Raw genomic sequence first — 70,941 nt, forward strand, 5'->3', positions numbered from 1 at the left:
CACACACGTGAAGTTCTCCACATTCTTGGGAAGTAAAAGCTGTTTAAACTGCAGTAAATCAAGCCCTGACGCAGTAAGCATACTTGATCTATTTTAATGCTGTGCAGGTTGTTGGGATTTTTTTTAATGATGTCTGCAGTTTAGTGTTTCTGATTTGAAAAACAAATAGACCATTAACTTCCTGCCTCCAAACCAGGCAGGTCCCAAATCCTAACGATACTTCGCTGTTGCCGTGCTCTCTGTTTCTGAATGCCCACAGCTGGGCAGCACGCTGCCAGGCAGGCATCGCTCCGCAGCTGCCAAACCTGCCCAGATGTGAAATGCAGAAGAAATGAAGTGGAACCTGGGTGCCCCATCTGGCCAGCCCGGTGCCGCTCGCCTTGCCCGTGAGCTCGCTCTTGGGATAGGATACATAAACCAGGTTAGAAATTTTGCAATGAAAAAAACGCCTCAAAACCAAGCAAGAACAGCACATTTCCATTCCATAAATCAATACAAGCAGAATGTGCTTCGGAGATGTGCTAGCTATGGATCTGTGCTAGCTGATCGCTATTTAATGCTATCTAAATGCTTTTATCAATATCTCACGCAGAAGGGGGATCCCACTGACTGCACTTTGGCCATTTAGAAATGGGAAATCAGTCTTAAGTGGCTGAGCTAGATTCCTCTGAGTGGAAAAAGATCATCACTAGGGAATGATTCATCCCAGTTTAATCTCAATGTCTGATCTCTCTCCATTGACTATAAAAGGAGCCCAGATGACCAGATTAGCACATACCCAAATTTTGCACTTTTATATGCTAACTCAGCCTTTTACAATCAGGTCCCGTACTCACAAATATCATGTACTATTTTTATAACTAAAAGCTTGTTATTTGCCACAGGGTTTCACAGGGCATTTGCTCAGCTCCGGTGGCTGGCTGGAGACGGAGCCTCGGCTGTGCCCCTTGCAGAGGCTGACAGCAGGGCCTGCTGCGTGCTCCCAAGTTAAAACTTGGGTCAATGACGTGTTCAAGCCTCCTCTACATCCCCTGCATTAACTGAAAGCTGCTGGAACAATGATCATAGGAGTTACTTTTAAATCAATAAACATTGCACTGATGAGCAGAAGGTATGTGAAAAATGGTTAAAAATAGAAGCAATGATTATTCATTAAAAATGACGTCGTCATTCTGTTAATCATATTTGTAAAAGAGGCAGAAGATCCACTCTAGCTTGTCATTTGGACTCTGGGCTGCTGACCCCATTAATGTTTAGGTTATAGTGGCAGCATTTGTCTCGTTTGGTGTTGATTCAGCGTCACCATGAGAAATGAAGCGAGCATTTCAAATAATGGTTAGTGACACCCTCGGGCCTCTCCCCCCGCCTCCAACCTTTAATGCTTCACTACTGTTGTTGTAACTGATCTGCACCTAAGCACAGGAACACCGTTTTGGTGCTCTTGTTACCAGGCCTGTGGCTGCCTTTAACGTAGCCTAGTACTGCTCGGGGTCTTCAGATCAATTCACGTGTCCATTAAAAAAAAGAAACATGAGATATCACAAACCAAACCCCTTCGACTTGCAGTGGGCAGCTAAAGTTTGATGGCGTAGCTATGAGATGGTAAAAAAGGGGTCAAGCGTGCACCTTGGGTAAGTGTGAGATTGGTGTAACTGGACAGCAGGAGACAGAAGAGAGACGAGGCAACTCGTAATTCACCACGGAACAGTTTTATACTAATTATTGAAATGCACCCAGAGACAGCTTATAGTAGTAAAATGACTTTATGTTCTGATATGTAAAATAAAATGTCCATGCTATGTAACAAACATTTAAAAATTCCACACCACCTGTATCTAATGTGGTTTCTAATAAAGATTTATCTGTAGTATATATGTTTTTTATCTAACCAATTCTTAGTTTTTACATCAAAGGTGTGTAATTAAAAAATCTTAAATAGATGTCTTTCCAAAAAAACCTTGCAACATTCATTTTTATTAAGTATTTCATTCGTAAAAAGCAAAGCTGAATTGGACACGTGGCCTGCATTTGTGATATATATATATATTTTTATATATATATATATAAAATATATATGTATATAAATAGCTATTCAGCATGCAAAAATTGTAGTGATTTCCAAAATCTTATTACAAAATCCACACCAGTCACACACGTAGTCTGCTGAATGGGTGGACAAGATTGTCCTGGTTAAAACGTGACCTTCACCTTAGTGGCCTCAGGGCTGTCCCACTGCAAGCAGCCGCCCCCGTCCACCAGCCTCTCTTCATTGGAATGGATTCATCAAAACGCAGAAGTACCTCCCGACTTCCAAATCTGTATTTCAGCTTTTTGCCTTTGCCCATTTGGGAAGCAGGGAGGGGAAAAAAAAAAAACCCCCGCTGTGCGTGACTAAAGCTCAAATATTGCGCTCTTCAGTGGAACCGAACTCCCAGCATCACCTCTGTGTTGCCGCCCCTTGGGACAGCATCCCCGGGAGCTCAGCAGGATGGACACGCTGCAGACCGGGGGAGGACGCGTCCCTGCTCCGGAGCTTTTTGGGTGAAGGCAACGGGAGTTTCGTTCCAGAAAGAGGGCGGCTTGCTTTCCCACGCGAGGCCGTTTCGTGCCGTGGCTGTCGCTGAGTGAGCCCTCCTTACCTCGTAGGGACACTCTGGTAGGCAAAGCCAGCGCTGAAGGAGTCAGTTCCAGATACTTCCACAGTAAACAATAGTAGCAACGTATACACTGGTTACAGATTTTTACCTGTTCTACAAATATTTGTACACTGTAAAGCCTGACAGGTAATGGGAACTCTTCCCACCCCACCCCACAATTAAGAAAATATTCCTCTATGCCTCCTTTATGCTGAAAACAATTCTTTCCGACTTAGCTGCAAAAGAAAAAAACATAGCACTAAAGGCGCGTTTCAGCTGAATACGAAAGAAATCAAGGACCAGCAAATACAGAAATTGTTTCTGGAAAGTATTAGCGACTTTTAAGCTTAAACTTCATAAATATATTGCAATAAGCAAGTGTGATTCAATCAACGGATGGGAGTCTGAAGACACTGGGTCTGTTCCTAACACTGCAATTAATTTGCTGTTTGGCCTCGGGCTTAACGCTTCACTTCTTAGTTTCCCACAGCCACGAATGATGGTGTCGTGGGGGGAAGAAGAGACATTTGTGCATCGGTGCCTTCTCCTCTCCGCGCCATGGCACGAACCCTGCGCTGCGCCGGGGAGGTACCGGAGTGGCACCGCAGCTCCCTGACCCCACCGCCAAGCCTCCCCGCCGGCCCCTGCGCTCCTACGGCTCCGTCACTTCCAGAGGAAGAAGGAATTTCTACAGATAAAAAGAGCTAAAGAAGAGCTGCTACAGCAGTCCTTGAACTACGCAACCGAACAGATCACTTTTTCCTTTGAGTTTTGGGATGCTGGGACTTCACGAACCAAGTACCATAAAAGTGAAGCTCATCTTTTTCCCAAATAGCCAAAATTTGCTCATGGATGTTTAATATTACAAGCAAAAGAAAATGACTAGCTACTTCACTTGTTAGTCATGAGGATGGTTTCTACTGGATCAGTAATGAAGATGTGAGAATTAATTTATTTGAGAGTCAGTATGAGACTGATGAATCCAGCCCACCGAGACAGGAGATGTCATTGTGTGTCTGAAGATACAAGCTCTTCACCCACACAAATCCCTCTGGAAATGCACATTTGTCTCACCGAAGTGCAAGTTACCCACAGGTATCGACACTGATTGAACACTGTCCTGGAGCAGTAACGTTGGCTGTGGCATCGCTTGGCCGTCAGAGTCATCCGTCAGTCCAGTTCTCCACAGTCCCCATCCCTGAATGATACTGCAGCGACGACTCCCTCGACAAGGAAAAGCTTTGTGAGTACAGGAATTCGTTCGCCGTGTTTAGGTGCGGAGAGGGGGGTTTTCTCTCGCACACAGACGGGTGCACCCTTTCCCTCGGGAAAGATGAAGAAGGAACACGCTCCCGAACCTGAGACTGGGACAGCTGGTTGTAGACACTGAAGTGGCTGTTACCTGGTGGCTGCGAGCCTTGACCCGTGATGGACGGGAGCCGCGGCATCATGGTGGTGGCAGTAAAATGAGCAGGGAAAGGCTGGTAAGGGACAGTTTCCATTGTCTGAACACTGTAGCTGGTGTAAGGTGCGACAGAAGTCCACATATTGCAGCTCAAGGGGGGAGGTGGAGGTGGCAAGTCATCAACCGTTGAGACACCAGCAATTTCAGCCCCAGAACTAGAGTACATGCACGCTTCCCTCGGAGTCACCTCGCTGCAATAGGAAGGGCTTAACATCTGCTGATCATACGGCGGCGGGGAACGGAAATAGTGATCGTCTCCCACAGAAGAGGAGGCTTCCAGGTAGGAGCGTTTGCAGGGCAGGTCCAGGTGCCGAGCACTTTCTGCAAACAAAACAAATTCATGTTCAGGAGCAGCTCCCAGAGTGACGGCATTTAACAGCAATCTGCTAAGAGCCTGGGGTGGTTTCACGGAGTCCCCTTAGAAGCCACGCATGCAATCTGTGATTATTTTGCTAAACAACTGGAGCTCTTTTTCAGATTAATCCAGTTAAACCATTTTAGTTTGGGAAGACAATGTACAACATCAAAAAGACATTGTGTTGCAAATGTCAGGCTAATCCCCTCAGCCTCAAAGCGTTCTGGTGACATTTATCAGGTTGAGTGAGCGACTGGGGCTACTATTCTCACATCAGAGATTACTTCACGTTCATCCAGATAACAGAGGTCCCTGGCACTCTCGCTGTGTTACTCCTGACAAATTCAAGAAGTCTCTTAAAGGGTCTTATCGCAGCCTGCCTTCCTGTCATTACAAAAATGACTATACATTTCCCAGATATTCATGTCAAAAGCTGCAGAAATATTTCCAGATAAAGCAGCCCTTTCCCAGTCATCAGTCCTTCCCCTCAGCTTTACGCTGAGAAGCTGTAGCCCCTCTCCTACAGATGACGATGACCGTGGCTGTGTTTACCGGCGGCTTTCTGTTAGTTGTTAGGAATATTCTCTGGATGAATTAGCGAATTCATCTGCAGATTAAACATCTGCTAAAATTACACATTTGCCTTGCAGTCCTTATTACTGGTGCTGTTAGATTCTTCATTTGCCCATGATCAGACGATTCTCACAGCTTAAATAAATTAGTGGCCAATGAGACATGCTAATAGAAGGATTTTTTTCTGTGCAAAATTTTTCTGTTTAACTTAAAACACGCCATGATCTCATCCGATGCTGGACTAAAAAGAAGAGAATGTAGTTACAGCTCAGTTAAACTTGAGAACTAGTGGGTAAGAAGAAAGGGACGCTTACACAGAGCTACCACAGTCCCGTTAATCTGCAGACAGCGAGAGAGCTGCTAATGGCTTCGTCCTGGAAAAGCGCTGAATGTGTATAAGTTCATTAATGCTAATGGCAGCGTCAGAACATCTCAGGATCGATAAGGCCTCCTCCAAACAATGATTAATTCAGCTGATTCTAACAATGGACAGTTTTCCAGTGTAGCTTCATGCTATTTGAATTTTGTGTTCCGATTATTTTTTTCTGCTCTGACTTGGGAGTCTGAATTCGCCTTCTATGGGACAAAACCACTGATAACTGCCAAAAACCCACCTCCTGGGCCCTGACCCTCCAAGACACTTTGATCACATCAGTATCTTTGAAAATCAAGGCCTAAGAGACCGATCCAAAACGAACTGGAATTATGTGATAAGTTTCTCAGTGCTCATGCTCGTAGGTTTTTTTTGCCATAGTGTTTTTCTAGCTGTAAACTCAAGTTACCTCTTCTTTTTAGGCAATGATAGAAGAGCCCTGAATCTCTCTGCGCTGTGAAGGTGTTGAGTGGCAGATCTTGAGTATCTGAAGCTGCAAATTGCATGTGAGCACCGTTCTCATACTGATAATGTTGAAGGGTCTGGTGATTCCCGTGAAGTGGGTTAACATCTGGCTTTGTTGAAAGCTGGCCATGACTGGACACCAACCTCTGCCTCATGATGCTTTTGGAAATTACTGGATATTCTTTGCTAAAGGAGGTGAGAAAAATTATTACCGATTAGACAGCAACCAGCATTAAAAGAAAGATGAAATATTAGTTTGGGTTCCCTAGAGCATCTCCATCCAATGGCTTCAACACCCTTTGCCAAATACGATGAACTCATCGCTGGGCGTGGGCAAGTATTACGACAACACAGAGTGTGTCACTGAATTACAGGAAGAACTTTTCAGGGGTATAAATGGCATTAAAAGCCCTAATGCGCTCAAGCACAAGAAAATGTGATGCCCCCGCGGCGCAGGCACCCTTTAACAACTTCTTCTCCAAAGAGGTGCAGCACATTAGTAGCAGAATGAGGATTAAAGCCCAGCTGTAGGGCTGTATTTCTGCACGGCTGGCTGTGTGTCGGACACCGCCTGCCCACAGAGGCTGCCTGGGTTCAGCGCACCCGTGCACGCAGACGTGCACAGGCGTGCACGCTGCAGCAGCTCCCTGACCCCGCCGCCGCCCCACCGAGCGCCTCCTCGCCGCCGTCCCTCCCCGCGCCGCTCGGCCGTACCTTTGCAGTCGTGCCACGCGCAGGTCGCTGTCGTCGCTCCCCCTGAATCCCTTGGCAAAGGGGTTGTTTTCAATTTTCAGCTGGGTTATCTTTAAAAGAATGAAACCGAGCATGAAGTGTTTGAAAATAGATCAGAGCAGGAGGTGCAGCAGCAAGTCGGAGGCTGCCCTGTCCTACACAACACCCCGCAAAATGCGGGGTCCGTGAGAGTTTCAGCCACCTAAAGACGCGGTGGCAGAGACGGCGTTTCTGCATTCAGCGCTGAGAGGGAAACCGAGCTGTGAAGTTCGGCGCTAGATCTTGCAGAAGCAGCTTTTAAAGCTGACAAAATTGCTGATTATGAACGAGGACAGGAATGCAAATTTCCTTAAGTCTGGGTCTTGTGTTCTTATTCTGTGCTCTTGTTAGTGAGAATATATTTGTCTGATTTAAAAGATTTCCATTGTCTCCATGTTAGAGACCCCTATTCCTTATGGCATAGCTCTCCCTCATTTCCATAACAATTTTATATATCTTTACATTCTTCATTCAGTCATTTTTCTTCCATGAAAAGACTCATAGCTCCAGTAATGAACTGTCTTTGGGGAAGGGAAAGTTGCTGCCTTTTGCAAGAACTGCCTTTCCCCCAGGAGCTGCAGTGTATTAAAAGGGTCAAAATGCCTTCAAATTAACTTAGACTAGACTTAATTTTGATGGAGCTCAGCTTTTGTAAGTGAGCTGTGAAAGCTTGCCATTTCACAAAAATTCTGTTAAAAAAATTATGGGTGACATTTCCTTTGAAAATATTCACTAGTTCATCTGTCTTACAGCCCCAGTAAATGTAGCTTTCCCTTGCCAATCCTGCCACCCGATCCCTTCCCTTTATAAGGCAGGTACAAACCAAAGCCATACAACAGTCAGGAATGCTGGGAAGAGGTACCTGGTTGTCCAGTGAAAAATGAAAATAAACCACCTCTTTAACAAAGGATTTTGTGAAAAGACAAACAGGTAGCGAACGAGATCATCTGAGAGGGTTTCAGGACAGCACCAGAACATTTGTAGGGACACAGGAGCTCCTACAAATATCCCTTGTCCACCTCCCAAAGAGCTGTACGTGCGTCTGTGCACAAACATACGCCTGAGGCTCCTTGTCAGTAAGGTTATGGACAGGTCTAACATATCACGGACAGAAGTGGTCAGAAAGAGGTCTTATTCATGTCATTCCCTACTAAGGGACACCAGTGGGTAGGATCATCTCCTTGGGCATCCGATTGTCACTGAAAAGACCAGGACACCGGTGGGGAGGTGAGGACGCGTATCTCCCTGCAGACCATGCCGCTGTCCCCGGGTCCCCTCGCTGTCCGAGGCAGCGCAGCCCTGCTCCCCGCTGCTAGCCGGCCGTGGGCTTGCACCAGCCTGCATCCGATTTTAGCGGTGAGGATAACAAGCAAGGTCTGCGTTCGGATGATTTTACAAGAGTGTTGCTATAATTAACATCTACCCTTTTAGCAATGCTGAAAAGCCTCCCTCACCAAAAAACTCCTGCAAAAACAGCTGGCCGGTGCCTGTGATGGAGAAGGAAGGCGGTGACGTGAATTTAACCGGCCTCGAGGGCTTGAGCTTCCCTCTGTTCCCGCAGCCCACAGTGGCTCCAGCCCAACATCAGGTTTGTACGTCTTCATTTAATTTTGTTATGTAGTGACTGTGGTTTTCCTCTGACATGAGCAGAATCAGGGCTTCAGTCCGTCCTTGTCACCTTCCCCTGGCTTCACCCAGCCCAGGAGGAGTTTTGGGTAAACACCTACACCGTCCTCACTGAGCTGTACTTAGGGGTAGCCTCTATCATCAGCTTTCCATCTCTGGGAGCCCCACAGGCAGCTCTGTAACCAAGACTCTCATTTTTTTTTTAGAAAGACAACTATTTGCAAGGACACTTCTTGCTAGCAGCCTATTTCTGGGCTAAAAGTAATTCAGTGGTTTGTTTTTTCTAAAAGATGCCCAGACCAGGTTTTTAATTGTTAATGCCTAAGAGAATAAGTAAAACTATTCAGGTATTTCTCCGAGGTTGTGATTTTGTGGAGAGGTCGTGGCGAGACCTTCTGCCTCCCGCTCCTCTGCCGCAGACCGCCGTGCTCCCGGCGCCGGCCGGCATCCAGCCCCCCAGCCTGCAGCTCACAGAGCAAGAGCTGGGCAGCAGCGGGGTGGCTCCTCGCAGCATCTTCACAAAAGAATTAGTGCTCGTCTGGGGCGTCTTCCCTACATCTGTCAGGTCCTCTCCGTGCTGCCGCCCAGCCACCAGCCTCCCCCCGCAGCGGTTGTATGGCAATGACAGTGGAAGTATTAAGTTTATGAAGCACTTTAGGAACCTTAGGGATGAAAGGCACTATTGACACATGAAACATTTTAAGTAAGTATTAAATAAGCTCTTTCGAGCCTTTTTGGTTAACCATGTTTAGGCAACTGGTCATTTTACACCAACAGCTACAACTTTTCATACAGGATTCACTTCAGCATCCAAATAGGGACTTTTTTTTTTTCCCCCTGTCTTACCATAACACACACATCCATGTTTCTGCTCTGAGTCTTTTAACTGGCTCACTAATTGCAAAATCTTGCAAGGACTCTATGCTTCAAGCATCAAAGGGCATACAGGCATCCTGCTTGGGAGGAAAAGGTCTGGTCAGATTATTGGGGAGGAAGAATTTCACATATGTTCCTGTTCCTGTAGTATTTTCCTACGAATGTGTAGAAAAGGAGCTGATGCAGTAACAAATGGCAGATTTCACATTTGGGGTGACAGGAGGGCTCCAGCGGTGCTACCTCACTCTGCACCTTTAGTTATGAATCCTGACGTACTTTAAAAACTCCAATTAATCCTCATACAACCCCGCAGCCGGACTTTGCCGTTAGGAAAACTGCAGGGGAGCAGGAGCTTGTGCAAAGGCAGGCAAATGGGCAGCAGGATTGAAAACGGAGCCTTGCCATCCCCTGCCTGGCACCCTCTCCTCTCCCTGCCCTGGTGACCGTGCACCCGCTGTCATGGGGAGGTGACAATTAACTGTCACACTGCTGTCCCCCCTGCTAGTAACCCGGCTTGGTAAAATCCTCCGACGGAACGCTACCCGCTGCCGCCACCACCAACACGCTCAAAACAGAAGAGAAGCCAAGCCCTACGATACACGGGTATCTGCGACGCACACCCAAAGCGCAGAACCAAGCCCTTGGTACTTTATACCCCCCAACAAACCCAAACCCCCTCCTGCCTTCACGTGCTAACCACAGAGCAGGCTCTTAGCTGCGTTTTTATGGCTACATTCCTCGTATGTCTCACTAAATACACATACTATAATTACTTTTCACTGTAGATTTATGAGCAAGCTTTACTAGTCATTATTAGATTTGCTTGCTGTTTTGAATGACACCGTAGCGTTTATGAGCACGCCGATTCATTAGTGTCTGGACTCGCAAGGTTTGCCAAGATATTGTTACCCAGCGACGTTCATGCTGCTCCTTAGCTGCATCCTCTGGCTCGTCACTCTTGCTTAATGCTGGGATGGAAACTTGTCTTTTAAAGCAGGCATTTTCTGCTGCACAATAGCGGCACAACAGGCTCTCCCCTCCCTCCGAGCAAACAGATCCTGCTCATCAAAGCGCGGCACCGCAGCGACATCGCTGCGCCGCTGCAATCTGGAAGCTCATTTCGCAGCCGCCGGCAGCAGAGGGCTGCCAGCTGCAAAAGCCCGCAAACAGAAATGAAGCACCTTTAGCCAGAAAAGCAGCCTACCTTGTGATTCTGGTAGGAGGTCACCGATATAAAGGACGTCTCCGGAAATACGTGGGTGCAGAAGGCTGTGTTCTTCGACCCGAAAGCGTTGTTCTCATCCGCCTTCACAATATGCAGTCGTGGTTGGTATTTATGCATTGAATTAAGAATGATCTGAAAAACAATTGATGCTAAAGTGAGAAATCCAATTGGGAAAAAAAAAAAAAAGACAAGTCATAGCTATTCGACAGACTTTACTAGCGGGACACAAAAGCCCACTAGCGCTCAGCTTTAGCTTTGCTTTCAAATTAGAGGGGAAAATTACATTACATAAATGCACATGAACCAAGACAGAAAAGGTATCTGCTGCTCTGGCAAGCAGAACTGAACTTAAAGCTTTCCTGGTAAACCCTCATTTTCTTATTGCTATTGGATAGAGTCAGTCTGGGTGGAAAAAAAGTCATAAATTTTTTTCCCAGCTCATGCTGAAGCTGTACAATATATGTAATTCACCAGCAGATTGGTCCATAAAGATTCCTAATAAATACTTTACTGAGCTGAAAAATACAGAGTTTAGCAGAGGCAAAAAAAAAAAAAATCACAGAAACCACAGGGAAAAAAAAAAAGCTAGCTATTTTTCTTTTATCTGCTGGTAAAAGAAAACTACAAAAGAGGAGATTTTTTTTTCCTCCTCTTTGTGGCGCGGGTGGCTGGGTCACAGGCACCTCTCGCAGCCGCCCCGCCGCTCCTGCCCTCTTCGCCAGTCTCTGCGAGCGGGGGGCAGGAGCCGGCCAAGCGCTGGTTTATGGCGGGGGCCAGGGGAGGCGAGGGAGCGCCCGGGTCCAGCGGGGAGAGCGCAGCCCGGGCTCGGGCCAGCGCAGGGCTCCTCTGCCCGAGCGTCAGGGGCCGAGCGGGGCTGCCCAAGCGGGGAGCGGCTGCCCGACCCCCGGCCGTGCCGCCCGTCCCAGCCTGGCCCCGCAGCATCGCTCTTCCGCAAAGAAGGGATGGGCTCAGATGCTACAGAAGAAAATAGTTTTAAGCAATGGAATTTCTTTAAAGTAATGGAATGGTTTTAAGAAACCATTTTTATTCCTTTTACTGGGCAAAGCAATATTGCTTTCTTCGTGTTTTCTTGGCGTAACCCTTTTCAATCTCTTCTTCCCTCTCCCAAATTGGCTAATTGACAGCCAGGCTTACAGCCCTGCCCACTGGGGTGCCCAAAGCAGCTAACAGGGTCACGTCCAGCCCCGACAGAGACACGGGCAAAGGGCCACGTAGGGAAGACCGCAATGGGTGGTGTCTTCAACTGGTGCTACATAAATGGGCAGATAGGTGGATGGGTGGGTGGATGGATGGATGGACAGACAAACAGACGGATGTACACAACGCAGCACAGCAGCATCGGTTTACACTAATTGTGGATTTAGCCAATTTAAAATAAGAATTATCAAGAAACAGAAGGTATTTGCTCCACGATCGGTGTTTGTGGTCAGGAACCCTCTCTGTTTCGTGCCCGTCCCTGCCGAGGCGAGCGCGCTGCCCCGCGCGCTCCAGCCGGGACGGCAGGTAGCGCAGGGAGCTTGCGCTCTTTAAAGCCCTTCGTCTGGCTGCACGTAACTCTGCCCACAGTAGCTGGCTGCATTATATACCACTTAAATGCAATTTTTATTGTTGACATTTTCCAGACAACCCTCCCTGCTCCCCAAGAGAGAGAATGAGGAATTTTTGGCATTTTATCAGCTTTGCATCAAGTCTCTTAACCACTTTGCGGCTGCTGATGTGCAGGGTGTAGATCTGAGAGGGTCGGCTCAGGTTTGGGTTTGGAGCCTTTTCTCTGCTTTCATGTATCAGCCACTCGTAAAACAAAGCCAAGATGAAGAACGCCAGAGGGCCGAGACTTTCATAAGAAAGGGCATTTTAATTTTCAATAATTAAGAGTTGAGCCAAGCTGACAAATAATGGTTGTCTGGAGCAGAAGCTGGGGCGTGCTAAGCTCTGCTCACTGCCTATCCCTGCCTGCCCAGGTCTAGCAAGGACGGGTGACTTGTTCCCAGCGTCAGAGCCAGTCAACAGCAGGACGAAGAACAGAATCTTAAACTGAGATTTCCAAAGGGAAAATCAGGAGCCCAAGTTTCGATACACTCTGGATGAATAGGCTGTGTTCCCCCTCCAAAGCAGTATCCACTGGCCTATAATGACCCCCTTAAAAAATCTTTTTCTTTTTTTTTTTTTTTATAACCTCCTTAAACCCAAGGCGTTCAAACAATTTCCAAAATGAACAAGACATTACTTTTTGGAGCCTGATAGACACATTCAGGAAAGGATTTTTGACAGATGCTCAAGGTTACAGTTGTGGCTGCAAACCTGCCTGGAGGTTCATTGTGAACTGCTTGGTTATCTGCGGGATGGTTTTTCGGGGGGAATACCCTAAATGGCTTAATTCAGCCCACTGCTTTTACAAGGTTGGGCATTTCTGTCCCTTGCACCGAAGTGAATATTTTCCCATGTGTCTCAGTGTCAGTACCCAGTGGAAAGTGCCCAATTTCTTTGAGTGCAGGGACCGTGAAAGGAGACGCCCTTCAGATGTGCCAGATCAAAGCCGAACACGGAGCACAAAACATGATTAATAGATGTGAGAACCACGGAGCCCTGAGGTTAACTTCATCGAGTCAGCGTCCACGGACGCGGATGGGGAACAGCTTCCAGCAAAGCAATGCCCCACAAAAATACGCCGTTCTCATATGATGAAGAAAAATCCCTTCAGCTCTTTGGCAGAGCAGTCAGCACATCAGATTGGGGATGAAAACAAGAAATCGTGGTGCTGTTTCGGATGGCCTCCCTGTGCCTGCCGCCTGGGTGATTTCTCACTTCTTTTTCGGAGGGCAGCGACCGCTCTCCGCAGACGCACAACCCACCTTTCACAGGCTTGAAAACAAGAACTCGTGTACAGAGGCTGTCTGCACATGCATCCTCCTGACTTGGGCTTGGGGTAAGCCTTGTGCATTCCAAAACCCTACAAATCATTCAAAAAAGCCTCCCAACCCTTAGCTGCAAAACACTGTGCCTGTGCAAAGTGAAATGCCAACAATTCAGGCTAAATAGTTTTCAAGGCTGCTGTGGAAAACTGGTCACTGGCTAAAAATACACAAAACAAATGTAAATTCCACTCCGATGACGAACATCAGTGGAAAGATTAACTTAAAGAATTGTGTCAAAAATGAGAAGTATTTTAATTGACGGGACAGAGCACGGCTGCCGCTGGTCGGTGCTGGGCAGGCAGGGCTTCAGCAGCAGCGCTGAGCAGGACAGAAGGTGATGTAGGAGCTCCCAGCCTCCAAAATGATGCTAAAACAACAACTTCATATTTTCCTGCACTTATCTTTTTCATTGCGAGGGCACGGGGAGATTAAGTCAGTGTCAGACACTGTCACATACATTTTTAAATTGTTTTCGGTACAAAATGCAGATAGTTTGAAATAGGTTAACTACTAAAAAAGAAACGGTGTTTGCCTTGTCTTGCCACTGAAAATAGTTACTGGTGTATTGGTTAGAGGGGAATTTTAACGTGATAAAGGACAAGGATAAAAAATTAGTACGGGAAAGTGGAAAACAGCGTTTCTTGAGCAGCACTGAGGCACACTGGCTTAGTAACTGAAAGCCTCTCTCTGCAGCTTGGTGATCTTTTCTATTTGCCCATGAAAGAAACAGCTCAGCTTACACGAAATGGTGGCATATTTAGGAGTCTAATAAATACAATTTTTTCCTGTATTAAAAAAAAAACAAACCAACAACAACAAAAGGTAAACCAAACATCTATCCCAACCAGAATCCGCAAATTAGACAGACAACCCCAAATCGGCTCGACGTCCCAACACGGGCCCCCGCGGGGATGCCATCTCCCACCACCGCCACCCAAGCACTCTGCCTGGAAAATACAGGTTTTCAAGAAACAAAACGGCCACTAAAAAATACCCATGTGGGTGACGGCAACCTTCTTTAGGAGCATCAGTGTGGATGCACCAAAAGGCTGTAACGAACCACCTGCACGGCTGCGGGGACGCGACGGCGGGGACCCTCCTCGGGCTGCGCCGGGCGAGACCCAGACAGCTCCTCTGGTATTTGAGAAACATTTGCCATCTCTCGCCTTGCAAGGCGGTCACCACGGAGCACAGCCTGAGGCTCGCAGGGACGCCCCCCCCGCCCGCGCACCCCCCCGCGCCGCCGCGCAACTCCGTTATTGCTGGCCAGATAGGAGCCGAAGCGGATCGCGCGGGTGATGTCACTTCTACCCCCTCGACATCGCACGTGCGGACCAGATTGCGAGAGCGACGAACTCCAAAGTCAATGTGAGCTTACACAAACATCTTCCCCCCCCCCCCCGCTGCCCCCCGTCTCCCTCCTTTGTGCTGATCACACAGTTGGCAGCTGGAACTGAAGCTGTAATAGAGCTCAACTTCTTTATTTTTTTGGCATTCCCTGGTCAGCAACAAATGTCAAAAAAATGGTGTCATTTGCTCCTTCCATTTAATTTTACTTAGGAAAACATACTCCTTTAGCATCTAATCTTGCACACTGCTGAGTAATGTCGGCTTCAGGGCTTGAAGACATTCGCCAGTTTGCAGGATCGGGCCCCGAAGCTTTGCGGGGCAATGGTACTGCATTACTTGTCGCAAGGCAAACGTGCCTTAAAATCACCAGTAAAATGTATTTACTTTCATATGAAATTTGGGGAGTTGATTTAAGAGCGCTCCCTGTTTTGCCAAGGTATCAAATGTCATATGATGCAGTGGTTGCTATGGCAACTACCCTTTTTATATTGAATAGTAAATGGCTACGAAAAAGCCACATAATTTTATGGTTGCTCCCAGGGGATCACATAACTAATATAAAATCTCTCATTTTAATGTATTTTCTGCTTCTTTCTTCCTTCCTTCTATTCTTTTTAAAGTGAAAAAGCCTTTGAGCTGAGGCTGGCCCTTGTCCCACACCAGGACATTGAGCTGGGGCGCGAAGGACCAGAACAAAAACCTGACGATTCAGTCTCCCGCATGGAAAAAACACCGTGTTAATCAACGAGGCTCCTCCACAATTGCAACCGCTGCTGCAGTTCATCTCGATTAATATTTAGAGCATTTGATGGTATAAGCCATCCCAAACCTAACTTTTCCTTACGAGTCAATAGCTCAGAGATGGCACACAGCATCGTAGAGGAGTCGCCCCAGCTGCGCTGCCCGGGATGAACGGGACGTCTCCAGGGACCGATGATGGGAGCGCAGTGCCATCATCCCGGGACAGCTGCCCTCGCTGCATCCACCTCGGGAGCTTGCAGAGATGCATCACCCCAAAGCAAGCAGTTAAAAAATCACAGACTCATTTAGGTTGGAAAATACCCTTAAGATCATGGAATTCAACCGAAGAAAACACTAGATTCAGACAACCTCTACAGCAGCTACAAAGCTAGCTCTACAATGACCTAAACCTCATCCGATTTATTTTCAGTCACCTCCAGGAAGCTGTTCACCTTGCTCTGCTGCAAGCCAGGCCGCCCGCAGAGCCGCCCGGGGCAGGGCTGTGCAGCAGTTCCCCGCCGACGGGTACAGCAGCCGGCCCCAGCCCCGAACGGCCGGGCTGCTCGCCGTCGGGCTGCCGGAGGAGGAGCCTCCCAAACCCACACGTTTGTCCTGGCAATCCGCACAATGGGGAAAAAAAGTAAGGCTGGAAAATCCTGGGAAAAGATTCAACATGAGCTCAGACAAATTGTTCCTTATGAGAGGGCCAAAGCTGGGATTTTTTTCTTTTTTTTCTTTCCCTCGGTCCTTTTTCATCTAATGTCAGCTGAAATTCGTGGTAGTGTTTCCTGGCCTTGCGCTACAGCTTTGGTGGGGAGGAGAAGTCCACCTCCACCCTAGCTCGGGAGCGTTCATTTCTGAATGGAGAGGCCGGGGCGGACCCCAGGTGCGTGATCCCGCGACACCCACCGGCGTGCGCACCGCAGCACCCCCTGCGCCCCCCCCGCTGCGGGGCCTCCCCTCACCCGCGGATGCAAAAGGTCTTTGGCAAGCGGTGACATCTTCACTTGCCCTTCTCCAGGCCAGCTCCCCACCCAAGACTGGAAGATGATTTCAGGATCTGATTCTAGTTAAACTTCACTAAAATCCACTGCATTTGACTCACATAAACCACTAATGTAACAACAAAAAGATTTAACACAAGAGATGTAAATCTTCTTTTCAAGCAAGAACTCCACTGGGCGCTCCTTACCCAGCTATTTAAATTGCACACTCGCATCTATTCATCCCTGCGAAACACATGCCAGCCCCGGCGGCACACAGCTCCCCTCCTTTTTTTTTTTCTTTTTTGCAGAAACAAAGCAGACAATGTAAAACTTCACATCAGGCTTTATAATTTATCTGGGCACCACAATTTCTCAGATCAGCTGTAAGACATTTCCTAAAATGGATTGTTAAAAAAGAAAGAAAATAACCTTTGCATGGATATTCTTTCAGCAGAAGACTTAGTCATTCTCCAAATAAATTGATTTCAAATTTAGGGCTGGACAAAAGGGTTTTTTTCAAGTTTTAAATGGACTGAGAAAAAAGCTAGTTTAGTAATGGGAGACCTATATATATATGAAATTCTCATATATTTGATATGGTAAGAAATCATATATTTATATATATAAAAGAAACCATATATAAATATATAAAAGATTTTGTATGTATATATATAAGAAATATAAAATATATATATATAATATATAGAAATATATATATTTTTATATATATATTCTTATATATATATATAAAAAGAAATTTTTAGCTGAGAATAAGGATGTGAAAGTGCTCTCTTGCTACAGAGATACTACAGCACTGCTCCGAGTGCGGACAAGCGGGGTGCAGCCAGCGAGGCCGCGTCTCTTCCCACCAGCCAGGACTTTGCCTGGGAGCTGCCGCGGCCCCATGCCTTGGGCCGCAGGCAACCCAGGGCTGCGGGGAGGCTGCTGCCGAGGCGGCCCATAAACCTCATACCGGCACGCAGCGAGGAAACTGCTTGGCCACAAGTCATAAAGCAAACAAATAACAAAAATTCTAAATAAAATGTAGGGTTTCATAAGATCACTAGGACATTAACCTAATTAAAAGTGCCTGAGTGCGCCTGATGAGCAAAGACAGAAAAACGCTAAAATTCAATTAACAGAAAAATGAGAGGGAAACCCCAAGACTAGAGGAAAAATTAAGTCTTTCATTGATAATCAAATAAAACCAAGTGTGCAAATAATAAATCTGGAGAGAAATAACAAACTTGTCAGCATTAAAGAGTAAAGCCAGTAATTAGCAGATTTGGGTCAAGAAATCCAGGAATATCACTTAAAATGCTATCACAAGTGACAGACCATCTATAATGCCCTGTAGCTTTAAACCTCAGTAGGCTGCATCTCAGGAACTAAAATAACCCCACACTTTAAAAGCAGATAAAGTCCATTATGGCAATTAAATGCTCCATCAGCAGCCAAGGAGCAAGGTAGGAACAGGGTACATAACATAACCAAGCTCAGCAATACTGTGCTGGGGGGGTAAGATTAAATCTCTACTGTTATTTGTCACAATCTGCACTTCTAATCTTAATTTATTACTTGTCTTTTTTTTTTTTTTTAATGCAGGAATATCTTTATATATTCTGTAAAATAGAAAATAATTTCCAATTGATCTGGTCCCAGCTGAAGCCTGCCAGAAATACTGATGCGATGCTGTCGCCCTTTCCAAGCTGACCTGGCTGCAGAAGCCCATGAGAAAGGCTGACTCCTCTGGCAGAGGTTTAATTTCAGGGGAGTCATTAACAGCAACAAAAGCAGAACCCCCTGATGTGATGTGCTTGCTCCTCTGCTGTTTTCCAGCGTTACTCCATGCCTACCAGCACTGGCCTTACGTGGCTCTGTGTGTTCACAGCCTGCCTAAAATCAGGGGAAGAGGGGGGCTGAGAGTAAGATAGGGTTTTCTTCCAGATATATTGCATCTGGTGAGACGGGCTTTCCTCGGAGCTGCTGTCCAGCTCGTTGTTAACTCCTCTGGATACTGAAAAACCCATTCAAGAGGTCCTCTGAGAAAGATCCAAGCAAAGCTGGGCTCCTACGCTACCAGCACGTCTCTGGAGACGGCTCAGGAGCCACCAACCCGCAGCCCTCCCCGATGCCGCACCAAAAGCTGGCACCCTTCATGGCCAGTCCTCTCGCCGATGCCTGAAAGGCATCCTCATGTCTGCCCTGTCTACCATCTACAAGAGTGTAAAACCAAATTAAAGTCTGCCCTAATTAACAGCCTCTGCTTCTTTGCAGCACTTAACCCTTGCTGGACGGTTTCTAGCCCTGCTGCTCATCCTCACTGCCCCTTAAGGTACGTTAAGTACCTTTACGTGCATTATTATGTACCATTAGCAGGAGGGCTAGCTGCGCCAGGAGGCTGTTGGCCGCCGGGCACGGCACACTGCCCGGTGCTGCGGGCGCTGTGGGGCAGGCAGCCCCCGTGGCCGCCGCAATCCCGTGGGAGCAGGACCCTTCCCGGCACCCTCGCCAGCCCTGCCCGCTGCTCAAGCCCGGGGCAGCACTCACAGGGGTTTCAGGGAGCCAGGGCTGAGGGCCTGAGTGTGCCGTGGGGTTAGGACGGCTGTCTGTGTCATCACCGTGCCCAGGCACTCGTGCTCAGCACTGCGAGCGGACAAGAAAAGAGATGATTTTTGCTTCAAAGAGCTGCCAGTCTCAGCAGCTTAAAAGCCCAAAGAGCGAAATAACAAAAAAGCCTGATTAACCGAAACGAGTTGCACAGGAGAACCACCTCACTGCTGGTCCGAGCCGAAGCCCCTCAGCAAAGCCCCCGTGCCCCTTCGGCAGCTTCACACCCGCCCTGAGCATCCTTCACTTGCTGGGGCCGGGAGCAGGAGCTGCCCGCGCCGCCCCGCAGCTCACCGGCCATACGGACCGTCTCATGGGCCCCCTCCACCCCGCTGTTTACATACTTTAAACCTCTGAAGAAAGTGGAATTCCATTCATGAGCATTTATCACTACGTCAGGACTCACTCAATATTTCCCCACGTGCCCTGAACTAACCTGCTGAAAGAAATGCGGGTATTATGTTATCCCTTCCAACGGAGAGGTTATTTTTGTGCATCACCTAGGGCTGCTATTAGCCAGCCGATCTGTTCACACTGGTAATGATATAACCTGGTTCATGATGAAGGAGTCATTCCCATTTTTCACCTGGAGAACACATCTCGGTGCTTCCCAGGCAGAATGCACTGGGAATGGGTAAGGGATGTGCCACCCTTGTGCGGCTCGCTGGCACTTAGAGAGTATCTTTATCTCCGAACACAGAGTACGTGCAACTGCCCACTATTCACGTGGCGTTAGAGAGCAAAGCATCAGCTCTGCCAGAATCACTAACTTTGTCACTCACCAGCCCCACGTAAATCAGAGGCTCTATCAGGCTGACTATCTCTGCGTGTAAAGATTTGAAAATACATAAATTAAGATTTTACTCTATACTTACAATGCTTTCTTTAGGATCAGACAGACCTCACCATAGCTAAACATTACAGCGGCTGCTGATTTCTTAATCCGTTCCCAACATGAGCATTTCTCAGTTGTTAAGCCTGGTGTGAAAGAAGCCTTTCATGGTCGAAAAATCCCCCAAGAGGAAGATATACAGCCCACATTCTCAGGCCGTGGCGCGGGAGCTGGGCACAGGCTTACCTGCCGCAAAACCTGCGCAACCAGAGGGGTTTGCAGGCAGATTACAGAGCTCTGCACTTAATTTCTTCTTATTTAAAATCTGCACATTTTTATGTGTCTGCATTGAAAACTGCCTCCCGTGCCTCTGACTGTAACTAATAATTTACCGCAAGAGATAACTGGCCAGTGGAAGAAGCAGGAGTGAGGTTTTGAGACTGAAGAGGAAGGGCTGGTGGCTGGGTTTTATGGGCTGGGTGTCAGAAAGCAAGGCTTTCCAGCGCCGCCTGTAAGGCATCCCTGCCCGCCAGCACCGTAAATAATCTTCAATCTAATTCCCTGGATTGCAGCAAGGGCTTCAGCTCCATGGCTTATTAATTAAGCTGTTTAACTTACTTATTTTAAGCCCTAAATGTACCTACGCTTCTCTTTATGAACTCCGTGGAGCTGCTTGTCCCTGATGGTAAGTACTACAGCACACAGAATCAGGGCATGGATTCATTTATCAACGAATCCACTGAAATAATGCGAAATTTCTGCCCGTTCATTTTTCAGGTGAGATCCCAGGTGCCCAGGAGCCACGCTCAGAGGAGCTGCGCCCCACGTCGTGATATTTGCCCTTCAGACCTGCGTCCCCCCCAGCCACGCAGGGGGGCTGCGGACGGGGACGGAGCCCAGCAGCCTGTCGTGCTCCAGCTGCGTCCGCGAGCCCATAAAATCCACCCCGTCCTTCTTGCGAGACCCCCGTAACACCACGCACGCTCCAGCCTGACCCCAGGATCCGCTTCCCACGCCCGATGTTAACTGGTAGGGGAACAGGCAGGGGAGCTGGAAGAGCTCCTTTGTTTTTTAACCTCAAATAAGAGTCCACAAAAAAAAGGGTTAATCCAGAAAAGGAATACTTAGCGCAAAGATATTTCACCATGCGCCTCTCCCCCACCTCCTTGCCCCCACGCCACAAGCGGTTTCTGCCTGAGCCTGCGCGTCGGAGCGCGGCAGGAGCTGGAGGGGATTGCTCACACGCAGGGCTGACCTCTGCGGGATTTTGGGACGCCGGGAGGAGCCGGAGGCCGGGATGGAGGGAGCCAGGTAGGGAGCCCAGTGCCGCGACACCTGCGGGTGCCCGCAGTGGCCGAGGGTGCCAGGGAGGGCGAGCCGGCGCGGCTCTGGCTGGGCAGCTGCCTGCACACCAAAAAAAGCACCAGCAGCAGCCTGCAGAAATCATCGCTCCGCGTGGCTTTGAGGTCTGGAGAAAACCAAAGACAAAAGGAAATGGCAGGCAGGCTTCGCTGGAGCACGAGAAGGCAAACAAACCCTGTGGGTTTTCTGACTTGTTTTTCTTAGGGAGCTTTGAGAGAGCGTTTGCAATCGCTGGGAACAAATTCCTAGAAGTGAGAAGCGGTTGTTATTCATCATGTAATGCCTTCGCAGGCAGGGCTGGGAGGACTGTGCCGCGCCAGGCAGACACTCGCAGGCACTGCCTGTCCCAGGGACGTCGGCCACCCATGCAACAGAACAGCTTGCAGGATGAGCTGCTAGGAAAATTCACAGTCGCCTGGTAGAGAGTCCAGGTCTCCTCCATGTGCACCGCAAAAAGTGGAGTACCGCTTCTCTAAAGCAGATTAATTTAGAAGCCTAACGAGGAACTGTCTGAGAAGGGGCTAAATCCCCTTCAGGTTGTCAGTGCCTGAACCGCACAGCGACCTGGGGACTTAAAACAGGTTATTCCAGGCATTTTCCCAGCAGCGTGAGACAGCGTGGGCTGGGCTGTGTGCGAGGCAGGACAGCGCGCCCGGCACGAGGGGACTGAGCAGGGCTCGTCTGGAGCGTGGCCACTGCAGGTATCACCCCAAAACGCAAACCGCGGTCCCCTCTCTGTCACTAAGAAGCTTTGAGGGAGGACAGACAGGCTGTTTATGAAAAGGGGCGGGGGGGGATCTTCCCTGTTAAAATGCAGTGTTAAAATCGCAGTTAAAAAATGACAAAGTCAGGAAAAGCAAACGTTTAAAGTTGCAAAACCAACACTACACATCCTGTTTGTTTTATGGCCACATCGAACATCCTGTATGTTTTATGGTTTAGATTTTACAACGTAAACAGTCATATATTAAGCTACACAGTTAACCAAGAGAAAAACACAGGAGTGAAAAAACGCCACGTGCAAAGCAAGCAGGTCGGTACGGCTGCTGACATCAAAACATCAGCATTTGTGGGCTTTATGTAATTTTTACTGTGCAACCCTTAACGCAGTTGTTTTAATTTCATTTCCGTGGTACTTTCCCCCTTAAAGAAGAGTGAAGGGGTGAGATCGCCTGTGATTAATAACGTCAGCATTAAACGGTCCTGATTCGCCTTTGAAGTTCACACATGTTTCACTGGGGTCAGCAGGTTGGGGAAGAGGGTCAGTTCCCGGCGCTGCTGACGGCTTTGCGCGGGGCTGGGTTATCACCGTGTCACCCTGCCAGAGCCCGGCTCTGCCACGGCCCCGCGGCGGCGACGCACGGGATCGGCGTGCTTGCTTTTTGAAGTTCGAAATTTGCAGAAAATTAGGAACGCAGCAAAAATTCTGAATTTTTCACAGTGTTTTAAGCTAGTAGGGTCACCCTGCCTCTAGAGTCAACGCCATAAAGATCCGTCTGCTTTAGCTGTGTCAGAATCGCACTTTCTGTACAGCTTTTAGGTAGCATCGGGACAACTGACTCCACGTGAAAACCTGCTCTTTAGAGGCTTGATGCATGATCATTTTGAGCAAGACAGATACACCCCTTCTCCCTCTGCACCCTTCTTCAGGACCTTTTCACAGCCCTCCTCACCCCCCAAACTGCTGCTGCTTAAAAAACTGGCAGGTTAAAAACCTGCATTTGATGATACAAAGTAGATTCTCTTACCTGTGGTACTAGAGGGAGCTGATGGCACTAAACCTAAAAGGATTTTAAACTCTATCTTCCCTTCCTCCAGCCAGCAAGGTTTGTTTATTTTTACGTGACTTTCAGCTCGGACAGTGCAAACCAGACAGGTCCCTATTTTTATACGCATTATCTAAGCGCTCGTTTGCCTGGCAGGCTGGAAGAGCCCTTGTGCTACGTTATTAAATGCACTGTGGTAGATAACTGTGTACTTCCCACTTCTGCATTCGCAATACACATGAATTAAGATTTTCCAAATAAAATGCTTCGTCTTTTATATAGCTGCCAAAGCCAACTTGGAAAATAATGAGTTTATGCAACCTGTTTCTGCGAGCTGTATGTACTGCGCGCAGCAACAGCCGGGCTGAAAATCCCACAGCGCTGCCTGGAAAGTTCCTGGGCAGAAAATAAAAGGTCGGTGGCATCCGGCAGGCAACAACTGAGCAAGTCAGAGGCTGCATTTCCAAAAGCAGGGAAGCACGCAGGCAGGCAACCGCAGCCCCCCTCCCTCAGTATTAAACTCTTCCCCCACCCAGCTGCACGGGCAGCACAAAAGAAATGCTGCTCGTCGTTATTAAATTAACTGCGACATCCCAACCAGCATCGCAGTCCAGACCCAAATTCAGCATCGCGGGCCCACCTCTGACCAAAACCCTTGCAGAACATCTCTCTTACATGTCCAAAGGGATCCAGGTGGTTGTTGGTGAGTTTTAGCTTCTGAAAGGACACCAGCTGCCGCATCCAGTGCGCTCCCGTGGCAGGCGAGTCGGGGTGCACGTACAGCCGCCCCGGCATGGCCGGCTCTGCCTTCCCAGCCACCATCCTGCAAACACAGCGGTTACAGATTGCATCACCTCGGCAGCGGTCACCAGCCCAGACGTAGGAGAGCGTTTTGTCCTTGAACTCAACCCAGCAACCCTCCCGCCAGCCCTGGAGGGACACGCTGGGGCACAGGGGCTCGGAGAGGCTCCTGGTGCTCGTGGGGCTTCAGGGCTCCTCATTTCAGCATCGCAGGCTGGCAGAGTAACCCCGTCTCTGCTCCTGCGTGGCATTTCTTTGGGGCAGTGTCTCTACATGGCCATTGTGTTGGCATTGGTCAAGGAGGAAATCTCGAATGGGTTTTCGGAGAGGATGAAGCCTTCAAAGGCCAATCTGCAAGGGGAGAGAGTCTCACACACTTCCCCAGGAGAAGGTACCTGGGAGCAGGAGCGGGTACCGGCATGGGTGCACCCTCCGCAGCCACGCAGGGCTCCCGCAGCCCCCAGCTGGGCGGTAGCCCCGGTGGGAAGGGGCTGCTCCCCGCTCCAGAGCTGCGTGCTGGCACACGGAGCTGCCTCTTGTACCCTTCTGCCAGCTCCCCTTGCCCCACACCACCGCCACCACCAGCTCTCACGGAGACAAGACCCAGCCATGAGACATCACTTAATGGCGACTCCCCTGTTACTGTGCATTGTTCCCCTCTTATAAAACACCAATAAAAGCAATATTACCAAAACCAACAGAGACTTTCCAGCAGCAATAAAATGAAAAGGGGAAACAGCTCTAGGGCTGGCAAAAGCTAAATTAAACAGAGTTAACAACTATCCATCATCTAGGGCTTAATGGTTAAAACACAAAGTGGCCGCCGCGCTGCGGAGGCCCTCGGTCCACTCCTCTTACCCAGCGGCACTCCAGGACAAAAGCAAGCGGAAAAGGGATTTTTTTAAAACTAGAGCAGCCCTAATGTGCAAGTAAATTATTACAGTTTTATAGGATGTCACCAGGCTCGTTCCCATTAAGATGACTACCAAGTTTTCCATTGCTCATCTTTTCACGAGGCAGCAGTCAGTGGAAGGGTTTGGGAATAGCACAGCGAATAGTCGTAGCGAGGGAGGATGCTGGGCATATTTGGGGTAAAAATCAAAACAGAAAACAACCTGCTTCCTTGGTCAGAAAGCAAAAATCATAGCTGCCTCTTGGGTAAGTAACTCTGCTATCAAAGGCACAGGGAAGGGAAGAATAACAGAAGAGAATGAAACTCCAGAGGAAGAATGAATTAAAAGAAAAAAGCTCTAAACTGGATCTGGCATTGGGCTGCAATAGGGGGAGGCACTGCTCCCTTCATCTGCCGGATCAGCGTGGCAGAACCAGGGCTTTGAGTAAACCACCCCACGTTTTGCTTTATAGCTGATCGCCTAAAAGCAAAATATTACTGTAGAAGAAAGGAATTTAAAACTTTTCTCGACCCATGTAGATACCTAAGTTTTCAGGCCAAACCGGACCATTAGATCATTTAGTCCGCTTCTGGTATAATGCCGGCTGTGGCTTTACCCTCTTACACCTGCCCATGGCCAGATAACCTACGCTTGGCCTAAAGCATCTCCTCTGAAAAGACATCCAATCCTGAGCGCGTTGTAAACGAACAATCCAGCACCTCCATTAGCAGTTTGTTCCAGCAGTTAATCGCCCAGCCTGTTAAGAACATTTTATTTTTTATTTGTCTGGTTTTAACTTCCAGCCATTGGCTCCTGTACTTATCACTGCTCCACGAAAGAGAGCTCTGGGATGCTGGCATCCCTCCCGCAGGAAGGTATTTACGTTGGTTTCTGAGTTTGCACAGCAAATGGTCGATCCAGTTGCAATTTTCTTATGGAAAAGAAGGCAAAAAGAAATGTTCTCTTACCATTTATTGTCACAGAATTTATACCGGTGGTCGTCAGCCGGGACGATGTCAATCAACAAGATGTACTTGGTCTTGGGATTCATTCCAGTCACTTTAACCTTGTAACTAGGAAACATCCTCCTTAGGAAAAGCAAAGGGTTAACACGTTAGTGAGCGACTTGGAGCAGCGCCAGAACTGATGGAAATTTGGAGCAGCACCCCAAAAGGCAGCTCCACCACATGATGAATTCACGCTAGGACCAATGAGCTACAAAACATTATTGCTGCTTATACGTCACCTGAATTAAACTCTCTCTTTCCAGAGCATGGGCTGCACAGGGCTAGTGCAAAATGGGGCACAAATAGGGATGAGGGTAGAGAGAGGGGGGTTATGGGCCAGTGCCAGGAAAAGGTGGGTGTAGAGAGAGATATGGGGGGGGTCAAAACATCCCTCTTTACGGGAGGCTCGGACAGGGAGCCCTCACTACCCCAGGAGGCTCCACATGGCTTACGGAAGCCTCAGAAAAATGCAGATTTCTTGTTGCCATGAAAGTGCATAAAAAGCCATGAGATATGACTACACTTCAGAAGAAACTAAGCAGATGCAGCTTTCTCATTCACACGTTCCCAGTGTCCACGACACCAAGTCCCACCACTACTCCTATGCAGTAGCTGAACCTGTGTTCCCTTCAACAGACTGAAAACTGAGGATCAGTAAAACCTGGGGGGAGACTAAGGGTTAAATCCGGCCGTGGTGCGGACAGCCACGGCTCCTTTGGCCTTCCCAGATTTCCCAAAATCACAGCACGCCCATTAAACCTTCTTCGAGCCAGAGCATCACAGAGCTCCCCGCTGAAAATGCACCCGTCCCACCGATTTACCGACATATAACAACCAACACAAAATGGGGGACATCACATAAACCAGTGTATCATTAAGGAACATTTACATTTATCTTACATATCTAAAGAATCTTTGCAATATTAAAGAATATTTTTTATAAAGTTATGGCTGTGAAACCAATATATACCATCACCGTCTGGTCTTGAGATCCAAAGGAGACGGCCCTGATGGGTACGGGCACTACCATGGGCTTGCCGAGCCCTCGAGACTGCATCAGGAGCCAGGAATTGCAGAATCAGGCACTTTACATCCTCAGAGTAACTGTTTTCTTGGCTCCGTCTTCCCAACCTCCTCCTCATCCAGTAAAAACAAAGTCAACTGAGCAAACTGGCTCACCACAGCCCTCAAGCAACTAGCCAGAACAGAAAATTCTCCCTGCCACTGGTGTAAGGGGACGGAGGATGAGAATTGCTACATCCTGGAGTCATTCTAATTACCCTAATTAAGAAGGGCCCAAATCCTGATGTGGTTTCTCCATCAGACATTGAGGCCGCTTTGCCCCCCCGGCCTTTAGCCCTCCTTCCCCCGCGCGTTGCCCCGCGCCCGGCCGAGCTGGCCCAGGTCTGCAGCACCATTTTGTCACTGCTTGGGGAGAGGGCAACAAAATGGGCCCTGTTCGAAATCATTTCAATCGTCTCTTTTAACTGCCCTGCATAAATTCCAGATGTTTACCATGTAATTAGCCGGGACTAAAAAGGGGTGGTTTACCAATGTCCATATTTGATTTTCATTCATAAACTCTGCACTCCTCTTAACCTTGTCCTCCTACAGGTAAGCACCTGGATAAATACAGTAGGACATTTCAATTTGCGAATACACAGCCCAATTCACACATCGAAAAAAATTGCATAAGGAATCCGATCTGAATGCCAAGATTTTTTTTTTTTAATTAGGCCTTAAAATGACATTTAAAAATGAAACAAAAAAGAGGAGGAATTGACTAAAAACCAGAAATGAGATGGATACTATTTGACAGTTACTGCGTCGTACCAGGCGAACGTCCTGCATCGGGGATTTTTATAACATCTAGCTTCTGAATTGCTTTTTTTTCTCAATCATTTCATTTACTGTAGTACATCCAAGCTGCTAAAGTAGCCGGACTGATATATTGTAAATGTTAAGTGCTTTTTTAATGGCATTTAAAATTAAGCTTCAGCATATGGAGTTCATATAGCATGGACATGCCTGAGTTTATAATGTTCTTTAGTATAGCCCTCTAAAATAAATACAAAGAGCCAAAGTACTACTATAATATATACAGCTGAAATTCTTTAAGGATAACAAATGGGGACTCACATCTGATTGAAGGTGTTGCTTAACTTGCAACCCGCTTGCTATCTTGCAGTGGTAGCATTGTACTCAGCAGTCGACAGACCCGACTACAACCAAGTTTGCCAACTCTCCGCATTCTTTTCCAGGAAAACACGGGGTAGATTTTAGTAATTTGGCTGCGCATGGACATTTCATCATTATTATTAGCTGCTGCATTTTGGCCTTAAAAAAAAAATATGCGACTAATGTGCTGTCCAGGGACTTGTCAGTTTAATTTTCTTAATGAAAACATATTTCTCAACCCCTTGGCAGAGACTCATTTAGTAAATATCTCTTTGCAATACGATACAAACATGGGTTGTGCGTTTCTGGTGGGAAGGCATGACAAACCAAAGAGCCGGGTCCAAGAAAATGCAGTCATAGCATTTCAATTTAAAAAAAAAAAAAAAAGAGAGAGCACCTACTGTCATGTCCTGGCCCTTATGAAATGTTCCGCTTGAAAGCGGGGAGCAGAAAACCACGGTGGAGGCACGGGGCTGCACCAGCCCTGCATGGGAGTGGGGCCGTGCCTACAGTGGGTCTATACAGCTCCCCGGCAGCCCTGGGAAGGGGCCAAAAACCTGCCTGCTTCCCCAAATTTACTCCAGGTCAATGGAGCTACTCACAGCCATAGGCTCTATGCTCAGTAGTAGCTTTGCATAAGTGGCCCCTCTGCCAAATCTCTGCAGGCAGGAGCTCTCGGGCGGATGGGCGTCTCTGCAGAGGATGCTTTGCTTCGGCCAGCTTTCCCTGACAATAGCTTGCTTCATCATCTATTGCTCAGGGACCAGCAGCAGCAGCAGAATAACCCAGTGCTGCAATAAAAACTTGCCAACGTCTTGCCAAGCTCTGGGAAAGCTCAGCCTGGCTTTGGTGGGAGGTCTGAAGCAAGATCTGGGCAGACGCACGTTTTACCCACCCTCCTTCCCGTCGCTGCGCACGACTCCAAACCGGGTGAGAGCTTCACTGCACAGAAACCGGTTACAAAAATTGTGAATTTGGGGCTTCCTGGGGAGCGTGTCTGAGCAGGCAGCATCTGACCCTCAGCAACACCTCCTGCATTGAAGGCGGCTGCAGCCCTGCTGCAGCTGTGCAAACGGGGAAGCTCAGCAAGGGTAAGTGCTGGGCACACGTGCAGCACAGGATAAACCAACTATTAGGCGAAGTTTAAGCCACCACTAATCAGGAGATTAAGAGAAGCAATTCCTGGCATCGTCCTCTTTTGTTCAGACCCAAAGCCTGATCGGACACGGTGTCCCGGGGCTGCAGCAAATGCCCTGAACTTGCAAACGCCGCCGCCGTCCTGGGGATGAGGGAATCTAGGACTGGACCGATTTCTTCCCCTTTATGCTCGTTTTTTTGAAAGCCACACAAGGTGTGTGTCTAACCCACCGGCACACATTAGGTGCGACGGCTGCTCCCAGCCAACACAGGGCAGCCAGCGGGGCCGCTCGGTGAACGGGAGCCACGGAGCCACCACCAGCCCCACAGCTCCCCTGCCCGCCCAGGGACCGGCCACGAGCCCACGGCATGCCTGTACGACAGCCGACGATGCACGGGTGAGTGCAGCACAAGCAGCCAAGCATCAGCCCCGACAGCCTCTTCTGCAAAACATCAAGTCAGTAGACCCCAATTTTCAACATGTTCAAACCCCACTGTTCCCTCCCTCCAGCTCAACCCAGTGAAGAAGGGACCATGCAGACTCCTCAGCACCATCCTGATGGTCTTCTATACCCCTCTAAGCTCTCTGCTGGGTTTAGTGGCTCTGACAGGCACATTTCTACCTCCCTCCCTGCACTGGCAGGGGCACGATGCTGTGCGACGGCAGCAGCTCTCACTGCCCTTCAGAGGGGAAAAATTAAATCAGTTTTTATGTTCACACGAGAAAGCTACCGTCAAAGAAAGCAATCACAGGAGAAAGGCTATGGTGCCTCACTCCTGTGCGAGCGGGACATCTGATATGGCATTAAAATACCATGGTCTGGCACCCAGTCTCTGGGGCCTGTGACGGCCTGGGGAGGGCAGCGGGGCTGAGCCCGGCTCTGGGGACCGCGGGCGGCTGGAGCGGGGCCAGCGTCGCCAAGGCTTGGTACCGCACTGCCACAGCCCCAGCTAAACCCTTCCCCACGGCTCTCTGCAGATGAAACATAGAAAAAACAGTAAAAGCCAGGAAAATAAACAAGCAGCACAATTCTGTAGCCCTCCCAAGCTTCAAAGATGATGTGCGAGTGAATTATTTGTTCTGATAATGAAGCAGTCATTGCTTAGCTAAGTTTATGCTAGGCACATTTTATCTCTACATGATATTCACAAATTGTTTTAAAATGAACTGTTAGAATAAGCATCTCTTGTTTATTTATTTATTCTATTACTATCCAATCCCCTTAACCATGGAGCAGTTACTGACATGGAGCCAAAGCTTCTATTATGTTCAAACAAAGTTTAATTAATGTGTAATTGGTTGGTTGGATTTGGAAGCGAGCGATAAGAGGAAAGCTTAGGTTTTGTTTGGGGCAGCAATTCCCAGCCTTTCAGGCTCCCCAGGCTTGGCCACTTCGTGGGCATCTTACTTGTGTTTTAATCCCCATACGAGCAGGCCTGGTTGGTCCTGGAGAGATGGGTGACTGCAAGGCTCCCAGGTCCAATAAAGTCCTATTTTTAGGTAAGTGACAGCAATTCAGTGCAGCCAGAAAAGCCAAAAGCATCAGAGCTGATCAAAGAGCTCAAAGCACTCAGCTGAGCACCGACCATTCCGTGCCACGCTGCACACCAGGACCCGTGTGTCCCAGGGACACCGGCTCATGCCGTGGTACTGCTGGGTGACGAGGTGGCCTCTGCAAACCCCTCGGTCCTCACCACCCTCCTGCTCACAAGGATTTGATCTGACCTTCCTTGCTTAGACACAAATGTCATTTCTGATGCTCCTACTGATGCATTAGCTGGGAAGGAGCTTCTCTAACCAGCACGCGGTAAGCAAGGAAGCCACAGGGAACTCAACTGGTATTTCCATAGAGAAAACTGCATGGAAACAAGACACATGAGTCCTGTTGGAGCAACCCAAGTCATGTCCTCACCAAAGGCTGTTGGTGCTCTCTGAAGGCCATGGGAATGTGTGGACTGGTGCTCACTGCATGCCCCTGTGGTGTGGATGGTGCTTCAGACACTACTGAACGCTTCCTTCTGTCCGTTCAGGGGGTAAAAATGTCCCCCAGCACTTCAGCAGCTCAACAGCTGAAGCAGCAGCTCAGCAGCCCAGTAGCTGAAGTCCTATTTTCAAAAGGAGTTTCCATAAGACAAAGATTTCCAAAGACAGATGGTGATTTTACAGTCCTTGATTTTGAGGTGGTCAAGTAAAGCGACGACTGGATTTTCAGAAGTTCCTGTACGGTGCTGTCTGGAGAGGTGACGCTCCTGGCATACCAAGTTGTGAAAGGATCAGAAAAACAAGAAATCACTCAATATCCTGGCTAACAAGCCATATCATGGCTGAACGACCACCTCCTCAGAAGCTGCTGGGCATGCAGAGATGCCTCCAGCGGTGGTTTCAAAGCACCGAGGCAGATGGCATACCTACATCCCTGATAATGACTGATGTGGCCCCAAATTCTGCTTGAGAATTGGCCATGGATGCCTAAGGATGCTTCTCCTCATCTTCATTGTTAGGAGGGAGAGGAATGGTGTGCAGAGGCTTCAATAACCACGTTTCCATTCTGATGACCTTTCTTCTTTTTTCTAATTTCCCTTCTTTTGACAAGTATTTCTTCCACTGACTTAACGCATCTTTAAAAATAATATTCTCTGGGACAGATTAAAACAAATTTGGGGATGTCAGCTGTTTCTTTTAGCCTTTTAAATGGCATTTCCTTTTTGATAGATTCTTGCTTTCAGAAAATACTTTAAAGAGATCAAAGAGTTTTCCAACAGGGTCCCATTTTCCCAGTATATCCTAACCCTCCGTCCCTTATTTCTCTTATCACCCACGCCACTCCGCTATGACGCTCTGTATACAAAGTAAGAGCAGTTAACTTTGAAGTGCTGGATTAGCCCATGCCAGATCCTTGCCTCAGAATAACAAACAATACAGGTTCAACAGGAGTTCTCATCAGTAGTTCATTTTTCAGCCCCAAATTCACTGTCACTAACACAAGCAACATTGAACTCTCAGTCTATGGACAGATAGGAGAGATTTATCTGGTGGCAGGACCATGACCTAGTGATGAGAAGGTCAGACAGTTAAGGGATTTTTATATTTTGGAACGGCGAGGTTGTATTTTTTTCTTCTGGCTAGCACATCTAATTTTTAAATAAAACATTGTTTCTCACATACTTGAGAACTTGGTTAGCTGGATGGCTGCTTTCATGGTCTAGAAATATTTCCTCTCTTTGCCCCATGGTAACTTGAAACACAGGCAGGGTTCTTGCCGTGGGATGCTTCTCCAGTGCTTTCGTTTTGCCATAACTGAAGTTGAGCAGAGAAGGTCCCAACATGCCAGAGGATGGGAGAGGTCGGTGCCAGCAGCCTCCAGCAGCACCAGCCGCGCAGCACAAAGGTACCTCAGAGAGAAGCTGTGCGAGAGCATGGCCAACAACCCGGCGCTGCAGCATTTCTGGGCAGGTTTGCTCCCTCGCCAGCCCGGCTCCCTCCACGGTGCAGCTCCTCCAGCTGCCCGGGCTCCGCGGGGGCTTTCGGAGAAGCCATCGGCAGCCTTGGCGTCGGTGCCAGGCCATGCGTCAGCTCATCGGTGCAGAGCAGGAGATGAGCCACAGCCCCTCTGTCCATCAGCCTTCGACGCAAAGGCAGAGCCCGAGCGATGGTGGGGATCTTCCCCGCCTGGTCTGGGCTTGACCAAACCCTCCCCTGCAAGCCTGGCCAGCGCTGCTGCAGCTCCAGCCTAAGGACGGGTGCGGAAAGCTTTGGGAATACCCTTAACCATGAGCATCCCATGTCTTTAACAAACTAAAAGCCAGGATTGCTGTTTGAAGAGAGAAGCGTATTAAAAACTAAAATCCCATCCCTGTCCTGCTCGGCGTGCACGAGCTCTGCCTTCCTTGCCAAAGCTGTCGACATCTTTAGCAGCACGGCCAAGAGCCATTGGAGTTTGCTCCTGCTCCTTTCTCCAAAAGCAGGAGATTGCCCTAACAGGGTAATTCCAGGACCCCAAATTTAGGACTAAGCAGATCAAACATTCCTTAAATATCTACTTTATTTCCAAGTTTTAAATTGATGGCTCACATTCCATCGCTGATCTCGGATATTAAGGTTTGCTTTTGGATCAAAAACCTTTAGCAGAGATTCTTGTAACTGCCTCAAAAGATTCTGGACAAATATTTCCCTTTAATTGTAATGAGAACTGGGCATCCATATGCCCTACAGAGCCATGGAAAATTTAACTTTTAAAGGATTATTCACAGAGGAAAGCTGCACCAGCTTAGCCAAAGTATTTATATTTCTTCAGACCTTGATGTCCTAAAATCTAGTTTTATTTTGGTTTACTAAAGCTGATTAGGAACAGATTTTTTTAAACTGAAATAAGCCACTTTTAAAATGAAACTTGAACATCTAAAGGGGGTTTGTGTCTTTTCCACACATGCAAGCTGCTTTATTGATTTTTTTCCCTGTGCAGTATTTTCCTACATGTGCTTCTTAAAACCTGCTACCATAAAGACTGAAGCTATCTTTGTACCTGTGCACATCCCGCATTCCAGCCAAAACGCAATTTCAGCATCTCAAGCCTCCGGTTCACACCTCTGGGATGGCTGCGCTACCATAGAGCAATGACACATTCCTTTCTCTTCAGTAACTGTTCAGAAAAAGTGACCAGACATCCCATGAACTGGTATTTTTTCACTGATTAACCATAAGCTTCATCAAATTGTTTGTTCCTGGCAATAGCTGGAAAGAAACTGCAATGCTGCAAAGACTGGCACCCTGGCAAAACTAGGGAACAGCTAGAGCTGAATAAAGACTAACAGAAAGAAAGAAATCCTGAGCCAGGAGGATTGTGTGAGCAAAGATTAACTTCCTGCAGAAATAAGGGCTGGAGGATGAGATTTCACAAAAAATTATGAGACAAAGCAGGGTTTGCTGCAAGGTTAAAAAAAAATTTACAATTGTTCAGTTAAGTAGTAGCACATAAGAGCGAGAAGATGAAATTGGAAAGCAAGAGCTATAACGAGGTCTCTCATTTGCTTTCTGCTTTACCCACCCCTCATACAACTTCATCGCTACAGAATGCCGAAACTCCGGCAGGAAAGGTGCGCGCCGTGCTCGGACAGGCTGCGGCGACGCGCCCCGACAGGACATCCAGAGCGATGCACCGCACAGCGGGAAGGAATTCAGCTCTACGTCTGCATCTCCATCCCCCAATATACCCTGTCCCCTTTATTACCATCTAAACTGATTTTATTAAATTGATTTAATAGGACTTCACCGCCTGAAAAAAAAATTTTTTTAAATAAATGGAAGGATTTGTGAATAGTTATAGCCTTATTTATAAACACAGGCACGCACAGCTCGATGTGGGTGCTGGGCTCGTTCACCCGTGCCGGGAGCGGGACCGGGAGCGGGGCCGAGCGGGGAGCAGCCGCCCGGAGGAGCCAGCCGGGCTCGCAGCCACCCGAACAAGGGGGGTTTCATCTGCAAACGGCGGCAGCGCCCGAGCCACGCTGCCTTCCGACAAAGCTGCTCCGCAAAATGCCACTCGCGACGCTCAGCGCTTCAAGAAATCCCACGTGGCCGGTTTTCTTCCCGTTCCCCTCGGGTTTAGGCAGCCCTTGGGTACCTACAGCTCCAGGCAACGGCAAAGACGGGGCGATTTTTGCACTGCATGTAACTCAGCCTTTAAAACCCAGCAAGAGAAAATCCTCTGGAGCAGAAATTCGTAATTAGAGCAAACCTCAAATAGGAGGAACGAGAAAAGGTTCTGATTTATGGAGCCCAGCGTCCCATCCTCTGGGCGCTGCGACGGGCAGGATTTTATGTCTGAAGGAGGCGAGCGGTTTTATGCAAAGTTCAGGGAACTCTGCTAACACAAACTTTTTATCTTTTGATGATCCTTTTAATATAAAATAATCTCTTTTTTTTTTCCCTCCCACAATGAAGCAGTCGAACATTAAAAAGATAGCGAGCGCATTTTAAAGATGTTTCCACTTTATAAATCAAGCTTTCTTGGCAACAACATGATTTCTATTTCAATGCTGAGCTTGCTGTGTTCTCCTAATGTCTCCTACAGATCAGTCCTAAGAGGGAGTAATAATCCCCCAAAGTAATTCTCAGCCCTAAATTCTCGATAATTTATAGTTGGCTCGTTCTGTGGAGCTCTACAAAGAACGAAACAAATGACTCCCCCTCTCCCCCCCACTAAGTTATCAATATTTGCCTTGTTTATACAAAAAGGCTATTTTACACCATTGCCATGGAATTAACGCTTCCGCTGAGCTTTACATTTCCTCTCCATTGAGTGAACTTGTCATTAAAGTCACTTTTTTGTTGTTGTTTGAAATTTAAAAATCAGGCTTCAATTTCTTTTCGTTTGTGCCCCTTGAGGTCAGACAGACCGACATTTAAGTGATTTCAGCTAAATGCATTCAGGGGCATCTCTGTGCCTGCTGGGAGGGGGATTAGAGTCCTAATTAGTGCCTGCAATTAGCCGTTTTCCCTCTCCCCCCCCATGCTAAATGCAAGTGCATACAAATCTCCATTAACCGTTTTTTTAATTGGGTCAAGAGCAGGTTTATTATTGCTACTCTTTATTTAAATAGCTTGGGTAAAATAAAATTTGCATGAACTAATAATTTTCATTTCATCATTTGCATTACGATTAACGGCGTATTCCTGCTCTTGGGCTCTCAGCACGGACACGAGCCGTTCAGCCTGGCTATGAACGAAGAGACTTAAGCAATCACAGGATTTAAGTCGCTTGATTTTTCTCCCGTCCTCATGTTATTTATTTTGTGCCTTTTTTTTTTTTTTTTTGCTTTTTGCTTTTTGCTTTCAGTGCTGCTGGAGAGCCCAGCCCGGGCCAGGGCGGGCCAGAGCCGGGTCCTGGCCCCGGCAGCCCCAGCCCAGCTGCATCGCCCCAGCTCCCTCCGGGGCTCTGGAGCGGGGCAGCCTTGGGGCTCACTGCTAAAAATGTTGCCCTTTATTTTGGCACCATTTGCAGCTGGACACAGAGGAAAGAAATGAAGTGACTATTCCGTTTCATCAGCATTTCAGCCGTTGCTTTTTTTTTTTTTTTTTTTAATTAAAAACTACTTATAAAAAAACCAAAAATGCTGTTAGCTTGCTGGCGCTGCACTGATTTTCACAAATGGAGAATTTAGCTTGATAACTTAAAAAACAAAGTTTTGTACGTCTTGGGGTCAATCCCCCCATCCCCATGCTCATGAAAAGGTGACTACGTGTGCACTGCCAGCTCCACAGGACAAAGAATGTGGGACTGAGCCCTATACATATGGATTTGTTTAAACAATCCACGTTAAGACTTACAAAGAGATAACATGCACATTTGGGATGCTTAGGGTCTAGAATTTGGTAAAGATATTACACGTCCCGCACAGACACACTCAGATACTATAAATTAAGGGTGAAATATTTGAGGTCTTGATCCCCTAGTCTTAGCTGACTTAGGTAGCAGCCCCATCAAAATGAATCCGGCTCTTCACATCAGTAGACGCTACAGAATAAGCACTAAGATTTTATACACCAAAATTTAGTGTGATAAGGCCAGAGTTACCTACACAATCGCTTCATAAATAGGCCAAATAGCAAACAAATTGAAGATCCCCGGGACGTACACCCCCTCTCCAGGGGGACTAATGGGAATATCTTGGTTATTAAAGCTTCCCCACACTGGCCAGCTGCTGCACAGAGCAGCACTGCCCGGGACGGGGGAACGGAGAGGGAAACCGCTTATCACTCCCCAAATCCCCAGCCAGGGGCTGGGGTCTGGGTCTCACAGTGTGAGCAGCATACAGGGGAGAAAAGCCTCCCCCCAGCTCCCCGGCTGCCCTGCACGAAGGATGAGGGACCACAGGGAAAAAGGGCTGCACAGATATCGATTGTGGGGTTTTTTTCTGCTTCCTCCCCGTTATTTGAATGTCCTCCTCCATAGCTCTCTAGCACGGTGTAAAATCAGCAATCCCAGGGCATGGCAGAACCACACAGCTGTGTTAGAATTAAATGGATTTTAATACCTAGGTCTGGCAATTTTTCTTTTCCAGCAGCAGCGATGCAAGTCTGCTGCTGCAGAAGCCAAGGAGAGCTATTTCGGTACCCACAGCGGGAGCGGGCTGGTTTTGTTGGGAACCGTCTGACTCCCGGGCTGGTGATGGCTTGAGGTTTAATTCTGATGTTTAATTTTCTGACATTAATTCTGCCATCTCCCACCTGAGCAGCCCGGGTGGGAAGGGAGCCCTGAGCGGGCGCAGGGACGGCTTCCCCGGGGAAGTGAAGGCTCTGCGAGCCGCTGGGCTCCCTCCCGCCCGGGCCGGGGTGTGCACGCTGAGGGGGCTCTGATTTGGTAAAAATCAGTGTTTGTTTCCAAGGGAAGACAGAATTTTTTTTCCACGCCTAACAGGATAGCAGTGGTACCTGTCTCTCTTTCAGTTTCAAGATTAAAAGCATAGCCTAAACCTTTGTATTGCTAAAACTTTGCTGCAAAGTATCCCAGTACAGGTCTTAGTGCACCGTGCAGAAAAGGGGAGTGGGGTTTGCATTTGGGGAAAAAAAAAAAAAAAAAAAATAGAGCCACAATCATGCTAACAAACACCTTAAAAAAAAAACAAAACCAACCAAATAATATAATGAAGAATTACCAAAGAGAACCGAGACTAAATGTAGCAAATGACTCCGCAACTTTTTCTTGCATCCACAATCTCGCCACACTCAAGCACATGCACAGTTTACACCGAAAAAAATGATCTTACTGAAATCTGCAATCACGATAATAATTTTTTAAAATGCCACTGATTGCAGTAGCTCTGCAAAACCCAGTCTCGGCAAACAGGAACATTTCATACGGATCAGAAGCAATACATGTTCGCAGGGAATTTTCACTAACCTGCCTGCTTTGGTTATTATCATTTCGGTGCCAGCTTCATGAAATTTCTTCCATAGCTCCTTCTCATGGAGATAGACTTTGATATTTTCTATTGTCTGGAAAAATAAAGGTAATGAGAATAGCAAGAAACGACTGAGAAAACCTAGGAGAGGGGCTGGGACGGGCGGCGGGAAGGGCAGGGGGGCTCGGTGGCTGCACACCCAGGACCAGCGCCGCAGCCGAGGCGCCGAGCGAAGCCCCACCAGCCTTGGTCCTGCCTGTGCGGGAGCAGGATGGAGTCCCAAAAATTCCACTGCCCTTTGCCAAAAATAAGAGAAACAAACCGAGGCCAGTTTTAATTGCAGGCTTCTGCATCCAGGCGGGACGCTGCGACCAAAGGGATTTTTTTCTTTTTTCTTTCTTTTTTTTTCGTTTTGATAGGGGTTTTCGTGCCCCGATGGCGCGGGCGGACCCCGCTGTCGCCCTGGGGCTCCCAAAAACCGGGGCTAGGAGCATCCGCGGGGACAGCCGGATCCGCGGAGCCATGCGCGCCTCCAGGGCCGCGGTTTCTGCGCGGACGCGCTCCTTTCCGCGGGAGGCCGGGGGCAAGGCGGGGGCGCCGGCCGGGGCGGGGGGCGAAGGCGGAGGAGCCGCGATGTGCCGAGAGGCCGCGGGGGGACCCGGCGTTTTATTTAGCGGGGACAAAAAACAAACAAACAAAAAAAACCCCAACGAAACCCACCGCCGGGCCGGATCCTGCTCGGGAGGAGCGGCCGCGGCTCCGCCGCCCGACGGGCCCCGATGGCCGCGCCTCTGCGGCTCGCCCTTACCGACCTGCTCCCTGCCTGCTTTGAACGGGGAAATAATTAAAAAAAAAAAAAAAAAAGAAAAGAAAAATGCGATTTCCTCGCAGTTCTCCCCGCGGGTCGTTGGCCGAAGGAGATGCGCGGCCGCGGGAGGCCTGGCTCCCGCACCGCCACCCGCGCCCCGGCGGGGAGAGCGAGGGGCGAAGCCGTCGGGCAGGACGCGGGGCCGGGCGGTGCGTACCTGCTCGGGGTCGGGGGGCTGCGGGCTGCTGAGCGGCGTGCTGCTCCCCCCGGCTACGCCGAGGACGGGGGAGCCGGCGGAGGAGTCCGCATGGCCGGGCGCGGGGGCTGTTGGAAACCCTTCCTCGGTTTCAGACAGGCTTTTCTCCTGGAGCATTTCCTTGCGGGGAGAGAGGCGCACCGTTAGCTCGCAGCACCGGGGGCCACGTCCAGCCCCTGTCCCCCCTCCCAGCCCCGGGCACGGCCACCTGCGGGGTCAGGCCCTCCCGGCCCGGCCCGCGGTCCCTCCTCAGGCGGCGGCACTCGGCGAGACTGGGACGTGACACCCCCGGCCCCAGGAGAAAGCCGCTGTGCCCGGGAGAGCCGGGCCGGGCCCGCCTGCCCCCCGCGGGGGAGCCGCCCACGCGTGGCTGCGCTCCCGCTTGACGCCCGGGCAGCTCATCTCAGATGTGGCCGCAGCCCCCCAGCCCCGACCCTTTCTCCTCTTCCCCCCCCCCCGCCCCGCTTTTTCCCACCGTACGGGGCCGGTACCCGCCGGGGAGGGCGGCCCGGCCCGGTCAGTCGCTCTGCCCCCGTCCCCTCGGGGCTGCGGGGGCTCCGCGACGGCGCTCAGGGCCGCGGCGAAGCGCTGCGGCGGAGCCGGGCGGCGTAAACAGGCGGAGTGCTGGGCTCCGAGATAAAAGGGCCCCTCTTAAACTTGGACGGAGACTGGGAAAAGCCAATAAAGATAAGGCCTGACAGCTCCGCCGAGGCTGCCGCGCATCAACCCCGACTTTTACAGCGCGGAGGGACGCGGCCGCCCGCCCCGCTGGACGGACAGACGGATGGGCAGCGCCGGCACGGAGGAGGAACGGCCCCGAGGGGGCTGCGGGGTCCCGTCCCCGGGGACCGAAACCGGCGCTCCCCACGGGGAAACGCTGACGGCCCCCGCACCCGCGGCCCCCGAGGGAGCGCTCCTCTCCCCCGGCCCACAGCCCCGCTCCGCCAAGGCTGAGCTGCCGTCCGGGGCGGCGGAGGGGGAGAGCGGGGCTGAGACCCCCAGCTCCAGCCACGGCACAGCTGCAGGGAGAGCTCCAGCCACGGAGAGGGACGGGGAGCACACACGCACTCCGGTGCACAGCTCCGGTCCCCCGGGGGGCTCGCCCGCTGCCCCGAGCACCCCGCCGGTCCCCCTGCCCCGCTCGGGGGGACGGGACGAGGCCGCCCCAGCCCGGCCGAGGCGCGGATGTTGCCGGCGGCCAACCCGCACCGCGGGGCCGGCTGCCCCCGGGGGAACACAGGTGGGAGGCGGCGGCGGCGAGCTCCGAGGGCCCGGCTCCTGCCCGCGGACGGGGCCCCCGCTGCTCCCGGGGACGGAGCCGGGTGGCAGGCCGGGGAAGCAGCGGAGCAGGCTGGCGGCACAGGCCGGGGGCTCGGCAGGCTGCGGGGCGTCCCGCACCGGCGGACCCCCCGCTCCCTCCCGTCCCCCCTCCGCACCCCGGGAACTCACACGGCCGGCCGGGGGGCAGGAGGCGCAGCGGGGGGCTCCGGGCTTCGCCTGGGGGCGGCTGCGGCATGAAGGGCATCCGCGGGGCAGCGCGGCGGCTGCGCGGGGCGCTCAGGCCGGGCGCGGCTGCGCGGCCCCCGATGGCAGCGGCGTGCGGGGCATCCCCCGCTGCGCGGATTCACTTTCCCTTGATCTTGGCGGAAAATGTTCCATAAAGATCCAGTTTGGGGCCTTTCGACACCCTCCCTCTTTGTCTTCCCCCTCCCTTTTCCCTTCCCCTCCTGTTGCTGACGTTGCCGCTGTCAATCACGTCCCCACAGACCGGCTCTGGCCCGCTCCGCCCGGCCCGGCCCGCTCGCCCCGGCCCCGGCCCCGCGCCCGCCCGACGGCCCGCACCGGGGGGCACCGGCCGGGGGCAGCGACCGCCCGGCCCCCGCGCACCGGGCCCGGCCGCGGCCTTCCCCGGCCTGCCTCGGCGCTGCGACGGGCCTGGCGGCGAGCGGAGCCGCTCGCTGCTCGGGGGGGAGCCCGGGGGGGGACGACACCCCCAGCCCCACCGCCCCCTCCCAGCCCCGATGGTCCCGGCGCTCCCCGCTGCCCGCCGGGGAGCCGGGCCGGGCCGGGGGCTGCAGCGGGGGCAAAAGGGCCGCGGAGGGCACAGGCCGCGCTGGAAGGGCGCTTGGCTCGGCGGGCCGGGCGGTGCAGGGCGGCGGGACCCCGCGGCGGGAGCCGGGGCCGCCCGGGAGAGGCGATGGGGAAGGGTCGGGCCCGGCCCGGGCGAGGGTCTCGCTTCGGGAGGGGTCCGCAGCCTCCGGCGGCTTCCCCGGCCCTGCTGCACCGGCAGCCAAACTGCCTGTGTCCCGCCGGCCTGGGGCCGCTCTTCGGGTGCGGGTCTCCCCGAGAGCCCGGGGAGGGGGACAGGGCTCCCCGTCCTCCCCCCGGTCGCGACAGAGAACCCCGAGCCTTGCCCCAGGGCGGGCAGGAGCTGGGCGGCCGCAGACAAAGCGGCGGCCAGGCCGGGCCAGTGGGGCCAGCCCCTTTGGGCCGCCCCGAGGTGAGCGCGGCGAGGGGGAGCGGAGCTGCCGGCCCCGCACCCCCCGGGCAGGAGCCCCCGCACCCTCCGGCCACGGGCACCGCCTGCCCGGGGCTCCCACCGCCAAGCCAAACCCCCAAATCACGGGGAGAATCCCCTCGGGAGAGTCCCCGAGTGCTGTCGCGACTGAACGGTCCACTTCAGCTCTGCTGTCGCGATTACCAAGACGCACACACCACCACTCCCCACTGCAGCGCTGCTGTCGGGGCTGCCCGCCCTTTGCTGAGCGGCCCCTCGCATCCAGCCGCGGCCGAAACGCACCCAGGCTCCTGTAGCTATGCCTATCGCGACAGAACCACCGCTGCGGACCGCCCTATATCGCGACAGCCCCGCCTGGCTCTTGCTCTGCATCGCGCCTCCCGCGGCCCTGCGCACCCCCTGCGCCCCGCTCCGCGCCCGCGGGAGCCGCTTACCCGAGCCGGCCGGTCCCGGGCGGGCGCCGAGGTGCCGCTCGCCTCCCGCAGCCCCGGGCTCACAGGGACACCGCCATGAGCCGGCGGGGCTTCACGGGGCAGGATTTTTATCGGGGTTTTCTTGAAAGTGAATTTAAACCCAAACTCACTCCCACCGTCACGTGGTGCCGAAATTGGGAACAGGAGCAGAATAAAAAGTAAACTGGGGTCAACCTCTTAATGAACCTTTTCCCTACTCCTACCCAAAAAAAAAAATAGATTAAAAAAAAAAAAAAAAAAAAAAAAGGCCCGGGCGGGCCGGGGGACGCGAGCGAGGGAGCGGCGAGCAATTCCCGCAGGAGCCGCGGGGCCGGGGGCAGGTGAGACCGGGCCGGCGGCGGGCCCCGACGTGCGCTGCGGGGCCGGGGCGAGGGGGGAGCCGCGCCCGCCCTGCCCCCGCACAGACGGGGCAGGGGCTGAGGAGGGCCCGGGGGTGCGGAGCCGTCCCGCGGTGGGAGCGGGGAGGCCCGGCTCGGCCGGGGGGTCCCGGAGCGCCGCTCCCCGCCGCTGCCCTGCTGCGCTCGGCCCCGTGCGCGGCCGCGGGAGTTGCCGCGGGTCGTAGCTGCCTCTGAGCCACGGGCCGGGCCTGTGCCCCACCGGACCCCACCGCCGTGGGAGGGGAGAGCCCGCGCAGAGCCGCGGAGGATGCGCGCAGCCGGGCACCGCAGCCGCCCCCCGCTTGGACCGCTCTGTCCCGCCGCCCGTTCCCACCTGCGGGCCGGGCTCTCCCCGCAGGCTGCGGGGCCCGGGGCGGCTGCCGAGGGCCGGGCTCCAGGGCAAGGTGAATTTTTGTATTTACTCTGCGGCTGATGCCGGTCGCTCGGCTTTGTCTGGGTGAGGCTCCCTCCACCGCTGCCTCCCGCAGCCGCGGACCGGGACAGCGGGAATCACGGACGCTGCTTGCGCTTCCCTACGTTAAATGCTTTTTTTTTTTTTCCCCTTAAACAAACAAAGGGCGGAGGGGGCGATCCCCAGGTGGGGAGGATTTAATTAAAGCAAAACCAAAGCCTCCCCCTCCTCCCGCCGCCCCCCGGCCCTCCCCATTCCGTGCGGTGCGGCCCGGGCCGAGGCTCTCGGCGGCACCCGACCGGCTCCGCCGTGCCGTGAGCCCGGGCAAGCCGCGGCACCTGCCCGCAGGGCGCCCCGGAGCTCCCCCGGCGGGGTCGGGGTCGGTGGGGCTGGGGGAAGCTGCGGCCGGCTTCATCATCCCCCGGCCGGGGACCGGGGCCGGCGCCGAGGGGCGAAGCGGCCCCGCCGGACGGAGCCCCCCGGCCGCGGCAGCGCCCTGCGTTTCCCGGAGGCTCCGGCAATTCACGGCGAGGCTCGAAACCAGCCCGACTGTCATCACCCGGCAGATAAACGGCCGGATCCCCGACGGCAGGGTGGCTCCTATTCACGGCTCATCACCGCCGAGCCAAAGGAGCAGGCAGGGGGAGGATAAGCCCCGCTTTCAGGGACCGGCGCTCCAAACCACTCATCACTGTCACCGAGCTCGCTCATGCCTTGGCCCTAAACACCGGCGATTAATAAAAGTTTACTGTCGCTTTTCTCCAATAATTACACTCAGTCTGCGGGCCGGGAAAAACCGAGCGGGCTCAGCTCTGCGCGTTACCTGCGGGGATGCTCCACCGCTCCTCCAGCCGCGGCGGCCAGCGCCGCTCCCTTTGGCTCTCTCTTCTTCCCCCTAGGAAAACCTGCTTCTCTTCCCCCCCAAGAAAACCTGCCAGCCACGACGGAGACGAGGGGAGAAGCGAGCCCCGAGCCCGCACCCGACGGTACCCTGCGGCCGGGCGGCCCCGACGGCGGCCGCGGCTCGGAGCCGCCGTGCGAGGCGGAGGGCGGCGGGGGAACCCTGCGGGGTCCGGCCCCGGCGCCCGTGAAGTCAGGACCGAGCCTCGGCCGCATAGGTTGGCACAGATTTATTGCCTTGAGCGGAAACTCACCGGTTTACACTGCCGAGGAGGGTTTGAATGGATGAGGACTGAGAAAAAGTTGCCGAATTTGGCCAGGAATAAGGCTGGAAGAACGGAGTGCTAATACTGAATTATGCATGTACTCGGGAGGAATTACACAGCATCAGACTCGGGCTTCTAAACAGGGAGAGCCAAATTTCTAATAACTGTGTAATATGCTTATTTATACCATACAAGGACTTACAAACCTCATTGTGCATAGCAGCTGGGTCGTATTTCTCTACCCTTCCATTCCTGAGACTCTTTAGCCAAGAGACTGGTACCAAACACTTCTAGGCTGAAAGGAAAACACAAAATTAAATTGCAAAGAAACGATGAGAGGAAGCATGGGTAAGATACGGGCTGACGTGCGGCCCTTTAATCTTAAGCATCTGCCTAAAATAGATGCACTAAGGGGGTACTGAAAATATGCACCGTTTTAAATGCAAGTGATTCTCTGCTGCTGAATCGTTCAGGCGAATTATCTGCATGTATTTGCCTGACCTGGGCACGTTTGTAGGCTCTAAGGCTTTGTTTTAGACCATTAAGTAAATATTTTAACGAATGTTTTAAAACATTGTAAACTAATGTGTTAGTCTTGCACCAAGCTCCATTGAACCTGGGTAAATCAAACGAACAACCGTATTCGGATTTGTTTTTAAATATTTGGGGGATATTTGATAATTTCTTCCCGGCATACCAAGTGTTCTTACCCCCCGTAATCTCAAGCAAAGCTTTGTTGGATGCAAACAGGCAATGGTCACTATGTAACCGGGAACAATTAAACCGTGAACGAATATTCACGTACCTAGACATTTTTAAAAGCTTAAGTATTTTACAAATAAAAACAAACAATTGTGGAATTGTTTTTATTTGTAAAACTAACACTAATTTTGTCTAAATGCTCTGGATTTTTATTTTTGAGTATGCTGTCTTACTATTTTTTAAAGTAGCATCTAGAAAAATAACATTTCGAGTCCATTGCACATTTTGTACGGAAGAGACTTTACTGGGAGCTTGGCAGCACTCTGTGTAGGAATGAATAGTCCAGAGCTCACTGCCCTGGTGAACGTCAGACAGATAGTCCTCAACGGTCTTTCCTAGCCAAAGGTCTGATTTAACTTCAATATATATATAAAAAAAAAATCCCTCCATCTGCTTTGCAATTACTTTTCTGTTTTTTAATGAAAAGAGCCCTAAAGCTACAGCGTGCTGGAGCATGGGAGCAGGCAAACGGGGCCACGCCGAAATGGAAATAATGGTTTAAAAAATAAAAGGAGAACAATGCCCAGCGCTCAGCACGTTGTGATTTTTATGCAGCCTGGCTGCAAGCGCCACGGCGGCCGCAGCTCCGCTCTGCTTCCTGCACCAAGCCAAAATGGTGCTGCCGGGACGGGGTCCGAGCAGGCCCTGCCATCGCCGCTCCGCATGCGGCAGCCACCGCCGTTTACGGCAGGTCAGCACCTCTGGTCGCACAAGCCCCCGGTTAGGTGTGCCGTGGTCACCGGCACTGCCGGGTAACCTTGGCCGAGGCCTGGAGGACAGCCCGGGAGAGAAGGGACCCGGGCAGCAGCGTGGGTCGGGGTGGCAGCCCGAGGTGTGCGTGGAGAGCAGAGAGCAGCCCAAGGGCAGCTCAGTGTCCTGTGGGGAGTGTGGTGGAGTGGGAGGAGGACACGTGGAACCTCCTGGGTAAGCTGCTCTGGAGCACATGGACTACAAGCAAAAAATGAGATGCACATAAATCCACTAAGTGACAACACTGCAAGTCACTTCTCACCAGGCAGGAAGAAAAGAGGAGAGGCTTGTCTCAGAAGCCTTGCATGAGAGCAAGAAACTGCCTTAAGGTATTGCAAAACCAGACCAGTGCACTCTCTGAGCAAAGCGTCGTGGCTCTGCGCAGCAGACTTGGCATCACCCACCTGGCACTGTGCAGGGGATGAGGGGCTCGGGGCGAGTCCTGCCCAAAGCGATTATTGAATTTGTGCTGGGGATGAGGAGGAGGTTACTGCTATGGGAAACCGCTGTTCTCCAGGGCGAAGAGGAAAATGATGGTCTGGGTGAGAAATTCCCAGCGGGAGGGATGAAGGCAACCGGCTGCCAGCACTGTCTGTGCCCTGGAGCTGGGTGCAGACCCTGCCCAAGCCCCCAGTGTGGCACAGCACGCTGCTCTGCCGCGGCAATCAGGGCCAGCCGGGTCAAACAGCCACGTTTAAACATTGCACCCAATGTGGCCCCTCGCCTCTGGGACAGACCCCACTGAACAACGGCCCGAGCACAGCAGCACAGCAACACGCAAGCACAGGCCAGTAGTGCCTGGTGATCACCGCCGTGCTTTGGGATGGAGGCTGCAGCCCACACTCCTGCTGTTTGCCTTGGTGTCCCAGTTGCTATTTAGGCAAAAGCATCATCTCAGCCATTGGCAAAGCCACCACCTCCCAGGCCGGTGCACGCAAGCCCTCGCTCCCCACCAGAGACCACGGCTCTTCTTGGCCAGTCCCTTTCCACCATGGTGCTGCCCAGAGGGAAACCTCCTCCTTCTGCCGGGGCTGGGGCTACACAGCAGCGGGTCGATGCGGGACTCGGCACTGTACCTACGGGCAGGGGGACACCCCCTCTTTCAGGCTCACGGGAAACACTAAGGCAGGAGCAAACAGGGACCCTGGGGATTTAAACGCTTGCCAAGATGCCCACGATAGCCGTGTATCATGCTCCTGGGGGTCAGTCCTGTCCTGGGTCCTTGTGAAAACACCCAGGGCAGATTTAAGGGGTGTGAGGCTTTTGGGGTGCAGGAAGCCCAGTATGATTTAAAAGGGTGGAGGGGAGCAGTGAGCAGCACAGGCAGACAGCCTCCGAGCGAGCGTAGGGGCTCACGGGCCAGAGCGGAGAGACACAAACACGCATCCGGATGTGGAGCTGCCGGCGAGGAGGCGGCCAGACGGGATGGAGGAAGGCGAGGTGAGAGGCAGATGAGAGTGGGGAGGAAGGGAGCTGCTCGGGGGTCTGGGGAGCAGGAGGCTGCGGCGGGAAGGGGCCGCCTCGGGGAGGGGTTTTGCTTCCCAGGGCAGCGCGATGGCCTCGGGTTTCTGCCCTGCAGATGAGAGGGGAGCAGCTGCGGGGCCAGCCCCAGCCCTGGGAGGCTGCAGAGCCGCTGGGGAGCTGGCAGTGGGGAGGGAGAGAGGGAGGGAGGGAAGGGGGAATAAAAGGTCCTTCCCTAGGAAGCAGGTCGGTAAAGCCCATCAAAATTCACCACCGCATCCCTCTGCCTTCAGGGCACGCTGGGATGGGATTTCCCCTGAGCATCTCCCATAAAGAGGCAAATCCTTGGGCCGGGTTTTGTTCCCAGTAACTCTGCACCCTGCATCGCCAGCCGGCCTCTGGGATGTGGTGGCTCGCTCCCTGCTCAGTCACATCCCTCCCACGCCTCCGTCCCACTCCTGGGACACTGCGATGAAACGCATTCCTCGGGCTGCAGCAGGGCAGGGCCAGGCCTGGGACAAATGCCGTTCTCCATTTTGGGCATTTTCCTCCTCGCCCAGCAAGCAGGGTTGCTCTGAAAGCGGGGCTCAGCCTTCAGGGTGGCTTTGCCCCCATAGTAAGGGGGGGAAGAGCTGCAGAAAGGCATCACACTGCCGTTCCTTTGGTGGGGTGTGTGTCTCAATAGGAGCAAATGGGAAGACAAACAATAGTCAACTGGGATGGAGCCCAGAAGCTGGGAATTTCCTCCTCATGGGACATGACTTGCTGTGGAACCCCAAATGCTGCAGGTAGGAGGAGAGAAACTGGAGAGAGGGAAGAGATGAAGTGCTGGAGCAGAGTGCGCTCCCTCTCCTGCCTCTGACCCTGGCTCCAGCGAGGAGAGAAAGGATGGCTGAGATTCATTAAATAAAGAGACAGGAAAACCTTGCTTAAGGAGCTGTCTGGGAAAGGGGCCATTTCAGGCCTGCTGTATGCAAGTGCCAGTGATTTGGGGCCAGAACAGACAATTGCTAAATATTCCTCCGGGCTCCGCTGTGCAGGGAGCTGCTCTCAAGCATACCCGTTACAGAAAGTTGTGGGGAGCTTAATGGTGCTTTTCTTCCTGGGACGGGAGACCAAGCTGTCTCCATCAGGAGAACAGAAGGAAAAAGATCCCCAAAATTAGCAGTTTTCCTTCTCACACAGCAGCTCAGGGCACTGACCTGGAGGTGCAGCGAGGCCGGGGCAGCTCCAGCTGGATGGAGGGCATTGCATGTCCGCAGCCGTGTTGAATGACGTGGGCACACGCGTCTCACCATGCAGTGGGAACAGCGAGAGGGACGGAAAAGGGGCTTCTTGGTCCTCTTGGATCTGCACCTATCATAAACCAACAGGATGAACTTTTGGGAAGAAGCAAGAGCAGTAGGGACAGCAGGAGATGCTGCCCTCGCCCACAGAGCCCTGTTGCTCAGTGCAGTGGGACAGAGGAGGTTTGCACCACCGAGCTTCAGCACAACCACTGCTACGGAGGGAAACCAGGGACTTCTGCCCCTGCCATTCCCTGCACTTAACTGGGAGCCAGCTCCAGGAGAGGGTGAAGGGGGCTCTGCCCCGGACCCCAGCCACCGCTCCAGCACCACGAGCATGTGCCCAGGCTGGCGGCAGGGACACCTCTCTGATCCTGATGCAGAGAAACCAGGAGCCGGGGGTCCCATCCCTCCTCTCCCCTGCTTTGCCGTGTTCCTCACTGTTCTGGATTGAACCTTCAGCCCTAAAAGGTGTAAAAAAACATGGAAAAGAAATGTTAGTCAGCACTCTATGTGCAAGCATCCTTCTCTGCATACTGCACATACTCAGCACTTCCAGCAAAAGAGGACACTGCAGTTTTGCCTCTGTGCTGGTACTGATGCAGCACAGAAAAGCCACGGAGCTCAAGATAAATGCCCTGAAACAGATGAAATCAGCCAGGAACACCTGATACTCATTCCCACAAGGTTATGGTAAAGGTTGGGAAACGAAGGAAGTGCTGCACTGGCATGCTGGCAGCAAATCAAAGCAAATGACATTAATTAAAGCATATGTTAGGAATAGGAAATTAAGCTAAAGCAACATTTCATCTACAGCGTCTTCTCTGGGCACTTTAGAAAGGGTATAAGTTTACTGTAGAGAAAGAGAAATGAGGAGGCTGGCGCAGAGGATAGATGTGCGGGAAGTTAAAAGAATTAGAGGAGAGTTTTAAAAGCTTTAGACTATACACTCAAGGTCATGTTCACTCCTTGTATTTATTTTGAATTGTGGGTGAACGAGAGGACTGAGAGTGCTGGCTGGCACTGCGGGGAGCCTCGGGCTAACACAGACCCCAGTGTCCTCGGCAAGGGGGCTCAGCCCCGAAATCACGACCCTCCGCACTCCTCCTTGCACGGCTGCACCAGGCGCAGATGGACCTTGGCACCCATTGGCCCAGTTTTGCAAAAATACTCGTTCTTTCCCAATTTTGCTTTTCTCCAGCTTACTCAGTCCCAGAACTTAGCAAAGCTCAGTGCACTGCCCTGGGCACTGGGGGACAGGGGCACCGCTGTCCCCTGCACAGTGGGGAAACTGAGGCACGACATGACCAACAGTTCTTAGCGAGCAGCAGGTGCGGGGCTGGGGGCACCAGCTGGGGCTGCACCCCAAACCCATGGGGAAGCGCAAGCAGCCCCCCAGGCCCTCCTGCATCGGGTCTGTCTCAGCCACAGGCCCTTCCCGCTCCCGCGATGCTGCAGTCCCAACCCATCAGGCTCGTTTCTAGGGCCATACTGACTCACCAGCCACCCGTGTCATTCCAGGTCACCCAGCTTTTTTTAATCACTCTTTTCAGGGCCGCCTGCCTGCCTCGCCACGTTGGGCTGTGGATAGGGGCCAGCCCTTGGCCATTTCGCCACTCCACGTGGCCTCCAAGCTGGCTCACCGCCAGCACCGGTGCATGCAGGTGCCTGACATCGAAGGGCATCAGGGACCCAGACGACCCATCGGGGGGGCGGTGACATCCCCACTGCCCAAGCTGTGCCGGGAGCTGTGGTGTGCAGTGCGACTGGAGCATGGCAGGCTTTCCGCCCCAGTGCCCTGAGCCGTGCCCTGCTGCACGTGTGCTCCTTGCCTTCCCCGCTGCATCCACCGTGCAGCCGGGGTGGCTGCGGCGTACGCATAGGAGTGACGGGCAGAGTCATCGCTTGAATAACGAGTTCTGAGTGAGAGAAACGGGGCAGCAGCCTGACCCCAGGCATGCTCCTCCTGCATGCTGCTCTGCTCCCAAAGTGGCTGCTATTTTTCCCCCAGAGCCATAAATTGCGTGCTGGGGCCGGCAGCCCTCGCGCAGTCGCCCGCTGTCTCCCCACCGCGGGTGTCCCTGGGATGAGTTACGAGGAGCGAGCGCTGCAGCCAGGGCTTCGCTCCAGAGCCCCAACACGAGTGAGGCGGCACGGCTCCCTCCATGCACGTACATGCCAGAGCCCTTTTCCTCCCATTCCCACCCAGGACCATGCTGCCGCTCCGGTGGGGTTCACCCCACGGACCCCTCTGGTACATGGCTTTCCAAGGAGGGCTGGCCACAGCGGCCGCAGCGCAGTGTTTACCTAGGGCAAGCGGGCAGATGGCTTGCTGACAGCTTCAGGAACACCTTGTAGCAGTTGCGGTGATTCCCGAGATCCGTTGCTTCCCATTTCAATTCACACATCATGATTTCTAAACCTCAGCTTGTACCTTCCCAGCAGAGCTCCCCACCTCCGCCCCAGCCGCATGCGCTCACCGCCGGCTCGGGAGCAACGGAGAAGGGGGACCCACGACAGCAGCAGCAGCCATCCTGTCTCTGACACCGCCTCCTTTGATGGCCCTGGGGCAAGTCCCTTAACTTGCCAAAGAAAGGTGCACAAGAGTACAGGGGCAGCACGGGGGTTGGAAAGCACTTTGAGGATGTAAGGGGCTATATCAAGTGCTTCTTAGGGATAAATAATTCTCTTCCCATCATCTTCTCCAGCTGAATGATGGTTGCAACTGTACGGACTGAAAATGGGGGGTAGCGGGGCCTGAGGCAGGCATGCGTGGGTGTCTCCTGCTCTCAGTGCACAGCATCTCTTCTTGGGACAAGCCCCTGCCATCAGCTGCTGGGGACCAGCACTGAGCCATCCCCGCTGGGCTGTGGGAGCCTGGTCCCCCCTCAAAGGCAACTGGGATGAGCTCACAGTGGCAAAAATGGAGCCGGCACCAAGCGTGGCCATGACAGCTCCTAAACCCAGCGCAGGTTTGCTCAGCAGGTTGCTCGCACCCAGCCTCGCCACCCGGGACAGCTGCTGCCCCCACCGTCCCCCAGGGAATTGCTCTCGGGGCCCGGCAGGACCCCAGAGCCGGCTGCGGTTGTGGAGGTCTCTATGCTCCCACCGAATCCCCAAGCAGGCGTGAACCAGAGCATCTTGTGCTTGTGTACCTTCCCCTGCTCTGTGTGCTGCGCGGTGCTCCTGTGGTAGAGTCTTGGCCTCAGGGTGATAAAAGGAGTATGTTTTTCCAATTAAAAGAGCCAAATGCGTTTTCCTGCCAGTATTTAGTCCAGCCTAACATGCGATGTCTACATTTTAACCTTGAAGAAGCCTCTAGAGACACTGCAAAATAAATCAATACTAGTCCACGTGCTGGAAAACAGAACCAATAAATAACTTCAGAACAGCTTTTCTGTTTACCGTATGAAATTCCCATTCTTGGCCATGCTCTTCAAAACAGCGTCTCAAAACAAACTAGAAAAAAACCAACCCCTCGAACCCTTCAATTAGCAGCACAGCGTGAGGCTCGCCAGCCAGGCAGAGCTGGTTTCAGGTTGCAGGTGCAGGGCCAATTCTCCAGTGACCTCTGGGCTGGGATTTGGGATAGAGATTGCCTGTGCAATGGTTTAAAAATATTAAATAAAAACATTTAAAAAAAAATACATCCTGCATGGCTTCCTATGGCACAGAAGGCGCTGGAGCAAAACCAGCACCCGGGCACTTGACACGTGCATCCCCAGCCTGAGCCCTGACCCACAGCTCCACGTACTGCACCCAGGGCCCCCCAGCTCCTCGAGCCCATCCTGGGCATGGGGGGCTGTGCCCCACGAGCAGCTGGAGGTTTTCACCTGGTGTCATTGACGCGTCCCCAAATGTGCCAAATGGCGAGGAATAACCGTGGCCCTCAACCTGCTGCCTCTGCTCTTCCCGAGTCACCCGGTCTGGGGCCAGCTGGGGACTCACCGGTTCTTCCTCCTTTATGACAATAATAAATGTGTCTTTAGCTTAAGCATAAAATAAGATTTACAGGAGCTATTAAAAGGAAACTTAAAGGCATTTTTCTGCATCCTGTTGCAGAGAGGTCTCACATGGGAGGCAGGTGGGTCTGCAGGACAGGGGTGGGGAGGTGCTGCCCTGGACCAGGCACGTGTGTGCAGGGGCACGCAGCGATGCACGGGCAGCAGGCAGGCAGAGGTTTGCAAACCCTTCTGCAGCACACACTCAGCATGCGGCAGTGGGATAAACTACCGACAGCCAGCGTTGCCATTAACAGCCTGTGCTGGTGGCACCGGAGCCAAAGTGAACGCATGGTGGGGTCAGGATGCACAGGGGCATCACCCACGGGGACGAGCCCACGGCATCCCCCGTGCAGGGGCAGATCACAGCACAGAGTGCCACTGTGCTGCATCGACCGGCCTGGGATGGACAGACGGACACACAGGGCCCCAGGCAACTCCAATGGGAAAGGCGGCAGAAGGCAACTCTCGGCTCCCCAGCCTCCCGCCCCAGCACAGCGGAGATGTAACACCGGGGAAAACACATCTACTGGCCGAGGGATAAATTTAAGCCATTTTCTTCATATCCCTCTATTTCTGTTGCCCTCCCCTGAGGCTCCTTGTTGTCAGCGTGCGTTATGCAGCCAGGACAGCTCTATTAGTCATATGCTTAATGACTGGAAAAACACACGCAGCCGTTGTTAGCAGGGCTGAGCCGCACATGCATGAGCCGCTCCGGGAGGACAAGCCCTCGCGGTGGAGGGCAACCTGATGGAAAAGCATCCGGGGCAAGCAGTGCCCTGCGGGTTCCCTTGGGACTGGCTCCAGAAGGAGGCGGGAGGGTTTTTTACAGAGAGATTCAAGAGCAAAATCTCTGCTGTCCCATCCCCGCTCAGAGCTGCTCCTCCCAGAGTGGGAAATGTGTTTACTTGGGGGGCAGAAGCGGCTGACGTCTCTCTGGGCTGGGCTCTGCCTCTAAAGCATCGAGCACGTCCTGGGAACTCCAGATCTCCTTCCCTGAGAACTAGCAGGGAGGAGCAGGACCAGGAGTCAATCATGTTAGAAAAATCTGTGCAACTGGTACAGGATCAGAGTTTAGACTGGTTTGGCACCCACCACTGTGGCCAGTTTTTCAGAGCAGCTCAATTTCTACCGAGGCACTGAAAGTCGCTGAGCTCTCAGAGACCAGCAGGCTCAATGCTGAGCTCTTCCCCAGCCGTCCCCCCAAAGCCACACAGGAGAAGGTGCTGAGCCCCTGAAATCACAGCCCTACACCCACCTGCACAGCTTTTATCCCCAAATCCGAGGTCAGCAGGGCATCAAACCCCTCCAGCCGCAGCCCCACAGCTCCCCATTGCCCCATGCCCGGAGGAACGCAGAGCGGAGCGGGACATGCCCACGACGGGCGCAAAGGTGGAGCGGCCCCAGGTGCACGCTGCTGGATGGGTCCACATCCCCACAAGCACAGAGGATGCATCGGTGGGGGTACATGTGAGCCCCAAGCGCAGCTGTGGGCTCTGCAGAGGGAGGTTTCCATGCGCTGCAGCAGGTCTCCAGGAGGTGTGTGGCCAGTGGGAAATGGGATGGCAGCAATGTCGGATTTTTTTTTAATTGGACCCTAGGAGAGAAGCACAAGGAGAAAGGGATGCACAAACCTGCAGCTCATACGCAATGCACCCCGAACGCACCCCAGGCTGCGTTACACCAATCGCACATGCACATCGCTGTCCCATTTTGGTGCCACTGCTGCAGGTCAAGGTCCCAGCGGCACCGCTGCCACCACCCCGCTCCTGTCCCTGTCTCGGACAGCGAGGGGAGAGGGCACAACCTCGCAGTGCCACTAGCCCAGCCACAGGCATGGTGTATGTCACACTCATCACGCCTGTGAAAACACGCCGTGGATATAAACTGGACAGATTTAGCGACTGTGGGGCCTTCTGTTCTTCCTTACATCTCTGGACCATTTCCCCACCCCTTAAATGCTTTACATTATTTATTACATTTCATTTAACCCCAGCCACGTCCTCCAAATAAAATTTATTTTGCAGCTGTCATTCAGGTTTACTCCAGCCTTAACCTCGTAATCCTATTGATTCCCTCATTATTCTCAGAGCACAGGATTGATTTCATACCTTCTGTGTTATGGAGAAGCCTTTGCTCATTAATCTCATGCACATTTACAAACAGTCGATCCTGGTAATTCATTATTTTCTCATTCCCTACACAGTCAGGCTCGCAGACTCTCTCAGCGTGTTTGCTTTGCCTCCTTATTTTGGGGTGTGGATGGAGATAGTACATGATCCCTCTCCTAAAGGGCATCCACCCTGCGCCTTCACAGCCTGGGGCTCCGGGCCCCGAGGCAGAGGGCAATGGGCTCCCATGCAGAGGCAGGGTACCAGAAAAGCCCCTGGGCTCATGCACTGCATCGCCTTTGGGAGATGCCCCGGGACTGCATCCTGCATGGAAAGGACACTGCAACTGACTGGGCTGGGAAAAAATGGAGAACCAGAAGAAACCTGGGTTGGGAAGGACCTTGGGGGTCTCCAGACCAACCCTCTGCACACACCAAGGAGCACTTCAGAGTCAGATCACGATGCTCAGGGCCCTACGACTGCCTCGTGCGCGGGGCAGCAGTACCTGTTGCTGGAGACGGCGCTCTCGCTGTGCTGTGTAGAGGTACCACTGACGTACACACGCGTGCATGCCTCCAAACACAACAGAAGTGTGTTATTTATACAGTGTGATTAATCATCCTGAGTATTTAATATAGCCCCATCGGAGTGCACCGCACTGTACAGTATATGGAGGAAGACATGACCCCTGTCATAGAGGCTTAGAATAAAAAATAGGCAGACACTATAGTTCAGACACGTAATAAATCCAGCTGAAGGGCCAATCTCAAATATTTCAGCTGTTTCCCCCTCCCCCCATAATATATAATTGTCTTTGTTGGATCAATACAGAGGGGCTTTGTGGAAGGAGCATGTCTTAAGGGAAGATTAATGTAGTGAATTATATATGCAGCTAGGAAGAATTCTAATAGTTAACTTCCAGGAGGAGAAGGAAGGTTTGTGTGATCAAATCCTCCTTCCAGGACGGGAACACAGCACCCAGTGGGTGCAGGCAGGCAGGGGAGGTGTGAGCACCCCTTGCTCCCAAGGACCAGCTCCTCCGGGACGGTGGCAAGAGCCCTCCCGAAGGCATGGACATCTCTGCCCAGGATGGGTGGATTCAATTAGCGGTGGAGCTGAAAGCAGCCCAGGCCATGCCAGGGCAGGGGCAGGGATGGCGTGGGGCAGGGGGCTCTGCCGGGGCCGGCCAGCCATGGGAAGGCTTGGGAAGGGCGGCAGGGTGTGCTGCCGTTCCTATCGCCTGGATATGGGCACAGCGTAACCCGGCGTGCCTATGCCGCATCCCTCAGCCCCGCTCTGGCCCCACCTGGGGTTTTCAGCAGGTTTTGCCCCATCACACCTACGTGCAAGGCCATGCCGGACAGTGCCGGCGTGTGCCGGGCGGCTGCTCGGTGCGAGGCCGGCACGCCGTACAGCAGCAGCGCATCTCGCCCTCTAGATGCAGCCAGCAGCAAGCAAACAGGGCAGTGCAGAGAGAGCAGGAATTATATTGGTTACTAAATACGTATTATTTATCCACAGTAAAGCCCCTGTGATCATTCCCCTGGGTACATATACGCACACACCCCATCCGTTGCTCAGAGCATCGTACACAAATTAATACCCCTAATCTTATTAATGTGTAATGACACAGGGATTGAGCCCTCCCTCTGATGAGCGGTGCAGAGCTCGCTGAACCGCACCGGCAACCTCAGCTAGGTGTGCATCATGCGAAGCGCACGGATATCATATGGAATAAATTTCACTGAATCAAGTTTTGATTAAATGCAATAAATATGATTGATTTGGTTACATACCCTCCGTCTGACAGACTGTTTAATTTATTTTTTCATTCTGAGAAGGGATGTTGCATTGATCCAAAACATTAGCTTTGACTACCACCGTAAATTCCCATTTTAGGGCAACTCGCAGCAGCCTTATTAATATTTTTACACTTACACAGCAGTTGCCAGGGTTAACCTTTCAACAACGTGCCCAAATTGTGCTGTGCCACAGGGGCAGGAGGGGTGACCTGTCCCAGCACTGGGGGCTGCAGCCAGCAGGGGAAAGTCACGTATTTTAATGCCACCACTGCAAAGCCACCAGCCCTCCAGTAGCTCCTAAACCTGCTCCCAGGACCCCTTAGAGCCAGGGCAGTTGGCATTAACGCTGAGTCAGCGTCTGCATCAGGCTGTGCTCCCTCTACGAGCCCTTCGGCAGACGGGAACGTGCCCCAGGCGCTGCCGTAGCGTGTCCAGAGCAGGCTGTTTGCTATCTGAAAGCCCACAAAACCCAGCACACCGCTTGCCCTCCGCATCATGCCGGCGTTTGGACCAACACTACTACAGATTTCCTTACAACAGCTTCTATATCTTTCTTTTTAACAAGGGGGGAAAAAAATGCCCAAATATTTTTTATATTACTAATAAATTGAAAAAATGCTTTATGTTTTCAATATATTTTCAATTTACTGCCATGGTCAGTATCTTGATTGCTATGTATATTTTATAAGCAATGTCAATGATAACCAGATTTAGCTGTTGGTTTCTCCATAAATACTGTGTTATCCACCAAAAGTGATCTCTGGTAACACAGTGTCATTAAAAATAATGCTGAAAAGTGTCAGGGAAACACCAAAAGCAAAAAGAATAAATCGCTTCCAAGCACATCTTGGAGATACCGGAATTTCTGAGAGTTTATTTGGAAGATAAGCTGATTTTTAACACACATTTTAGACAGATCCTGCAATCCCAGTATCCACAAAGCCCCCAAGAAAAACATGAGCTCACTGCAGGCTCTCCCTGCACTGAAGACAGTGACAAAAGTCACGGTGAGCCCGTCCAAGTGCCAGCGCTGGCTGGGGGCTGCGGGGTCCCACCCCAACCCCGGCGGATGGGGTCTCGCCTGACTCACGGCTCACAAGTCCTGCAGCTGGGACCTGCTTTATATCGCTTCTCTCTCCTGTGTTGTTTTACATCGCTTCTCTCTCCTGCAGGCAGCTGTGCCTCGCAGTGCATTGCTTTGCCACTACCGTTAATACTCGGCACAGCAGCACCCATCTCACTGAGTGTTTCAGGTTATTTGTCACCTGCCAGAGCAGACTATGGGAAACCAGCTAAATAGCCCCAAAAAAACTTTTTTGGAAACTTTTACCAACTGGCAGTAGAAAACTCTATGGAGCTGTGGGCATCCCAGCAAGGGGGGGTCGCTGGCTTTCGGGTGCCAGGGGAGCAGAGGGGCTGATTTTGGGGTGGGTGCTCCCCTGATGGCATCAGGTCTCCAAAGGAGCCACCGCAGCCGTAGCGGCTGATTGATCCACAAACAGCCCCGTGGTGCAGCTTGCTGGATTAACACTCTGGCATCCCTAAAGGAGCCAAATTTAGTCTATATATTACTGAATAATTTAACTCATAATGAAATCATCAGCTTAGCAGGCTCTTGATAAGGATGTGAACAGCTGAGCGGGACATGTGCTGTGAGGGCATCTCTAAATACTGAATTACTCAGCAGAAATATTTCTGCCATCTCCCCTCCAATCCAATTAAGCTATATGCTTAATTGCAAAGCACACTCCCCTTGTATTCATCTAAGACTGGGACCTGGGACTTGGTTTGGTGATGTCTTAGTTAGGGAGAAGTCAGCTGCAGCAGGGACTTTGCTTAAGATTAAGATTTTTTCCTACAAGTCCACGAATCCAGCCCAAGAAGGAGTTAAGGCACTGGAGTGATCTGCCTTTGAGCAGCAAAGCTGGAAGGGAGCTGGTTTCTCCAGGCTAGGGCTTTCCACAGGGATGGATCCGACCCACTCACCCCTTCCTGCTTTCTGGAGGCAAACAGCACAAATTCACCCAAACGCACTCAAACCCTACATGTTCCCTATCAGGCAAACTTCAGTCTCGTCACAGGCAGAAGATATCTGACTCACCACAACTATCTTTTATGAGTTGGACAGTTTGTCCTCACTGAAGTCATGTCCATCTTTTCCAGTGGTTCTCTGCAATCAGGGTGCTCAAGGGAAAGCATCCAAGTCACTCGGCAAATGACCCAGCACAGCCCAAAACACCGCAGCGCTTCAAATCACAAACAGTTCCCAGCTCTCCCAGACCAATGCCTGGAGCGGGGTGAATTAATGCTCTACCATTAATTCACAAATTAATGAGAGTCCTGGGCTTCACAGGACCCCACGAACGTGACACAGGAGGAGATAAGCCCCCACAGCACCGACCTCTGACTACACAGGGGTGTGCGTGGATGGGTGCTGGCACCGCGGCACTGTGCACCCAGCAAGCCCCGCCGAGCCTCGTGCTACAGCCCTGCCCAAGGCCACCGTCCTGGAAAGAAAAAACCCCAAAACGAAGCCGCGGCAACATGCGGGGCTGCCTCCCTCCCTCCCTTCACCTTCAACAGGAGCCGGGAGAGCCCCAGCTCAAAAGCAGCAAAGTCTTTTCCCATGGCAAGCTGGCTTTCTGGCTTTAAAAAAAAAAAAAAAGATAAAGCTTTCATAGCCCCTTTTCATCTAATATTTAACTTGCGAGAGTTTCTGCATGCCCAGGTTAGGTAAACATTAGAGAAGATTGTTTATAGAAATTATATACAGAGTGGTGCTGGTTTAATTTATCAAAAAAGGTTTTGTTGAAATAAATTCATTTTACAGTGAAACCCACTTAAACCTGTTAAAGGGGTGACCTTGTTTAAACAAACCTGTTTGTGCTTCACCTCAAAGGACAGCTCGAGCAGCACCACGATACCATCTTCCAGTGTAAATATTCCCCCGCTCTCCCGGGGCGCAGGACCTCGCCGGCAGAAGCTCTGCCAAGGAGAGGGGTGCCTGGGTCCCCACAGGGGTGGGAAGGATGCGGCCGTGGGCCCCGCGCAAGCCGGGAAGGTTTGGCCACCAGCGCAATGGTTTAATGCCACGTCTGCCCTGCTCAGCCTCCGAGAGAGATGAGGAGCCGGCGGCGGCAGCAGGGGTTCAGGGGCCGCAGGTGGGATGACACCGGGTGCTGCAGCAGAAACACGGCTCTCGGCAGCCCTGTGCCTGACCTCCGCATCGGGGGACGAGGGATGGGGAAAACCCCCCAGCCTCTGCCTGCCCCACTGCTTCACCTGACTCCACTGGTTTGCCATTGGATCGATTGCCATTGACACCACTGTTATCAGCTTGACCGGATTGCTCTTATTTTGGGGAATAATAATAAAAATAAGCCAGTAGCCATTTTTCCCCTCTCCTGAAATTTATTGCAAAGCGGGGAAAAGCAGAATCTCTGCTCTCGCCTCCCCTCTGCTGGCTCTGGCCAGCTGCAGCACTTGACTCATGTTCGGTTTTGCTCTTCTGCTTTAAAAGAGTTAAACACAGCGAGGCCAACCCGGGACTATGCAAAATACAGGGGGAAAAACCCATCGGCATTTCTCCTTCATGACACAGGTCAGATTAACAGGGTGAAATTAATGCTAGCACGTTTAATGGAGATGAAAGGCTTTACGAATGAGCAGATGCATTAATTTGAAGCATGTGGCTCTAAGAGTTAATTTTAGTATGGAGCAATATGGGGAAGCATGTTCATTCATTCATCCATTCGGGAGGCATCAGCCAGGTATGGGGCTTTGTCCAGTTCCCAGAGTCTGGCCTAAATGTATTTATAGACTAGAGCCAGGGGGGGGGGGGGGGGAAAGATGGGATAAGGGAAACTGTGCTTTGGAAGTGATCTACGCAAAATCCACCAAGGCAGAATTAATATTGTCTCGTTAACAGAGGGAGCAATTTGAAATTATATGGGAAAGGTGGATAAAACCTGGAAAGCATAAGAGCCAGCTCTGATTTCAAAGTCTATGGGAGCATTCCAAGGCAGAGCTTTAAAATTAGAAACAGCATGCAAAGTTACTTTTCCATTGAAATGTCATGTTTTCCTTGAAAAGAGCTTTTTCCATCTCAAGAACGTGTTTTGTCACTGAGCAGTAAGTGCACTTCTCCTGACAGATTTGCTGAAGCAAGAGCTCTTGGAAAAAACAGAGAATCGCATCCGGGCGCTCGGCAAACAAATAAAGGCCAAGAAGAGACAAGTCTGGGCAGCATGTTTCCACCCGGGGAGGTTCACTGCTCATCCTCTAAGCGTTAGGGGAAGGGGAAAAAAAAAGCATCCATCTTTAGGCAGCCTGGGTTTCTGACTCGGCCCCTCCGCTCCCCTGCGCCTCCCCCAGCGCTGCCCATGCTGCTCCTTTCGGGGCAGTGAAGACACCCCACGACGCCCAGAAGGGTGTTTGGGAGCTTATTACCTGAGGGCAGACACTGCTGGTACCATAGTGTGCTGCATATCTGGTGTTTGTCATTTGAGGAAGAGCCAAAAAGGAAGAGCAAATATGACTACTGACTCCAAGAGTCTTTCCAGTAAATCCACGGAAATTGCCATCAGCTGAATTCAGGTCTTGCCTCCAGCCTAAAACACAAGGTTCAGATCCTCAAGCTCCTGCCCAAAGCAGCACCATTGGGGCAAAATCACTTGTGCATGACCCAGGATGGAGCAGACCCCGTCCGCAACCTTCGCTCAGACTGCAGGAGAGCCCCAGCACGTCAGGCAACGGTCCCTCTGTATTAGTGGGGATCCACCAGCATCACCCGAGCTGTGATGGGCATAATAACCGCCCTGATGGCCAACACCGTCACGGCTCTGCCAGGCACTGCATTACTCACCATCCTCTCATTTCCAGATGGTCTAAATGCCTAACCCCAGTGCTCTGTAGTGCTGTGGGATCCCCGGTGTCCCCCCAGAATCGGGTATGCGACAGCGGGTGTCACCAGCTGCTCCTGGTGCTTGTCCCCGGCCACACCACAGAGAGTTACGAAGGAGAAGAAATTTAGGTAAGTGGGAATGTAAAAAGGGGATGTAAAACTCCGAGGTCACTGGTCCTTGGCTTAGAAGTGACCCCAGTCCCCACTGCAAGGCTGAGCTTTGTGCTAGTGGGACAAAGAGGGTCTGGAGAAAGAGGATGCCTGGCAGTGCCTGCAGCCAGTCTCCAGGGCTAAGGACAGTGGCACAAGTGACATGCCTTAACCGTGTCCCCACGGGCAGCCCTGTACCACCATGCTTTCCTGGGAAGCCACAGACCCATCGCGGGGGCAGACTCCCGCTGCACAGGGCGGTTGCTGGAGGCCAGACCCTCCCAGCGCCCGGGGACGCGGCTCCCACGGGGCGGCAGGTGCTGCTGGGACCCAGCCCTCCCTCTCCTGCCCGCGCCTCGCCGCCCCGAGACAGCCCCGCTTTGAAGCCGTGCCGGGGCTGGCGGCAGCATCGGTGCTGGAATAAGATGGCTTTTAAACTCGGAGCGAGATGAAAAGCAGCCGGAAACGCATCTAACGGGTGACTGGAGGGGTAAGCCTGCTTTTCTCATGCTCGTTTATCCTGGGCTGCTCTGCCAGAGCCCAGGTCCCTGGGGAGCAACTTTCCCAAGCTCTGCTGCCTGCCCCAGTCCTTTGCTGCTCACATCCCTCCTCTACCGAGAGGTGAAGTAGCAACAGACTTTTAGCAGAGACGTAAAAAACATTTTTTGTCATTAAAGCTCCCGTGGCGTTTCCTGCCCCGACTCCCAGGAGCCCAACCCAGGCCCTGAAGCACCAGCCGAGGTGCTTCATCCCAGGAGCAGCTGCAGTTCTGGAATAAGGGAGACTTCTGCATCGCTTCTCGGAGGGATTCGGGAGGAGAAATGGGAGGCACAGAGGCCCATTGCTGCCTGGGAGCTAGTGGTGTTCAGCAGGCGTGCATGGCGTGGCACTGATGGGAGAAAAACCGTTTCCTTCCCCAAAGTGCTCCAGGCTAAACCTGCAGTTCCCATGTTTTCTGGGCACTGACCACCTCTGCTCCTAATCTCTTAACTGAACACACTATAACACCCTGCCAAGGCAGCCCCCTCACGGCGGCCGGCCACCGGCCAGCCAAGAGCAAGAGCCAACGAAGAGCAGAGCTGCCAGCGATGAGCACCGTGGCCCCATGGGACTGGTGCTGAGCCGGAGCAGAGCACATCGCCGTGCACCCTCTGCTTAATAAGGGGAGACATGAGGAGCACCCCTGGGCAACATCAGCTGAATCACTGTGCTAACAGAGCGACCAAAGCTTTAAATCAGGTTTAAAATAGCCAAGGACCTTGAATGGCTTTTTACCTATTAGATTTCTGCTCTCCCGCCCATTAAGCTTAATGCAAATGGTTCTGAGAAAAGCAAACCCCAAATGCCATGGCTCCACAGGGACACAGCCCCAAGGGCTGAGCACCCACAGCAGCAGCTCAGAGCTCGTTGGAAAGAGTTTCTTCACCCAGAGACCACATGGGACCCCTGCAAGGGGCTGCTCCTGGCATTAGGAGCACAGGAGGCCAGGACAAGCACGGATCTAATGAGATTTGTACTAATTCATGTGATTGTTTATAAGAACAACGCCGCACTAAGCCTGTTAAGCCATTCTGGCTGGCCAGGGCTATCTGCTCCCACTGGCCGCAGCACTGGGCTGGCTCGGCAAAGCCGCTGCTTGGCTGCGCACCCTCCGAAGCCTCAGGTTTGCTCAAAGAAGCTGGGCACACATTTTGCCTAGAACACAGCATGCAGAGAGAAATCTTTGCCATTTTTCCTAACCAAAGCCCTCAGAACACCCTCAGAAAAAAATCTCACTCCAGTTTGATGAGGATGCCCTCCCCGCACAGTGCCAGACTCTGCGACCCAGCGAAAGCAAGCGTTGCACCCGTGCATGCTCTGCAGGGCACATGCAGCCGGGACAGCAAAGCAGGAGTAGCCCAGGGCTTTTCTGCATCCTGCAGCTGCAAGCCCACCATCTCCGGGCTTCTCACTACATTCTCGATCAAGAATTTACATCACCAAAGGCCAGCTGAAGAACAACAAGGGGCCAACCCCCCCCCAGTAACTCACTCCCCACCCCATGGGTCACAGCTTGCACAAACCAGTGGCATCTCAGAGATGTGCCTGACTTTCCTCCCACCACCCTGATGGAGGAAATCGTTGTTGTGTGTTCCCTTTTCTCTTTTTTTTTTTTTCTTCCTTAATTGAAAATGGTCTGAGACATCCTCGTGATGCTCCCAGTAAAGGAAAATGTTACCCCAGTAATCAGCCCCGTGGTGCCAAAGAGTCTGCACCAAATTCAGCTCCGGCCTCCCCGGCTCTGGGGGAAGCAGACATAAATACGGGTCTCTAATCTCAGACGTGCTCGCTGATAATCTGCTCTGCAATTTGCAGATAGGGCAGTCTGAGTGCTCGCAGGCTCCAGGGACGCGCGGGGAAGGCTGGGGGAGGCAGGACCCAGGTCCCCTCCGAGGGCTCGGGCCGGTTGCGCATCTTTCTTCAAACCACCCACAGCACATGCGGCCACCAACGCGCCAGGGCCTGATCCTGCAGCCCCAGAAGTGGCAGTTTTGGCCTTAGATTTGTGGCAGTCACTTGGGAAATCATAATCAGCCCTTTTTCTTTTCTGGAGGCATCACAGGTCTCAAAGTGGGGTCTCAAAGCAGCTGGACTGCACGGAGGGTAGCAGCGAGATGGGGGACAGTGGGACCCCCCTCATCCTGAAATAGGGTCCCAGCACACCACCCCAGATCACGGGGTGAGTGTGAGAGCTACAAAAGCCACTTTTTTTTTGCCACAAGGAGCCACACTGGGGTATCCCAGGGTCAGGGTCCCTCCAACCATGCCCACCCAAGGGACCTGACCCAGAAGTGAAGCACCTTCCAGGGTTCCCCATCGTTGCTGGCCACAGTGGGGGGCTTGCTCGGCCCCTCTCTTGCACTTGACCAACACCAGTCACAACACTCACCAGTCACTCCAGTAAGAGAGACTTCTTCCCCTCTTCGATGAACGGGCCAAAAGGAGGAAAACAGCCTCCCATTCTCATGGTGGGGCACAGGGACAGGATCCCCCACCCACCCCAGGGAAGAGCAGGATTTCCGCTCCTGTCACCAAGGCGCACCATGCAGCGGTATGACAGCATGACAATTTTCTCAGGAAAGCTGAGATTTCTGCCCAGTTCTCCCCCCACCCCAGGAAAATGAGCATTTCATGCAGGGCTTCATGCAGGGCTTCATGCAGGCGAAGGACTCTGGCTGCCCGGTCTGTTGGCCTGAGGCTGGTCCCAACCTGGAGGGATGTGTCTCTGCTTGAAAACAACAACTGGGGAAAAAAAAACATTCCAGCTGGGATAAAAATCCCTGCAAATGCTCCCTCTTGTGGAGGCTGGCTGTCCCGCTGTCTGGGAGACCAGGAGAGGTCTTGCCCTGAAACCTGTCCCAAGGCCGAGGGGCTCTGCGGGAATGAGGGGTCCGTGGGAGCTGGTGACTCGCTCCCCTCGCAGCACTGAGCACCGGTGGGGACCTGGCGGGGACCTGGCGGGGACCTGGCGGGGACCTCCAGCGTGAGCAGGGGAGAGCGGGTGCAGGACGGGGCGAGCTCAGGGCTGGCTGCACGGCCGTACCCCTCGCTCGGGGATCTCGGACACTTCTGACACTTTAACGTCCAAACCACCCTCCCTTCACGCTGACCTGGGGAGAAAGTACACATATTTAGCACTTGAGGGAGTAGAGGGAAAGCTGGGGATACCTGTTGGTATTTACCTTGGCTGAACCCCATTGCATGCCATTTGTCTCTTTTAAAGCCACTTTGAGGGTGCCCCCAAGCCCTGACATGGCCTGGGCAGGGAGGACAGCTCTCGAGCTGGAGGAGAGCAGGGACAACGGCATCACAATGTCTCCACCAGCTCATTATTTTCCAGCCTGGGGAATTATTTCCCAAAAGTCTTTAACCGATTCCCCCCAACCACACAGGATTTTGCACTGACAACACCTTTCTACTGGGAACCGAGCCAAGATCTCCACAAGGTCATTTTGCAAAGACAATTATGTAGTCCTTCGACAGCGCTGTCTCATTTTAATTAGATCTTATTTCCAAAGAATTACCGAGCATGCCAGGCCCAAGGCTGAAGGCAAGGACCATTTACAGAAATCAATGGGAAGCAAAGGACAGATGTACCTGTGCTTATGTCACCGGTTACAGCAGTGCCAACTCGACAAGGGAAAGAAGCAGCCTTTCCCTCATGATTTCACCTGTTAATGCTTCAGGCAACATAAAGCCCAGCGTGCAGACACTGCAGCATCACCACTTCTGGCTGCTTGTTTGTGCTTCTGTAACTCAGAGCAAGTGTTTGCTGCTTTCTGAGGGGGTCTATAGGCGTAACGTGCACATCTTTGGCAGACCCCACAAAGCTGGGGGACCACGACAGGCTCTTGTTTATCCACAGGACAGCTGCTCACACGTATACGTGCATGCACGGGACACGTGTATAGAAAAAAATGAATGTATACCCACACAACGGCCCACAGCAAGGCGCACCACGGCGGTGCAGGTGGCAGGGACCGGCTGCGACAGCAGGGAACAGACGGAGCGGAGGCCGGGCACAACGGGGGGGTGCGGGCGGGGTTTACTGCCGCAGACCCCCCCCACCCCTGCGGTCTGTGGGAAGCCAAATCCCCGGGATCACCGGCGGTGCCACCGGTACGGGCTGCTGTGTAGCCGGCCCTCCGGGGGACCCCCGCCACCGGCCGCCCCCCCCCGGGACCCCCGCCACCGCCCGCCTCCCCCCTCCGGCCGCCCCCCCCCCGCGGCCGCCCCGCGGCGCAGCGCAGCGGCGCCACCTGGCGGCCGAGCTTGGGGCAGCGGCGGGCACGGCCCGGCCGGGATCGGACGGGACGGGACGAGACGGGACGGAGCGGCCGCCCGGGCCCGGCGGGACGTTTCGGAGCCAAGGCACATCCCGAGGAATAAAAACCCCGGTTTGTTTTTGTTTGGTTGGTTGTTTTTTGTGTTTTTTTTTTTTCTGCGACCCCAGAGTAAAGCGTTACTGCGCGGCCCGGTCCTGTGCCGCTCCCCTTCGGCGGGGGGCTGGGAGCGGTTTGGCCCCCCGAGGAGAGCAGCGGAGGGGGCAGCGGGTGCCCCGCCGGAGCCTCCGGCCCGGCCCGTCGATGTCCCGAGCAGAGAGCCGCCGGGGCGCGGCCGCGCCTCCTCCCTTCCCGGAGCGGCTCCGGGGAAGGCCTGGGAAAGGGCCCGGCGGGCGCCGCGGGGCGACGGGCCCGGCTCTCCCTCGCCCTCACCCGCCGCTGTAAACAACAGGAATAAACCGAGAGACTCCCCTTTCCCCTTTCCCACCCTGCCTCAGAGCAAAGACGGAGCGAATGGAGCCTGCGGCTAAGAACCAGCTTTGCATCACAATAAACAGCTGCTTTTTTCCTGATAATGTTTTTAACCCCCCCAGGCACCCGCACAGATCAAAGCGGCTCTGGGAACCTCGTGGCAGGGAACAGCCTGGACGGCTGCTTCGTCCTTCCCGCCCCCCCAGACCGTGCAAGGGCTGTGCCCCCGCGGGGCAACGGGCCAGAACCGCCTGAGGGGGACGCCGGTGTCCGGAGGAAGGACCGGGGCAGAGGCTCCGGGGCTCCCCCGGGGGAAGAGCCCTGGCGCGGGCAGGGGGGCTCACCCGAGCAGGCTGCAGAGACAAGCAGTACTCCACACCGGGGCTCAGCCCCACTAAGGGGGCGGGAGGGAAGAGTGGGCTAACAGCAGCCCCGCGGCGACCCGCCAGCCTCACCCGGGCTAGCGGCAGCAGCACGCAGCGAGTGCGCGCCCCGCGCACCCCCATAAATCACGCCCGGCCGCAGGTGAGGGGCTGCCACCGCGGCTGCGCGTCCCGCCCCGAGCGCGCAGGTGCGGCGGGGTGCGCAGGTGCCTTGCGCGGGTGCGCAGCGCTAAGCGAGGCGGGGGCGGAGGAGGCAGCGCTCCGCGGAGGCCCCCGGCGCTGCGCTTTGTCTAGGTTTCCGCGCTCGGGGGCGGCAGACAGAGCGGCGGCCCCGCGGGTCATTGGGGCTCCGAGGCCGTGACCGCGCCCGGTCCCCCCCGTCCCCCCGCCCTGCTCGCCGCGGGGGGCAGCGCCGGCGGGGCCCTAATTGGGAGCCGCAGCCGGGGGCTCGGCCCGCTCCGCTTTATCCCGGGCGCGGAGGCAGCGCGGCGGCAGGCAGGCGCCAGCCCGGCACAAAGAGCTGCCCGCCCCGCTGCCCGCCCCGCTGCCCCGAGGCCGGGGCTCCCCTTCCCCTTCCCCGACGGCCGCACCCCGTGCTCGCACGGCCGGGGCTGGCAAATGCTCGTTGAAGTGTTGCAGTGGAGGATGTGACCCTGCGTGTGGCACCGACGGGTCCGGGGACCCCCCCGCCCCGGGGCTGCGGGAGCTCCCGGTGCGGGGCAGGACCCTGCTTCACGGCATCGTTCTCGGGGTGCTGCCCCACCTGCGTTTCCCCTGGGGTGTGCAGTGGTCAGCTCCTATAAACCCCGCACAGCAGTGACAAAAAGTATTATTTCCCCACCCTCCCCAGCAGCTGGGAACTAAGCACACCCAGCGAGGGCCCACCACCTCCCTCGCCCCTTCTGCCACGCACCAGTGACCCGACGTGCTCGGGGGTGTGCGGGGTGGCACCGGGATACCGCACAGGCAATACCGCACAGGCGCAGGGCCAGCAGCACAGCCCTGCAGCCCGGGCAAGGGACGGCGGTCCTGTGAAGCCACCGGTGGGCCTGTGCAGGGATGGGAGTTGTGGCAGCGTTCCCCTCCGTGGGGCTGCGAGATGCTCTGGCGTGGGGCTGCGAGATGCTCTGGCGTGAGCCCGCGTTCCTGTTCACAAACACCCGCCCGTGGAGCCGTTCCAGCAGCACCGTTGTGCTGCACAGCAGCCAAGTTAGCTGGGGTTTGTCCACCAGGCCCACGAAACCCTCAGGGCAGGAGTGCTATTTTTAGCATCTAGCCAAGCACCTTGTGCATTTAGCTGAAGAAATTCAAAAGCAACCACAATCCTCAGTGTTTGGTGATCTCACCGCGTAGGTGAGACAGCGCAGGCGTTACCTGCTGGTTAAACACCAACACCTTCTGCCAGACGGAGGCCACCGCAGCACCCAGCGCTTTATTTTCGTGACTCGGCAGTGACCACAGCACATGTGCAGCTGAGCCGGGTTTTGTTGGGTGCACTGTGGGGTGCAGAGTGGCAGGGCCATGGGGGGGCTGTGCCGGGTGTGCCTCCACGGGGCCTCCCAGCACCTTTTCATAGCTGAGGAAAATAATCCCAGTGCAGTGTGTGACTGATCGGTAGCTGCTCATCAAGCTGTTTGAATTGGGTTTTTCAGAGCCTGGGTTTGGCCATGGTGGGCCTGGAGTAGCTCGGCTCCTGCTGCAACGCGTGCTGCCCACACCCCCCAGCTGGGGGGGCCAGGTCCCGCTCCCTGCCTGCGGGCACTGTCCCTCGAGGTCACTGTCATGAACCCACCCTCTGCAGAGAACATTTTTCCCTCCCCAGTGAAGAGCATCTTCATGCTCAACGGGCAGGTTGGGATGTCCCGCCAGCACCAGCACTCAGCCCCCGAGGAGGATGTGACATTTAAACCTCCTCTGTCCCCCAGCCCAGGCGGGACGGCACGGCTGTCCCCAGCCCACCAAAATAGCAGGAACCTGGCACGAGGCTCCCCTGGTGCTGGCTGCATTCAGCAGCACCGTCACCATCTCCCCACTATGCTCGCCCCAGCCAGCTTGTCCTAAACCCAGCATGGTTGGCAGGGTGGTGGAAAGGGCTGGGGTGCCCCCGCACCGGCACACGCCGTACTCCCCCTCACTAAAAATAGAGCCCATTAAATTGTTGCTCATCCTGAGTGATGTTTATTCGGAAATAATCCTGCCAGCCTAATTTTAGTAACTACACTTCCCTCCTCCTGTTTAAGCGGTTCCCACCCTGCCGGTCCCCCCCGCCGGCGGAAACGGTGAGGCACAGCGGCTCCTCTCCCGCCGTCGGGGAGCGCAGCCCCAGCATCTCCCCTCAGACACTGCCGCGACGGGGCGGGGAGGGGGGAGCGGTCCGTAGCCCCTTCCCTGCCCGCAGCCCCCCGGAGCGCTGGGGCGGGGGCTCGGGGGAGCCCGGGGCGGAGCCGCGGACCCGCCCCGTCGGGGCCAGGCGGCGGCGGGTGCGCGGCGGCACCAGCAGAGGGCGCCCTGCGCCCGGCGCTTCGCCTCGGCGCCCGAGGGGGGCCGCGCCCCCCGCCCCCCGCCCCGCAACCGGGCTCGTAAATCTTCCCCGGGACGGGAGAAGGGTAATTGGTGAGGAAAAGGGCTGTTTGCGTCCTCCTCGGCCGCGCCCCGCAACGCCCCGAGCGGCTCCGAGCGCGGGGGGAGGCGTGGGGACCCACAGCCCCATCCCCGACGGTACCGGCGTGCCCGGGTCACCCCTTCCCCATCCCCGACGGTGCCGCTCCGCCCGGGTCATCCCTTCCCCGTCGGTGCCGGCGTGAGCAGCGCACCCCAATCCCCGCCGGTACCGGTGTACCTGAGCGCCTCCCGTCCCCGCCGGTACCGGTGCGCATCCCGCAGCACGGCGGGGCGGTACGGGCGTGCCCGGGCCCTGCCCTCCCGGGGCGGCACCGCCGCGCACCCCCGGGCCGTCCCGCTGCGCCCCGAGCAGGGTGCGGGCAGGCTCGCGGCCGCGGAGGGTCCAGGCTCCGCATCCTCCCCGCCGCCCCGGGGGGGATCCCGGTGCGCGCTCGCTAGCGCACCCGCGGACGCCTCCGCGCCCCACCCTGCGCACCTGCGCAGGTGCGCCGACACCCATCCCCCCACCCCCCCCGCGGTGGGGCGGCTTGTGGGGGGGGCAAAGGCCCTGAAGGCAGGAACCCCCCGACGGGCAGCACCGGCGGCGGTGCCCCGGCCCCGGGGCGGGTGGCCGTGCACCTCGGCGGATTTTCATCTTTCCCCATCGGGGAAGCCGCCGGGGATGCGCAGCCCCTTCCGCCGCCGCGGGGAACCGAGCCCCCGCCTGGGCCGGGCCGCCCGCGCAGCGCTGCGCACCTGCGGAGGAGCGGCGGCCCCGACGGGGCGGTGCGGCCGCGGGAAGGCGGAGGGAATGAAACAGGCGGGAGCCGGCAGGACTTCTCTGAGTAGTTTTTTTATTGAAAGATGTGAGAATTCATCAAAACTGAACAGACAGATACCCGAGTAACCAGCACGTTGCAAATCATGTATCCTTTTATTTTGAAACAAATATAGAGCACAGTCCTGTGATATTTAAATTTATTATACTTTTTTTTTTTTGTTCTGGAGTGAAAAATAAAAACCTGAGGTTTATTCCTGCATTCTCTATACCCCGCACTGTAGCGATATTTTAGTTACGATTTGGATTCTTTTTTTTTTTTTTTTGCTTGCAAAAGTCCATTAGAGAATTGAACTCTTAGTTTCAATGACTCCAAAAACTGTTTTACCGGTGGCACATGATTGTCCTAGAGAACAGGCGGGATAAACAATATTTTAAAACACAGTTAAAGAAACCGGTATCTCCTTCAATCACAAAGAGCTAAATAGTTTTCATTTACAATATATATGTTCATGTAAAATGAAAAAAAAAAAAAAAACAAAACAAAGAACTTAAATGCGATGAGTTAAACTCTAAATATTATGTACACACCAATGTACAACTCTGAATAAATTAATACCAATTTGCATATTCTGGGATCCTTATAGCTTATTTACACAAATTACCATTTATTTCATAAATATCTGCCCGGGTACCTGCGGGGCTGCCCCCGCCGTACCAGCTCTGCACGGCGGCGGCTGCCAAGGCGGTTCATTTCCCATGTTTCGTTTCTTCTTTTTTTTTT

General features: G+C 53.1%; 2 protein-coding genes across 2 annotated transcripts in view; both read right to left on the bottom strand.

The window, feature by feature from the left end:
- Positions 1-3,799: 3,799 nt before the first annotated feature.
- TBX4 (T-box transcription factor 4) lies at positions 3,800-39,046 on the bottom strand (the record flags this gene model as incomplete). Its single annotated transcript, XM_082328142.1, has 8 exons — positions 3,800-4,422; positions 5,812-6,053; positions 6,582-6,670; positions 10,345-10,497; positions 23,624-23,771; positions 25,611-25,730; positions 37,865-37,959; positions 38,891-39,046. 8 exons carry the CDS (start codon positions 39,044-39,046, stop codon positions 3,800-3,802), a joined length of 1,626 nt encoding a protein of 541 aa, XP_082184268.1.
- A 31,234-nt stretch (positions 39,047-70,280) lies between these two features.
- Positions 70,281-70,941, bottom strand: part of TBX2 (T-box transcription factor 2) — a 9,944-nt gene continuing 9,283 nt past the window's right edge. The window contains exon 7 of the mRNA XM_082328093.1: positions 70,281-70,941. This exon is cut by the window's right edge and continues 870 nt beyond it. The gene's annotated coding sequence lies outside the window, so the exon portion shown is untranslated.

Source organism: Platalea leucorodia (assembly GCF_965183815.1).
Source record: "Platalea leucorodia genome assembly, chromosome: 16".
NCBI lineage: Eukaryota > Metazoa > Chordata > Aves > Pelecaniformes > Threskiornithidae > Platalea > Platalea leucorodia.